Source organism: Chenopodium album, chromosome 5 (genome assembly GCF_948465745.1).
Source record: "Chenopodium album chromosome 5, dcCheAlbu1.1, whole genome shotgun sequence".
NCBI classification, from domain to species: Eukaryota; Viridiplantae; Streptophyta; class Magnoliopsida; order Caryophyllales; family Amaranthaceae; genus Chenopodium; species Chenopodium album.
The window spans coordinates 77,060,553-77,132,641 of record NC_137838.1 but is presented as its reverse complement, the minus strand read 5'-3'; the positions used below and the strand labels follow the sequence as shown (position 1 = coordinate 77,132,641).

Below are 72,089 nucleotides of genomic sequence, written 5' to 3'. Positions count from 1 at the left end.
AATTCAATATTGCTAAACATTCACAATCAAATTACATCTGCTCGATTCATAATATAATTGCAAAGAATTAAAACAATTCAATAGGAAATTATCATGCAATATCAACGTTCAATAATAACAAACTATCCCTTCATATTAATTATGGATCCCCATAAACCCTAGAATTAAACTACTCACTAATCATCATAACTAATTCAATCAAATAAACAATTAAAAATATAAACAAGAAAATAATTAAAATAACTGAAATTAAAGAGGGAAGAAATTGTACCAAAACGAATCTGGAATTAATGAAGAAATTAAGAACAAGAGTTTAGAGAGAATTCTAGAGAGAGAAAAATACTAAGTAGAGAGAGAAAGTCTGAGAGAAAGAAGTGATTAATTATCCGTACAAAACGAATATAAATATCTCCCCTAAAACACGAATTAAACAAAGCTTAATCAGGCTCTAACAAAACACGCGCCCGATCGGGCCCGCCTTTTTTTCTATGCCTATCTTTCAGTGCTGCGTCCGATCGAGCCTACGCTCACCCGATCGGGCGCGCATCTCCTTGGCAGCTGGCATGCGCGCAGCTCGCCCGATCGGGCGTAAGCTTGCCCGATCGGGCCCGGCTTCATCTTGGAGGTTTGGACTTCGATTTGGGCTAGATTTCTCGGCCCAATCCATATTTCCTCTCGGGTCTCGAATACATGGTCCAATTGCCTCAGGCTCCGAAAATGGTCGTGCTCCTCCAATGCTCGTAGTCGCTTCATAAAAATCCCGGGAAAATGCTCCAAAGGTGCAATTCCCTGCAAAACTTAACCAAAACTACGAAAACACTAGAAAACACATATTAGTAATAAAAGTGGCCCTAAAGGGCCAAAAACACTACTAATTATGACCAAGGGACGGGGTAAAATACTATATAAAATAGACATATCAACGACGACGACGACAACAACAACAACAATAATAATAATCAATAAGTAATAAATAATAATAATAATAATAATAATAATAATAATCATCAATAAATAATAATAATAATAATAATCAATAAATAATAATAATAATAATAATAATAATAATAATAATAATAATAATAATAATAATAATAATAATCATCAATAATTAATAATAATAATAATAATTTTTTTTGAGGAATAATAATAATAATGATAATATTAATAATAATATGTACATTTGTATATACACATATGTATAGTAATAAATAATCAAAGATCATTAATCCGTAGTTAAAAATCACTAATTAATAAGTTCAGTTCCGTTCAGCTCACTTCAGTCAATCGGAACAGGCCCTAAATTAATTAAATACTTCCTCCGTTCTTTATTACTTGACCTGTATTCATTTTTAGAAAGTTTCTTTTTACTTGACCTGTTTTCTTTTATGGCAAATATAATACTACGGGTTCGTTTGACATTGTTGCGGTTTTCAGTGTTTTGGTTTTTTGTATTTTAAAAGTGTATGATATATATCATATAATGAATAAAAAATTAGTCAAACTTATTAAAATCATGCTAATTTTGAAAACTGACAACAGAAAAAATGAAAACACCTTTTTCTTGTTTCCTGTTTTTGGTTTTATATTTTCAAAAAAACTGAAAATTGAAAACAAAAAACAATGTCAAACAAGCCTTTTATTTATTTACCCTCATGACCAATTCAACATAATATGACACTACACCCTCTTACAAATTGATGGTGTGGGGCGGCTGCGGTAAAGTGATGGCTCCACAACTGTGCTGTGAGATGTACTGTATGTATGTCTGTATATGTGGGTGGAGGGGAAAGAGGGGAAGGGTAGGGGTAGAGGGGTAATTTGGTCTTTCATTTTTTTTCCTACTCTACCTTAAAACTTGTGTCTATTTACAATAGGTCAATTAATACAAACCTGAGGAAGTATAAAACATTATCTTTTGATATTAGAAATTTTATCTAAATATATAATAAATTTTAACATATATATATATATTGACTAATAGATTTTAAAGTTTAAAATAATCAAAAACAAAATATTATCTTTTGAGATTAGGAATTTTATCTAATATTTTAAAACTAATATAATAAAAAATTTAATCACATAATATAAAAATATATTTTTTACAAAAATACTAACAAACTGTGCATCGCACGGACTTTAGCTAATTAGTATTAATTTTTAACAAAAAATATGTTGATATATATATATATATATATATATATATATATATATATATATGTTAATATTTAACATAAATAAAATAGCTTAATGCTTATAAAAATGTTAAACGCTAGAGGTGAAAATGTAGGGTGTTACTGGTTTGGTCAGGGGTTACTTGTAGCCTTGTAGGGTTTTACTAATTTTGGGCAAGGGTTACATGTTGGGTGTTATTGGTTTTGGTCAGGGGTTAGGTTACTTGTAGGGTGTTACTGGTTTTGTTCGGGGGTTACTTTTAGGGTGTTACTGGTTTGGTATGGGGCCTACAAGCAACCCTTTTTTTTTTTTTTTTTTTTTGAAACCAACCTACAAGCAACCCTTGAATAAGTAACAAGTAACCATTGAATAAGTAATTCATACAAGTAACCTTTAAAGTAACTCATATAAGTAACCCTTGAATTAACCCATACAAGTAACTCCTAAAAAAAAATACCCTTGAAAAAAAATATAAGTAACTCCTGAAAAAAAAAAAATACAAGTAATCCCTGAAAATACAAGTAATCCTTGAATAACTAATCCATACAATTAACCCCTGAAAAAAAAAATACAAGTAACTCCTGAAAAAAAAAATACAAGTAACCCCTGAAAAAAAAAATACTAGTAACTCCTGAAAAAAAAAAAATACAAGTAACCCCTGAAAAAAAAAAAAAATACAAGTAACCTCGGAAAAAAAAAATTACAAGTAACTCTTGAAAAAAAAATACAAGTAACCCCTGAAAAATACAAGTAACCCTGACAAAACCAGTAACCCCGTTATGCGCGCGTCAAAATCCGTTATTTCTACTGACTTGGCAGCAGGCCACACCGTGTGGCCTGCTGTACCAAAAAAGCTTTGTTTTTTAATACTCTAACTACCCCACTTACTTCTTATTTTATTTAAGTTAATAAAATTGTCTTAAAATATATGCCGATCAAACTGTAACACTTTATAAAAACACAAACATATTACTCGCAACAAAGAAATATTTTATGTCTCACAAATAATACCCCTTTGTTGCGACTTGCGAGTAATATGTAACGGAGGGAGTATTATATTTTAACACTTATGTATATAAGTGGGTAATCGGTGCGGTTTAAATTTCAAATTTTAGGACCAAGTTTCAACCAATTTCGTGTCTGGATCCTAAAATTTTGATCGGGTACCCAAGTTGCCCACCCCTAGCTCTAACTACTTGACTTATCACTGCTCTCATCAATTATTCACCTATTATCTTTAAAAATTCACCAAATTTTTTTATAACACATATTTAGTAGGAATTTTTGAATTTTGGTACTTTAAAAGTAGGTCTAATTGAATTTTTGTACCCGTTTAAAACTCTTTTTTTAATTTGGTACCCATTAAAGTGTAAAATTATAGGTTTTGGTACTTCCATCCATTTCCAGTCAACTTTCCGTTAGTGGGGCCCATAATCTAATTATTTAATAATTTAATAAAAAAAACTTCAAAAAAACATATAAAAAAAAAAACCCAACCAGCCACTGCCACCCCTCCCCGTCGTCATCCACCCTTCCCCTTCCTTGTGTCGGCTGCTGGTGCCCAAACATTCCCCCAGCATCGACGAGTCCACCTCCACCGATCTCAGGCACAACAGCCCACCTCATCCCTTTCCCTCCTTCGATTTTAGCTGCAACAACCCTTGTCCTCCCTTTCCCTCCTTCGATCTCAGCCGCAACAACCCTCCAAACAACCACTGCTCGCCGAAGCAACCCCTTCCCTTGTTCGCCGGCCTCTTCCCTCCCTGAAACAACCATCCTCCTTTTTTCGCGTAGCCCTCGAAACCCTAAAACCCACCTGAAACAACCCGTAAAACCAAACTTGTTTAGGGTTTTTAAACAACCCAACGGGTGGTTATTTGGGTTGTTTCATGTGGGTTTTAGGGTTTCGAGGGCCAACTATTGTGTGCGGTGGTGGAGGAGATGGTTGTTTTGCGGAGGATGGTCGGTGCGTCTGTGAAAGGGAGTAGTTTTGGTGATGGTGGTGTGATGGAGCGACGCCGCTGCGAATTGTGTGTGCAGGGGGTAGTTTTGGTGGTGGTGGTGTGGTGGCAAGACGAGGTGCCCGTGTGCCTAGTTGCTACGTGGTTAAGGGGTAGCTGGAAGGTGACTAAGGGATGGCTAGAAAGTGGCAGGACCCCATTAGTGAAAAACTTAACAGAACATGGACGGAGGTACCAAAACCTATATTTTTACACTTTGATGGGTAATTAAATAATAATAATAAAAAAAAGTTTTAAACGGGTGCAAAAATTCAATTAGGTCCATTTTCAAGGTACCAAAATTCAAAATTATCTTTTTATTATGAAATATGTTGTTCTATAATACAATATAAATTGTTTAAAATATATGTAGATATACTGATGGATGTAATTAAACTTAAGGCTTTAGCCTCTTAATACTATTTCTGTTACAAGTTATGTGCAACGATTTGACATAAAGCAGAGAGGAAAAATGTCTAATCGTTGCACATAACTTGTAGCAGATGTAGTAATATAATTCTCTGTTTTATGTTAACAAACTAAAGTACTTTTGAAAAGTATTCGATGCACCACTACATAAATAATGGTATTAAATTACATTATTACTTCAACCAATAAATATTATACTACTATTGTCTCCGTTTTTTAAAGTTTGACTCACTTACTATTTATGTGATCAAAGTAAAATAACTTTGACCACATGTAATGATTTATAAAATAGAAATAACTTAGCAGGAGGGATCTTATTAGATTTCCTTTATTATAATTTTTTCAAATATTAACTTTTTATAAGTTTCATTTATCCATTGCTAAAAATATTCATAGTCAAAAGATGTTTATTGGAGACCGCACAAATAAAGAGCGAGTCGAATTTTCAAGAATGAAGGGAGTACATTATTTTACAATTATAATATTCAACCACCACTTAATTAACGTCACGAATAAGATTTAATTCAATTAAAACGTAAGCTTATTAAAAACTATAACTAAATAAAATTAAGTCGCTAAGTGAAATAAAAAATTAAAATTATCTTATAATTTTAAACATTAAGTTACTTCATATAAAGTACTCGTATAATTCATTATTGAATAAATAAACTTATCTTTTGTGAAACATTTACTGCTCTTACAAAAAATAAAATAATGAGAAAAGAGATTTACAATTTAGTTTACAAAATACAAAAAGACTTGCGTGGACCTGAGGTCTATACACATGCAATTGACATTATATTGAACATAGTGACCATTATTTTTAACATAGTAACCTTTTTTTTTAACATAGTAACTTTTATTAAAACTATTACAACGTTTAATAATATTGTGAACTTGAAATATGACGCTATTACCCTAATTTTAACATAGTGGCCTTTATTATTCATTTTGATCAATATATAAAGTATTTCATTACAAAAATAACCACTTAGGCCTATATATATTACCAAAATGATTTTTATTTCAACATAGTGAACTTTTTTTTAATTATAGTGACCCTTTTTTTTTTATTAATAAAACAACCATACTTTCTCTAATGTTAGCGGTCCACAATAAATTAGTGTGAACCAGGTCCATTTAAGAATTATCATATCATATCTTATCACTAATATATAAAGCCGGTCTTGCAGCTAGACCACAAGATAACAACATTTGGCATTTCAGTTTTTTGCCAAATGTCGCACCACGTAGGAAATAAATAGGTATTACTGTGACACATAGATGCTAAGTAAGTTATTTTTGAATAGAATTTTTAAAATAAAATTGTTGTATAAAATTTTATTATCGATAGAATTCTAATATTTCATATATACACAATTAATCATAACTTTTAATAAATATCCTAGAACTCAATTCTATTTCCATCATTAAATTCGGTTTAAAAGTTCTGTAAATAAAATCCATTGATAATATATTTAATCACAAACTGCTATATATACATGTAGCTGGCCAAACTATGTCACCAACTATTACAAGAATTTCTTCGTTAGTGCTACAGGGGTTAATTGGTCAGTGTTATACTGGTTACTCAATCGGTGTTATAGATAAGAGTTACTTAATTATTTAGTGTTAGGGGTTACTCAATTAGTATTACAGGGATTACTCGGTCAATTTTATAAGGGTTACCTTGTCCAACTAGATGGTGTGGTTAGATGCATACAAAATGCATTGTTATTTAATTTATCTGAAAAAAATATATTAGAGAATCAATATAAATAAGTTTTAATCACTAAAATTAATTTAATAAAAATACTTCCAATTTAGTAAAAATAATTCAAGTTCATTAAAAATGATTTCAAGTTAATAATAACATAAATAACTATTCACAAACAAAACTACAAAAAATATTACGAATTTTTCACCATATACCACTGAGTTAAAGCTTAATTCACCATATACCATAGAAAACTTTCTAATACACCATATAACCTTCAGTTTTACGAAAATTTCACAACTTGCCCTTTCCGTTAACTCAGTTAGTCATTAACGTTAATTGTGCCACATGGCAGCTTATAATTGGTTCTTATTAATATTCTTTATTTAATTAACTAACTTTAGAGAAATTATTAAAAAAAAATTTTTTTAAAAAAACCACCACCTTAGCCACCGCCGCCACCAGCCTAGCCCTGACCCTACCCCAGCTGGCCGGCGATCGTCCCCCCTCCCCGCCGGTGAAATTCCCGACCCTAGCCACCTTTCCCTCCGGAATTCCCAGCCACCACCTGCGAGTATCCCTATCCCTCTCGAATTACCAAGCACCACCTACGAATTCCCCTTTCCCTCCCGAAATCTCCAGCCACCACTTTCGCGCAGCAGCCTAAATCCACTCCCACACGTCGCCGCCGCCCAACTTGCCGAAAACCACCACCCCGAAACCCTAAAACACCAAAATCGAAACCCTAGATTTTGGTTTTAGGATTTCGACATACGTGGTGGTTTAGTTTGGGGTGAAAATGGCACCAATAGGGGCGAAATTGATTCGTCGGCGCGAGGGAGGGGGGTTTGGGCGCTGACCGATGGTTAGCGAAGGGTTCTTCGAGGGAGATGGGCTGTTTCGCGACCGGTGGTTCGATTGTTCTTCTAGGATTTCGCCGGTGGTTCAAGATAAAGGGAGTACGGCGGCCCGACGGGGGTATTCTCGTCGAATTTCAGGTCAGTGCAGGGGTTGTGGTCGGAATTCGGCGCCAGCGCAAGGGTTATGGTCGAGTTTTTCGCCGACCGGTGGTGGCTGGCTGGGTGGAGGGACGATGGTGGCTGGCTGGAGGGACGTGGGTGGCTGGGTTTTTTTCTTTTTCTTTTTTTTTTATTTTTTTTAATTAAAATTATATAATTATTTTAAAATTAATTAATTTAAAAGGGAACCAATCATATGTTGCCATGTGGCCTTATTAGCCTTAATGACTAATGGTGTTAACGTCCGTTAGTCATTAATGGCATGTTGTGACATTTTAGTTAAACTGAAGGTTATACGGTGTATTAGAAAGTTTTATATGGTATATGGTGAATTAAGCTTTAACTCAGTGGTATTTGGTGAAAAATCCGAAAATATTATTATATAAATATAAGTTATATGATCAAAGTTATATGATCATATGATATCATATGTCTAAATATCCTACATTATCAGAACAAATTATTTGTCCGTATTAACATAAAAGTAAAAATGTTATATTAAAATTTTATCAACCATCTAGGCACTAAGTGAGGGCCTGTTCTCATTGACTGAACTCAGCTGAACTGAACTGAACTGAACTAAAATGAATATTTTATAAGAGAAGGAAATTAGGAGCCGAATTCAACTGAACTGAAATGAAATGAAATGAATATTATAAAGAGAAGGAATTTAGAAGATGAGATGAAATGAGCTGAACTGAACTGAACCTGAATTTCAACGTAAGAGAACGAGCCCTTAGTATAATATTATAAGTAACAAACAAAGAAATTTATTTTTTTTTTACTAGAGGAATGTCGTGTAGAAGTTAGAGTTTAAAATATCATAAAGATTAATATCACAGATTAAATTTTTACATCTTACAAAAAAAAAAAAAAAAAAAAAAAAGAAAAAAGAAAATTGATTTATACAAATTATTATCATATAAGGTCAAATTAGAGCAATTATATGTGTGCTATATTTAATTATGTCAATTATTATGGGACAAAAAATTATTATAAGATGAAACGAATATTAGTTTGACGATATAATGAGTATCCATCTATTAACTACTACTAAAACAGAAGATGAAAACATCATCACTGCCCACATGTCATTTTCTTAATAAAAAATTTTCCGCCTAAATGCAATGATGATGTCATCTTTTTTTTTTTTTTTTTTTTTTTTGGCCCCCAAGGTTATTGAGTTTCTAATAAGGTGTGCCCATGCTTTTTTAAAATTACAAGATATACCCTTCAACTTAAAGTGTTTATTCAACTGTACCCTATAACGTTAATCCAATGTTAGTAGTTGTGTTGGCAGTTCATTACCACACTTTGGAGAGAAATTTCACGCCCATATTCGGTTAGAGTTATATAAGTAGGTTAACATTTAACATTTTTTTCCAAATTTTCTCATTTGTTTTTCGTTCTTTCTTTTAAAAGCAATCATTGATATGTCAAGCTCTCGGTGTATTTCTTATTCTTTTTTCTCATCTGCTTTTTATTACTTCCTATTTATTTACAATTCTAACATCCAGTTTACGTCAGAGGGTACGATTGATTAAACAACTTAAGTTGGAGGGCACAACTTGTAATTTTGAAAAAGCATGACACACCTTAGAAACTCAACAACCTTGAGGGCATAGCTTAGAAACCCCCCCCCCCCTTTTTTCTTTTGTAGAGTTATCCTATTTAACAATTTTGAAATTTAAAGATTAGAAGCTTCCATTTTAAAACTAAAACCTATCAATTTATTGTAGGAAATTGAAACAATTTTTAATAACACACTAATAAACAATCTCCTATATTAAACTATGAATTAGACGACGTCGAACAGATACTATATCAAAGTTTTGATGAAAATAAAAGATTTTAAATTACAAAATGTACGTTATTCTTATTTATACTCAGGTATAATAGCGATTTATTATTAAAATGTATAAATTAAAAATAAGTTTTATATAAACCGTGCATCGCACGGGTTCTAACCTAGTGTAATTCTATATCAACAGATGATCAACGCCATTCCATCTTTCTTCGAGAAAAGCATTTCTACTGATTGGGCTAAAATAAACAAGTCCTCTTCTCTATCAGAATCAAAAGGTAAACATCTTATTATATGGTTACAAGCATTTCTACTTCAAGTAGCGGTTTTGCCGATGAATAGTAAAAATAAGTACTTTTATTTATTTCTTTACCATTTGAGTACTATGTTTCTCATGTTGAAAAACTTGAAATTTCTCTTTCTATTGGTCGTTTCATTATCTTTTTTAATTGTAAACTGACTTACAATGTGTGATAATTAGTTTTAGAAAAAGTTGGTTTAAATAATCTAATATATAACTTGTTCAAATTTATTAATTCAACCTTTGAAATAATCCAAGCTTTGGGAATCTTCAATTTTATCTGGTCACGTTGCCATGCTACTTGTTGTTCAGGTTTTTTTTTTTTAGGGGTTTTTTTTAAAAAAAACTTTTCTCTCTCCTCCTCCTTCCCTCTTACCCGAGCCACCCAACTTTTGGAACCTAGCCATCTTCAACCACCCAACCTGACTCATGAAAACCCCAACCACCTAACCCATCCACCTTCGAGACTCCAAAACCGTGAAACCTAGCTAGCCACCCCTGAAACCCTAAAACCCCCCGGAACTCTAAACCAAGCAAAATTATCAACTCAGCTACCCGAAGATGTTTTTATATAATGGCCATTCAAGTAATAATGAACTAGCTAGGTTAGGCTAGTGCAATTTTTTTTGGCCTAATTGTGTGTAATGCTTAGTATAAATAATTTAAGCAAAATCTAATAAATTGTTAAATTAATAAAGAGTGAAACTCCAATTTATATAATCTGTATAAATTATACGGAGGAAAGATAATGTTTATAGGAAAGTGAATAGCCTAACCACTACACCTTATTTTTACTCCATTAAAAATTGTGTAATTAGTCAATTTAAATTTTTAATTAGTTGTTAGGAAATTTAAAAAAAAAAAAAAATGATGCCATTATTAGTTTTGGCGAGAAAGTTTTTCACGAGAGGTTGACATGTGGAAAGTAATGATGCTAGTGGTAGTTACTTTAGTTATAACTAGTCTTTTGGCCCGTGCCATGCACGGGCTGTTAATTAGGTTATATTTATCGAGTTAAAAAGACTAATTAATTGTATTTCATATGTTTATGTAATGTGTACTAATTACTTAATTAGCTTAACTTTATTTAGAAAGGGAGGTGAAACTTTATATAGAAAGGGAGGTGACATGTGGCATATTACTCCCTCCGTCACATATCTACATGCCTATTTTAATTTTTTAATACTCACATAAATTGGAGAAATAGGCTTGTAGATACGTGACGGAGGTAGCAGTAATTTGTAATGACACATGGTTGTGGTTTGTGTTTTCATATACTTAGTATAGATATAGATTATGGATAGATTAGAAAAAAGTATACAATATCAACGCATTGTATGACCTATACATACCTTAAGTTTAGTACTAAAACTATTTTTTTTTTTTTCTTAAGATACTAAAACTAGTTTTTAATAAGACTGGTATAAAATAATACTTCCTCCGTTCTATTAATATTGCAACAATGGACTTTTTGCACTATTCATCACTCTTGTTTGACCATATAATATGAGTTATACGTTAAGCAAAATATAATCAAGTGGGATCTTGTTGGATTCGTCTCATATAATACTTTCACAATATCAACTTTTTATAATTTTTATTCTTACACAGTTATAGATATTTAGCATATAAAATGTGTTTTGGGATGCGTAATTTCCTCCTTGTTGCAATATTAACAGAACGGAGGAAGTAACATTTTTCTTTTGAAATTTGAATTTAAATAATGATATATAATTTACAAATTTTTATAAATTATTGTAAGTTTGTATTCATTAACATTTTATTTTTTTTTTAATCATGTGTTAATTTCAAGGAAAAGATAAAAGAAAAGGCAAAAAAATTTTGATTGAAAAATTTAATTCTGAATACAACATGTGTACTTTTGGAATAAGTCTAGACCTCTAGTGATTCCTTTAGCATAATACAAACTTAAATTACTACCTCCGTTACAGGTTATGTGCAACGATTAGACATTTTCCCTCTCTGCTTTATATCAAATTGTTGCACATAACCTATAACGGAGGTAGTATATAAATTGGGGTCTAGAGTTATTCCAAAAATACACATGTTGTATTCACAATTAAATAATCACCCCACCCATGGTATAAAAAAAGTTTACCAATACACTTTCTCTCTCTCCTATATGTATAAATTATACACTTAATTAAATTATAATTATATTTTGTTTTATGTTGAAAATAACTAATTACTATTTATAAAGTTAATTAAATAAAAATAAGCAATTTAGGTAGAAAAAAGTGAATTTCAAAAATATATAAAACTATATCAATATGGGTGTCTATGTGTATGTCTTGAAAAATTATGAACAATGGTAATTTTTTTATAATTTTTGACTTTATAATTTTTTCTTAAAATGCAATTGAAAAAAGATAAATAAAAGATGTATGAAAACCAGGCCACATGACGTGACCTGGTTGGTTCATGTTTCACGTGGAACGAAGCAAAAGTTTACCATGAGATGGTATATACCATTTGATGATATAGTTTTATGCCACCAAAGTAGTAAAAATTTGCAATTTTTGGATGAATATTTACACCGTGGTATAAAATTATATCACGAGTGTTGATGCTCTAATTAAATTAAGTGTATTATTAATACAAATAGGAAAGAAAAGTGTGGTGGTAAACTTTTTTAATATTATGGGTAGAATGATTTTTGAAAAATATATATTGTATTGTGGTATAGATGATGTGGTGGAGTGAGAATGTGGTAGAGAGAGGGATAGTATAAATTTTTATACCATGATTGATGATGGTCTTATTAGCCATAATCTGAGAAATCAAAAGAGAAAATAAGGTCGGAAATTCCCGTACTTTGTTTTATTTGCTGCGACTTTCCGACAGAAACATTAGGAGTTAGTTATGGCTGAAGCAGAAGTAGTGGTATATAGATATTTCATTGATATAATTTTTTTTTTTGTAAAAAAAAAAAAACAATTAGTCCAATTATTTTTGCTTGTTTTGGAATTTATACAAAAAATAAATAAAAATAAAATCAATTATTTCATTTATGAAAGAGAAGATATTAAGGTGGTGTTGGGACTGTTGGCTCCATCAGCTCATGGAGGAAATGGAAGATGGTAGAGTGGGGATATTAGGTGAGAGAGAATTGGGGATGTTTAACGTTTTTTTTGATATTTTCACTTGCATGTTTATTGGTGGGAGTAGGGATGACAATGGGGCGGGTCGGATGCGGATGATGGTACCTCCATACCCGTACTCGTCAAAAAATCTTATATCCATCCCCGCCCTACCACCCGTGGCGGGTACAATATCCACATCCATACTCGCCCCACCGGGTACAAGATAGGATCCATCCCCGCCTCATCACCCACTTGGATATTCATGCCCAGCTCATACCTGCCCAATGTCATCCCAAACCCATTGTCATGATTCTCTATTGTATCACATTAATGACAATTATATCAAATTAGGTTAAGAAAATTGGAACTTTCATTATTCAAGCTTATTGGGTCTTAGAGGGTATGAAGTTTCATAAATTATAAAATGTTTTAAAAGAAATATGGTGTGGGTATAAGATGGATACGGGGCGGGGCGAATATGGGGCGGGTCTACTCTAAAATCCATACCCTCCCCATCACCCATGGCGGGTACACATGTTATACCCATCCTCGCCCCATAACCCGCCAAACCTCCCTCCATCCCCGCCCCACTTGGGCGGAGATGGGGCGGGTCTCCCATTTAACCCGACCCACTGCCATCCCTAGGTGGGAGTTGGGGTGATGTTTTGGGTGGCAGACTGACATTGGGTATTTTCCGGCTAAAAATATACGAAGTACTTGTAAATTGTATTAGACAAGAGGATAGTGAATATTAGGCCAAAATAAATTAGAGTTGGTGGGTTTCTTTCATGGATGAAGTTAGGTGGAGTTAAAAAGGTGTTTTAGACTTTTACTTGGTGGATAACGGCAGCGGCAAGGTCCACCGGCAACAGACGAGTGGTTAGGGATGAAACATGGTACGGACTATGGAGAAGTAGTTATCCTTTTAAATTTATTTTAGAAAAAATGTTACAACTCTAACAACTTAGGGACTGAGTTTTTTTTAATAAATGGTAAAATGACATGACGTTTGTTGATTGAAAGACTTAAGTTTAAGTGGCCTGAAAATTAACAATAGGTACTTAAAAGGTGAAAATAAAAGTGGGAGGTAAAAAATAGAAAAGTGAGGTCCTTGTATTACACTTCACTCTAATTTAATTTGTAATGATTTTTTAATGTATATCCATATGTCAATTGCGCAATCAATTTTAATTTTGATGAACTTATTGATTATTGATTTTTATTTATTTATTTATTTATTTATTTGTTTGAATTCTGTTACAAAATTGATGCAATTTGTAATGGTATTTGACTTCTTATGTGCTGTTGATTTAATCTTCTGAAAAAAATGTATCACCGTTTTTAGTTTTTTCTAACATTCAATTTCTCATGTTTCTTGAATTACAAAGGGCCAGAGAGCCTTTCCAAGTCGCCTTCCAGATCCAACTTCTTAAAAGTTTATTTTAATGGACAAATGTTCTCTCCAACTCAGGCAAGTCCACTTTACGAGTATTTATTCTCAATACTTTTGCTCATGACATGGTTATTCGTATTAGCTAGGATCAGTGCGGGCCAAAAATATTAAGGGGCCGTTTGATTGGGGGTAATCAGGAAAGGGAATGGGAATCAACTGGCCCATTTCCCTTTGTTGATGTTTGTTTAGCACTTTTAATCATTCCCATTACCCCAAATCCTTCCAACTTCATTCCCCACCCCCCCTAGACTTTCCCATTCCCTTTCCCTACCCACCTTCACACCACCCCATCACCACCTTCACACCTACCAACACCATCGGAAAACCAGCCCGACCACCGCCGCCACTACCCCGACCACCGCCACCCCTCCCCCAAGCCTCGCCGCCCTCCCCTCCTACGCAAAAACCACCCCTAGCCCCGCAAAACCCCTAGCCCCGATCTCTCTCCCACCACCCGCAAAACCCTAGCCACCCCTACCCCTCCCCTCGCCGCCCACCGATAAACGCGCGCTGCTCAAAAACCCCTCCCCTACCTCGAAAAACCTCCGAAAACCCTAAGGGAGGTTTTTCGAGGGTGAGATTCATCGTTTTGGGCCCAACGAGTGGGGGAGAGTTTGCGAAGGGCGGCGAGGGGAGGGGGAGAGCCAGCGAGGGGAGGGGGAGGGCTGGCGAGGGGTTTCGTGGCTGGGAATGATGAAAACCATATGAATTGTGTGGTGGTGTGGTGGTTGTGGTGGCGGTGGCTGTGGTGGTGGGATTGATTCCCTTGTTTTAAAAACAAACAACAAAGCAAAAAAAGGGTATTTTCATTCCATTCTTCTCCTTTCCCTTTGTTCATTCCATTCCGATTCCTCGTGCGAACCAAACGGCCCCTAAGTCATTGTCGAATAACGTGAGTCAATTTTGGAAACGTCGAGGTTTCATCTTACAAAAAAAAAATAAAAAAAAAATAAAAATTACTCCGTAGTATTTTTTTTCACAAAATGGTATTTTTAAAAGTTTTTTTTTTTTTTTTTTTTACAAATTTTAAAAGAAAAATTTGCAAATTGCAGCCATTTAAAGTTCGTATTTTGCAAATTACAGCTGTTTAATTTTTTTTTTTTTTGCAAATTGCAGCCAAATGTTTGTATAATTGTAAATTGCAACTCAATTCAATTTTTTCATCGGTTAACATGTCAAAAAATCTTCGTTAAAGGTTTTAGGGGCCATTTTAGTCCTTAAAGATCCTAATTGAGTTCGGAATTAGCAAAAAAATAATGTAAGTGTCTCATTTTATAGTTTCCCACAAATCGATATGTTTTTGTTACACAAAATGAGGCGCTTATGTTATTTTTTTTTGCTGATTTCGAACTCAATTTGGACTCTTATGGCCTAAAATGACCCCTAAAACTTTAACCAAAGATTTTTCAACATGTAAATCGATGTAAAAGTTGAATTAGGCTGTAATTTACAATTTATACGAACTTTTGGGATGCAATTTGCAAAAAAGAATTTAAATGGTTGCAATTTGCAAAATATGAACTTTAAATGACTACAATTTATAAATTTTCCATTTTAAAATGATGAAAGATGATATACTATACAATCAATGTAAGGGACCAAATGTTGTAAATGTTGTTAATTGTATGGTGAATGAATTTTATTACGGAGTACCATAGAGCGGAAGTGATAAGATTTTTATGAATAAACCATTCAAGGAAGATGATATTTTTATTTTTATTTTATTTTATTTTATTTTGATACGGACAGACATCCTAAAATGTACTCAGTATTATTGTATAAATAAAAAAGTGCTTACATTTATTTTTATTTAATGCTTGCCTTTGACATATCTGCAAATGTTAACCAGGAGCCTAATGCCTCAACAGCCTTGCATTTGCGTCAGTGTGATCCATATTTCATTGTGAAATCAAAAATGAAGAGAACAGGTACTAATATCCAAATGTTGATATTTTTGGGCATGTTCACATTTACTTAAATTCAGTTCAGTTCAACTCTAATCAGTTCAGTTCAGCTCTTAATTTCCCTCTCTCATAAAATATTCATTTCACATTTACTGAAATAAGCTAAACTGAACTGAACTGATTGGAGCTGAACTGAACTGAACTGAACTAAATTGAGCTGAAATGAATAGTTTATGAGAGAGGAAAATTAAGAGCTGAACTGAACTGAACTGAACTGAAATTAAGTAAATGTGAACAGACCCTCATCTGAGCTCCAATCAGTTCAGTTCAGTTTAGCTTCAATCAATTCAATTCAGTTCAATTCTGTAAATGTGAACAAACCCTTTTTGTTCATTTCAAGATTAAAGTAAAATAAAGTAGATGGCTAGCTATCAAAAAATAAAAGTAAAATATAATAATAATAATAATAATAATAATAATGATAATAATAATAATAATAATAATAATAATAATAATAATAATAATAATAATAATAATAATAATAATAATAATAATAATAATAATAATAATAATAACATATTATAATGAGGATGAAAACTATATTGACTCACAAGCAATATAAAAATTATATGTTAACGGTGTTAAGTTAATTTGATTAATTCGACCATTTTTCCCCTAAAATCTCTTTATTTAAAACGTGTGTCAAAGTATTTTATTACTATGAAACGGAAGAAGTATTATGTATGAAACGGAGGAAGTATTTTGTTAGGTTGTTAGATCTATTATTGATATTATATTGCTATATGTTAAAATCCATTGTAAATCTAAGTGTCCCACATTAGAGAAAGAGGAGAGACGATAATTCCACTTTATAAAGTAAAGAAGTTAATCTTAGATTTACCTATTGGTTTTAGTTTGTACTCGTAGTATGAAACTTCCTTTGGCTTTGTTTGTGGATCAAAGTCTCCTCCTCATTTGGGGTTGCTTAGGCTCATTTCATTCTATCTAAAAAATTTACTCTATTTTCATTGTTTGAATAATACTCCCTTTGCCTCACAGGATTACAAAAATCTTTGCCCTCTTTATCCGACCTGTCTGATATTGATGGACAAATCCAAAATCAGAAGTATTCGATAAGTCAGGCAAGTCATTTTTTAAATGGTGGTTTCTCACAAGTTTTGTACACCAATTCTCTTACTTTTGCATATGCTTGACTTTGACATATCTGTGGTGTTGACCAGGAGCCTGAAGCTCAAACAGCCTCGCCCGTTAATCAGAGTGATCCATATTTTGTGAAATCACAAATGAATAGAATAGGTACTTTATTTATTCCAATCTTATTATCTTTATATCCTATTCAATTCAAGATCATTGCAGATTAACAAATGGAGTAGCTTTATAGTTTATGGTACAAATCCTGTTCATTATTGATAATAAACTTCCTTTTTTTTTTACAGTAATTATTATTTGGACACATAAATGACTATGATCAATTGCGTCAATATATGTAGGAATGCTGATTGATAATAATCATTGGCGCACTCTAGCATTGGTTTTTAAAGCAATAATGAGGATGAAAACTATTGCTAGAGTTAACCGAGGAAGAGAGCTGACAAAGCTTCACTGTTGCCTTTTCCCCAATGACTATGAATTCGAAAGAGAGACATTAGTCCAGTTATGGATGGCTGTGGGTTATTTAGGAGAGAAAGGAGCAAAAAGCATGGAAAATGTTGGAAATAGAAGATTTGATACTCTTTTAGAGGAACAATACATCTTACCAGCAAGAGTTGATATTTTGACCGGAAGAAGTAAGTACAAGGTTAATTTTGACAAGGTTACAACTCTTCTAAATGAGATGCAAACAATCCAAAATAAGGATCTTCGTGTTATGTTAGAAGATGACAATGCGCCTATGGTGGGATCTAAGTGTTGGCATGTCTCAATCGTGTCAAATCACATTGATCAAGGAATGTTCGAGACACTAAAGACTTTCAATGAGTTGAGGACACTTTTATTTGTTCGTGATTATGGCTCTTTTCTCAAACAGATACCATCAGATTTGTTTTTAGCTCTTAAGTCTATACAAGCACTTGATTTGAGCGGAAGCCATATAACTGAGCTGCCAAGTTCTATAGGGAGCGTGACACAATTACGTTATCTTGATCTTTCATTTACATTGATTGAGAGTTTGCCCGATTCCATTGATCGACTTCATCAACTGCAAACCTTAAAACTTGAAGGGTGTAGGCATTTACTCATCCTTCCTGATGGAATGAAAGAGCTTATTGACCTTCGTTATCTTGATTTTGATGTTTTGGGCCAACTAACATGTATGCCCAAAGGTATAGGCGCTCTTACTAAACTTCGCTCACTATCAGCATTCATTGTAGACTCTAGAAAGGGTTGTAGCATTGGAGAACTTAGGAACATGAATAGCCTTAGAGGAAGTTTTTGCATCTCTGGGTTGGAAAATTCGACCCAGCAAGAGGGCAAGGATGCTGCTTTATTTAATAAAAAGTATATTACTCAGTTGCAACTAAGATGGAATGACTACATATCTTACAATACACGAGAGCTGGATGATGATACTTTTGATCTTGTGCCAAACTCACGTTTGGAAGAGTTGCAGATATTATATTATCCTGGCTTAAAATTGCCATTTTGGATGGACGATCCAATGTTTACGAAGCTTGTTAGTATAACCCTCCTCAAGTGTGCTATAGACAAAATCCATATCCAATTAGGAAGATTACCGAATCTCAGGTATCTGAATATTACTTTGATGTACAAATTGACACGCATCTCTCGCATGATTTCTCTAGATCATGCCGTTAGTTTTCCTAGATTGGAGACTCTACTAATTGATGGCATGCCTATATTAGAAGCTTGGGAAGGAGTAAGTTATAGTGATTACCCATTCCTTTCTAAGCTTATTATAGGACATTGTCCCAAGTTGAGTACGCTTCCATTTCTTCCACATCTCCAATCCTTGAAGCATCTAGAAATAAGTCACTGCAAAGTGCTCAAACCTCTATCAGATTTGCCAACATTTCCACCTTCGCTAGAAACTCTTGTAATATATACTTGTCCTTTGTTGAAAAAGAGATATATGAGGGGAGGTGAAGGCTGGTTTGAGATTGAAAATATTTCAGAGATAACAATTGATTTGAAAGACCTTCGTTCTACTCAAGAACATGGTGCTGCTGATGATACTTCGTCTGCAGGTAACTATTAGCTTTTTAAGACTTTTTTTAATTTTCTATCATTAATTTCCTTCCTATTTCATATTATTAGTACTCTATGTATTCTTTTCTCAATCATCTTTCAGTTTTGATTGACTCTTCAATTCTTCTATAGAACTATATACACTACACTCAGTACACTGTATTGTTTAAACTATTACACATATTTTACAGGTTCAGATTCAGATAGTGAGGGTTCAGACAACGATAATATCCACCCTTGTGACTCCTGCTAGAGGTAAACTTATAAAAGTGTCAAATTTTAGTTACTTGATTTCCTGCTGATATTTTCTTTTAGCTATAAAATGGTCATGTTTTATGGATTCCCAATAAAAGATTCCCCCTCTTTATCTAAACTGTATTCTCCCATTTCTATTCCCATGCAGTATGCACCAAACATCCTATAAAGGCAATGAGGTTGATGCTTATCACTTTTGTCTTAAATTCAGGTAATCAGCAATTATGAGGAATTATCCCAAGATGTAATAGTTGTGTAGTGAAGACTTTGCGTGCGGCCTTCTCCAAATTGAAGTTGTAAGATCAGTGGCGAATCTTGCAAAAACTCACAACAGTTGAAGTAATGGTGCTTCAGAAATGTAGGCTACCCTCTGTCTTTCATAGTTTGTACTGAAGTTTAGAAGTACTCATTTGTCAAGATCTCTTTGTTGCATTGGATTAAAGCAGTGTCATAATCTATTCTAAGAAGCATGTGCGTTGTGTTTGCTAGTTTGTTTGAGTCAAAAGATATGCAAAAAAGGATTGTAATGACTTCATTGTAATTTAAAATGAATTTCGGATCATTGTAATTTCATGCAATGAGTCAAAAGACATGCAGAGGATTGTAATATTTGTAATAGAAATCAGTATGATTTCATTGTAATTATTGTATGAAATCATTGTAATTTTACAATGAAAATTTACATGCAGAGGATTGTAATGACTTTATTTTGCTAGTTTACAATGAAGTCATTTCGGTAAATTGAACACTTAGTAATAGCATTGTAATGACTTCATTGTAATTTAGTATAATATTTCACAAGTACTAGCAGAATGATTATTGTCATTTTAAATCTGTATATTTTCCTTTTTCAGATGTCCATTTTTGGAAGTCAATTTAAATGCCAGGGTCTATATACTACCTCTGTTACACATTATTTGCAACGATTTGACATAAAATAGAGAGGAAAAATGTCTAATCGTTGCAAATAATATGTAACGGAGGTAGTAGATAACTTCTTTTTTGTAAAGGGACATTCAAAGGTGTTGGACATAGAAATTTTTTGGGAAATTCTACATCATACCCCTGAGGTATTGACTATTCCACGTTGTACCTATCCCTTTGAAAAGTTTCACGCTGTAACCTCAAGATCCCAAAAGTGATTAAGCTGTATCCCTAACGTTATTTCTCAATTACATGTTACTGTTAGTGGGGCCTACTTTACACTTATTTATTTATTTTTTCTCGATTTTCGTACAAAAAATGTCTCATTAAAGGTTATAGGGGTCATTTTAATTCTAAAGGGACCAAATTAAGCTCGGATTTTACAAAAAAGTAATATAGATCATAATAAAGGGACCAAATACCCAAATTAGCTTTTTAAATTGGGCAAATTAACAAAAATTAACAAAAATACGAAGAACACAATAATTGCATATTTTATGAGAGGTTATATGTTGAATGTATTTTGATGGGCAAATTTTTATATGTGGCTGGCCACATGGTGTGACCAGTCCGTTTTATATAACGGACTCCGTTATACCAAACAGGTTTGTTATTTTAAATTAAAAAAAAAAACGTGTCTTTCTTTTTTTTTTCATTTTATTACATCAAAAGGTTCTTCTTTCCCAAAGTTTTCTCATTTTCTCTGTTTCCATTTTCTCTCTCCTCAAACTATTCTTCTTCCATTTTCTCTCTCCTCAAATTCTCTCTCCTCTAAATTGTTCTTTTCTTTGATAATGACAAAAATCAAGATAATCTTCCCCAAGATAAAGAAAGGATCGACATATACGCTGAACTCTCATACTTCTGATATAAATCAATCCCTAATTTTAGTAATTTTTCGATTTTCTTGTCATTTATGCTCTGCAATTTGAACAAGCATCGTGAGATTGTTTTTGGTGGTGTGAAAGAATTTTCGTGAGTAGAAATCAAGCAATTTATGAAGAATTACTAGAGAATGAAAAGAAAAAAAAGGCAGATGAAATGGACGCTGCTAAGAAGATGCTGGAGGAGCTTGGTAATGTAGAAGATACAACAATAGTTACTTTTTTCATTATGTAGGGATTACTTTTAATTTAAAAATTACAGTGTACTTGTTTTAGGGGTTACTCATTGAATTGGTTTTATAGGGAGGGGTTACTTGTTGATTTTACAAGGGTTATTTGTAAAGTTTTAGGGGGTTATTACTTGTTACTCGTAGTTTATTAGGAGTTACTTGTTAGTTTTACAGAATTTGTTGTTAAATTAGAGGGGTTACTTGTTAATTTTTGTTAAGTTTCAGGTGTTACTTGTTAGTTTTATAGGGGTTACTTGTTATTTTTATGAGTTACTTGTTAATTTTTGTTAGGTTTACTTGTTTATTTTAGTGGTTACTTGTTAGTTTAACAGGGGTTACTTGTTAGTTTAACAGGGGTTACTTGTTAATTTTTGTTAGGGTTACTTGTTTATTTTCGGGGTTACTTGTTAATTTTTGTTAGGGTTACTTGTTTATTTTAGGGGTTACTTGTTAATTATACAGGGGTTACTTGTTAATTTTATAGGGGCTACTTGTTAATTTTTGTTAGGGTTACTATTTTATTTTAGGGGTTACTTGTTAATTTTTGTTAGGGTTACTTGTTTATTTTTGTTAGGGTTACTTGTTAATTATTTTAGGGGTTACTTGTTAATTTAATAAGGGTTACTTGTTAATTTTTGTTAGGGTTACTTGTTTATTTTAGGGGTTACTTGTTAATTATTGTTAGGATTAGTTACTTGTTTATTTTAGGGGTTACTTGTTAGTTTAACAGGGGTTACTTGTTAATTTTATAGGGGTTACTTGTTTATTTTAGGGGTTACTTGTTAGTTTAACAAGGGTTACTTGTTAATTTTATAAGGGTTACTTGTTTATTTTAGTGGTTACTTGTTAATTTTTGTTAGGGTTACTTGTTTATTTTAGGGGTTACTTGTTAATTTTTGTTAAGGTTACTTGTTAGTTTAACAGGGGTTACTTGTTAATTTTATAGGGGTTACTTGTTAATTTTTGTTAGGGTTACTTGTTTATTTTAGGGGTTACTTGTTAATTTTTGTTAAGGTTACTTGTTTATTTTAGCGGTTACTTGTTAGTTTAACAGGAGTTACTTGTTAATTTTATAGGGGTTACTTGTTAATTTTTGTTAGGGTTACTTGTTTATTTTAGGGGTTACTTGTTAATTTTTGTTATGGTTACTTGTTTACTTTAGGGGTTACTTGTTAGTTTAACAGGGGTTACTTGTTAATTGTTGTTAGGGTTACTTGTTTATTTTAGGGGTTACTTGTTAGTTTAACATGAGTTACTTGTTAACTTTACAGGGGTTAGTTATTAGTTTTACAGGGGTTACATGTTAATTTTACAGGGGTTACTTGCTAATTTCTTCAATTTCATTGTATTTGTTTTCATCTTCCAGATCCAATACCTGATTACTGGTTTGGATTTCAAGATTCATCAAAGAATCTTCAATTTGTTCGATCTCTAATGATTCTTGTGAATCAGGTAATTTTTTGAATTCTTCTGCCATTGTTATTCTTTAATTTCTGGAAGAAAAATTGTGTGAGGTTTCGCTCAATTTTCGCATTCGTTCCTCGTAAATGAGTTGTTATGGGTTTTAAGGTTTAGAAATTTGCGCGTATTTTGTAGAGCCATTTTGTTCAGCACTTGTTTCCTAATTCCGTTATGCGCGCGTCGTTCTCCGTTATTTTGCTGACTTGGAAGCAGGCCACACGGTGTGGCCTGCTGCACCAAAAAGGCGCTGACATGAAAATGTAGGAAGAAAATTCAAAGGAAGTAAATATAAAGAAGAAGATTATTCTTTCTAAAACTGAAAAAATTCTTTTCAAAGAAATACGGAGTATGATGGATCTTTGAAACGTTTTAAGTCAAAAACTCCAACAATTTTATTTTTTTTTCAATTTTTTCCCAATGCAATTAAAAGCCCGTCAGTGACCAAAAGTAAATAAATTTAAATCAATTAATATATGGTAACCGGTGGTAGAAGGTAACCTTCGCCGAAGCTATAGGCATAGTCCCTTACTTTTAACTTTCGAAACTACAGTCCCCTCTTTTTATATTTTTGAAAGTTCAATCCCTTCTAAGAGTCTTAACTCTTCTGAGTGACACCTTCTGAGTGACACTTTTTACCCGGGGTAATGTGCACATAGCCCTTAATCCCTTATGGTATACTTGTATCATTGTATGACCTTGTCCTTTAATCATGACTAAAACCAGCAGTTGAAGAAATCCCCGCGAAAATGGATTTTCCTTCACTCTCCTCCACCACCACACACTACCACTCAACTTCACCCACTCCCACTTTCTCTCTCCTCTCTCACCCTCGATTTTCTCTCTCCTCCAACTATTCCGGCGAGCCTCCTTCAACCCCCTCCTCTTCTCCGCATTTTCCGGGCAATATTCGCCGCCCCAAAACCCTCAAAACCACCACTTCCAAACCCCCCCCACCACCTCCTCCTAAACCCCCTTCAAATCCCCTCAAATCTCTCCGTTTTCCCCAATCTACCCCTACCCCATCTCCCCATAATCTCACTGCTAAGCTCCGCCTTACTAGCAAGATTTCCCCGCCTCCGCCGCCTCCCCCGGTCCCGAACGATGTCGTTTTTGGGGGTGTATTTGATGAGGAAGATGAAGAGGAGAAGGAAGGATATAAGAGGGGTTCTGGGGTTTCTGAGAAAGTGGAATTTCGGCAAGAGGGTAAGATTTTTGTGGGGAATTTACCATTGTGGATTAAGAAACCCGAGGTTACCGAGTTTTTTCGACAATTCGGGCCGATTAAGAGTGTGATTTTGATCAAAGGGCATGAGGATTTGGAGAGGAATATGGGATTTGGGTTTGTTATATTTGGTGGAGAAATGGCGGAGAAATCGGCATTGAAGGCTGTGGAGTTTGATGGGGTGGAGTTTCATGGAAGGGTTTTGACTGTGAAGTTGGATGATGGTAGGAGGTTGAAGACGATTGCACAGGAGAGAGAGAGGTGGGTTCAGAGAGGGGAAGGGAGGGAGTTCCGGTCGAAATGGCACGAGGAGAGGGATGATTCTAGGAAGGTGTTTCGGAAGGTTGTCGAGTCACAGCCGGAGAATTGGCAGGCCGTTGTTCGTGCATTCGAGAGGATTAAGAAGGTATAACTTATTCTGATGCTTTTATACTTGCTGGTTTGCTGCAACATAATGTTTGTAGGATGTGATTAATTGAATGATTGTGGTTTATATTATTGAAACTTTGATGATGCAATGTTAATTGCATTAGGTGAAAAAGGCTATTCTTCCAAAATTACAGAATTAGGGTTTATTTGATCATTGACAAATTTGTTCAGTACTAATTGGGTCACTGACCCCCTGTGTTAGGATTTCTGTGTCTTTGCTACTCTGAAGTTTATTTCAATTGTTCAATCATCCTTTTCTGTGAAGTGTGAGGTGTGCTTATAGTTTCTAATTTAGCCACGTTACCAGCTTGACATGAGCTGTAATTTGTGTAGCTTTTATATCATAGACTAGAGAGAGACCAATGGTTGTGTGCCCTATGTTCCATGGATCCTACATTCGCAAAAAAAGCTTGTGTTCAGCTTAGATTCTTGAGAGGTTAGATTGTTATAGACAAGATTCTACCTTTTGCTTACATTTTGGAAGCATCATTGCTCTGAATGAGATAAGAGTCCTTTCTGAAGTTTGGTGGTTATCTAGTATTTTCCTAAGATGCACTTTGAACACATATAATATAATTAGACAAATGTTCCTTCACTTGTTAAGTTGTATCCTTAGAGGCTTGCGGGATTTTAGCTATTAATTGATGGAATTTGGTGAAAAACATTGCTTGCATTTGTGCAATGCCCCTTGTGGATGCCCTAGGCAATGCATCATATAAACTAACATTTGTTTCCTTTTTCTTCTTTTTTTTGAAGCAATTTGTTTCCTTTTTCTTTCTTTCTTTTCTTTTTTTTTTTTTAAATTTATTTTATTTATTTATTTATTATTATTATTTTTTTTTATCACTATTCACATCCATATCTTAAGATGGGAAGATGGAATGGTTGATACTGAAAAGTAGTAAATATAATCAAATGTTCTAGTGGAGTTACCCTAGACGTGCACATCATATGAGATTTTTAGTATCAAAATTTTCCTAATCTAGGTCTTGCTTATATCATTGTACTGCTGATGTTCAAATGGGTTTATATTTTTTTCTCATTTTTAATTTGTATGAAATTAGCCATCTAGGAAAGAGTTTGGGCAGATGGTAAAATTTTATGCAAGACGTGGGGACATGCATCGTGCACGTGAAACTTTTGAAAGCATGCGAGCAAGAGGGATTGAGCCAAATTCACATGTATTTACAAGGTAACATAATCCTGGAAACCATTTATTTGGACTATGTCTTTGTCTTGAATTTTATGGATTTCCTATAAATTGAAAAAGTGTTACACATGATTTGAATGTATGATTTGCTGCAGATCTAGTCTAAATGCATAAGTCTACTGTGAACAATTATTAACTTGAATGGTATTTTGGATTCAATAAAAATTGAAATTGAATCCTCCTAATTTCTGTTACTTATTCTGTCAACTAGTATTCTTCAAATTTGGGTCTACTACTTTTGATATGTAATGTAAAATTTTTCTCTGTGCAGCCTTATTCATGCCTATGCAGTTGGCAGAGACATGGAAGAAGCACTGTCATGTGTGAGGAAGATGAAAGAAGAAGGGATTGAATTGACTTTGGTGACCTATAGCATTCTTGTTGGAGGCTTTGCTAGAGTTGGATATGTTGAGTTAGTAGCTTCTCTTCTAGAATTAATTTATAATCCTTCTGTATTCTTCTGTGCTTGCTTGCAATTTCTAAGTTTTCTTTTCCTCTAAGCTTTGGATTTTTGGTATAGACCACCATGTTTTTTTTTCTTCTGATAAGAAACAATGGTTCTATCGTGTCCATTTTTAACTATAAACTTTTCACAACCCTGAGATAGTGTTTTCTCTTTTTGGGATACGAAGCTTGAGTGCCAAAGTTGTTGTCAATTAACCACTAGTAAACATTGCCTTTTTTGGGACTCGTATTGGGCTATTGTTTAGAGTTTAAGAATACAAAATTTGGTCTAGTATAGGATTTTGCAAATGAATGAATCAATGAAATGAATTTTCTTGTTGATTCACCAATTACACTTCGAGGAAGGGGGAATTCTTGCACTGGATGTGCTTGCTGAAGAAAATTGAGAAAGCCGATTCAAGATCCCTAATTTACAACGTGTATGGATTGAAGGAGATAAAGGGAAAAGAGGGGAAGGGAAATGGAGGGGTGGAGTATCTTTCGTTTGGATAACAAATGAGGAAGGAAGGGAATTGGAGGGGAGAGAAATGGAGAGTTAAAATCGTAAGTAATTGATCTTTCCAACAATTAAAGGTGGGCATCGTGCCGTGCCGTCGCGAGGCATGCCTGGCCGTGCCAGAGGTGGGCTCGTGCCGTGCCGGCTTCGCGGCGGGCTGTACCGTGCCGTGCCAACTTTTGGCACACCCCAGCCCGGCACGACCCACGTGCCTTGTATTTTTTTTTAAATATTAAATGTATATTAAAAAAAAATCGGTATATATTTTTTTTGTACAACTGAAGTTTATATATTTAATGATATTAACTTATGTTTATGTAAATAATTTATGTTTAAGTTTACATAAATAATTTATGTTTAAGTTTACATAAAAAAATTTATTAATTTAGCGAAAAACAACAATGCATATAATAATAAAAAAAATTGCAAGTGCGATAAGCCGAAAACACAAAAAATTGATGAATAACTTATTTTATTATATGCCGGTAGTCGGTACGATAAATCGATAATACAAAAATTAATGGTAATTAAAAATCGTACAATAATTGGTGAATAACTTCATTTTATTATACGCAATACGAGGTTCGATAATACAAAAATTGTACAATAGTATCTAATGTAAATATGGAATTATTATTCTTCGCCTTCGTTTTTGTTTTCGTTTTCGTCTTCGTCTTCTCTTGGCCAATTGAGTTGATTGAGAACTAATAGAACCCGATGTTCCTTCATCGTCGTCGTTTTCTACATAAGTACGATCTTGGAACGAGTTTCGGCATCCAACCAATCCTTCAAGTGTTTCGGGTTTTAGTCTTGTTCTTCTATCGTCTAAAACCCGTCCCGATCATTAAAAGCTCTTTCGGAGGCAACGGAGGAGATTTGGATAGCAAAAATATCACGAGCCATTGCCGCCAAAATTGGATGTTTTGTGGTTTGTGATTTCCACCACTCAAGGATGTCGAGGCCGAACTTCTCTTCATCATCCATGCCTTTTATGAAGTCGTAACTTAAGTACATTTGCAACTCCGAAACATCGCTTTGTGTTCTCCTAGATGATGATGATTCCGTACCTGAAAACTTAGACATCATGTTAGCAGCTTGTGAAAATAAACCTTTGGCCCTTTTACTTACGTTTTTGGGATGTTTGAGAAGGGGCAAATCGAGACATGATTCCATATTTGGATTCATAAACGCTATATAAAGAGAAAAAATCTTTAGTGACCTTAGTTTTAAAAGTTTCAACATTATCTTTAAACTCCATGTTACTATAATAAATATCAATTAATAGAAAAGTGTCATCATACTTTTGCCTTGGATCTAAAATAATATAAATCATAGGAATATTAGTGTAATATTTACGCCATTTTTCCTCCATAGATGGAAGATATCCACGATAATCATGTTGTGATCGGTGTTCGGGTAAACATGCATTGCTAATAAAAGAATGGGAACAAGGATTTTATACAGAAGAAAAACAATGTGTCATACTATATAGTAATTGTAAAAACTTCATATATTTTTCACAATTAACCCAATCATTTTCTAGTAAAGCACATTGTGAAAATTTCATATTATAAAAAAGTGTTAAATGAACCTTGTACTCGGTTGCCCGACTCAACATTTCATAGGTGGAGTTCCACCTAGTTGCACAATCCGGTGCTATTATAATACTCTTTATCCTTTGTTGCCTACAAAAACTTTTCCATTCTTGATATCTCAAGTTAGGGCTATTAATAGACATAATAACATTCCTTATTTTGTTATAGGTCAACGTAAAGCCCCCGTGAGAGCCTATAGCCAATACAAGAGGCATGTAAGGAAACGGGTAACATGACCATTTAAAGGCAAATTGGATAGGTCCACCAACCGGAGGGTATTAGGGACCATGGTAAACATCTCGGCAATTTTTATTTCCAGGGGAAAAAGGTCAAAAAAAATTAAAAAATTGAAGGCTCTATTCACCACCAAGCCCCAAAACCTCAAAATTTCCTCAAAAAGCGTGGATTATAGCCGTTAATTTTGTAATTTTTTGACCTGTTTTCGCCCAGAAATGAAAATTGCCAAGATGTTTACCATGGTTCCTATTATCCTCCGGGAGTCCAATTGGGTCAGTGGAACCATCGAATATGCTCTTAAAAGGTCATCTTACCCGTTCACAACTTGTGGTAATTTCGTAAACTTAAGCTACCACGTACATTTATGACATATAATGATCATATATGGTTTCAAACGGCATTATATGACCCCCGAGATGTATCCCTTAGGGTCTCAAGCCTTTTCGCCACCGGTCCCCGAAAACTCAAAATTTCCTTAAAAAGCGTGGATTATAGCCTTCAATTTTGTTATTTTTTTGACTTTTTTTCATCTGGAAATTAAAATTGGCGAGATGTTTACCATGGTTCCTAATACCCTCCGGGAGTCCAATTGGGTCAGCGGTACCATCCAATATGCCCTTAAACGGTCATTCTACCCGTTCACAACTTGTAGTGATTTCGTAAACTCAAGCCTAACACGTACGTTTATGACAACATATAATGATCATATATGGTTTTAAACGGCAATATATGACCCCGAGAAATATCCCCTAGGGTTTCAACACTTTTCGCCACTGGGCCCGAAACCTCAAAATTTCCTTAAAAAGTGTGGATTATTATGCCTTCAATTTTTTAATTTTATGAGCACTTTTCGCCCGGAAATGAAAATTGCCGTAATTTTTACCACAGTCCCTAGATGCTCCAGGAGTCTAATTGGGACGGTGGAACCATCCAATATGCCCTTAAACGGTCATTTTACCCGTTCGCAACTTGCACTGTTTCGTAAACTAAATCCTACCATGGACGTTTATGACAACATATAATGATAGTATAAGGTTTCAAACGGCATTATATGACCGCGAGATGTATCCCGTTGGGTCTCAACACTTTTCACCACCGTGCCTGAAACCTAAAAATTTCGGCGTTGATTATAGCATTTAATTTTGTAATTTTTTGACCTTATTTCGCCCGGAAATAAAAATTGCCGATATGTTTACCACGGTTCCTAATACCCTGTGGGAGTCAAGGGTCAATGGAACAATCTAATATGCCCTTGAACGATCATCTTACCCATTCACAACTTGCAAAGATTTCGTAAACCCATGCCTACCACGTACGTTTATGACAACATATAATGATCATATATGGTTTTAAACAACATTATATGACCCCGAGATGTATCCCCTAAGGTCTCAAGGCTTTTCGACACCGGGCCCCTTAACCTCAAAATTTCCTCAAAACGCGTGGATTATAGCCTTCAATTTTGTAATTTTGTGACCATTTTGATGTTTACCATGGTCCGTAATTCATTTCAGGAGTCCAATTGGGTTGGTGGAACTATCCAAATATGCCCTTAAACGGTTAATTTTATCCGTTCACAACTTGAAGTGATTTTGTAAACTCAAGCCTACCACGTACGTTTATGACAACATATAATGATCATATATGGTTTCAAACGGCAATATATGACTCCGTGATATGTCCCCTGGGGTCTCAACACTTTTCGCCATCAGGCCCTAAATCTCAAAATTTCCTCAAAAAGCGTGGATTAGCCTTCAATTTTGTAATTTTTTAACAGCGTTTGTTTGAAATAAAAATTGCCAATATGTTTACCACGGTTCCTAATACCCTCCGGGTGTCTAATTGGTCAATGGAACCATCCAATATGCTCTTAAATGGTCATTTTACCCGTTCATCACAACTTGCATTGATTTCGTAAACTCAAGCCTACCACGGATGTTTATGACAACATATAATAATCATATATGGTCTCAAACGACATTATATGACCTCGAGATATATCCCTTAGGGTCTGAACACTTTTCACCACCAGACCCCGAAACCTCAAAATTTCCTCTAAAAGCGTGGATTATATACTTAAATTTTGTAATTTTTTTGACCTTTTTTTGCCCGAAATTAAAAATTGCCGAGATGTTAACCATGGACCCTAAAACCCTCCGGGAGTCCAATTGAGTCGGTGGAATTATCCTATATGCCCTTAAACAGTCATTTTACCCGTACTTACACTGTTTTTCGTAAACTCAAGCCTACCACGGACGTTTATGATAACATATAATGATCATATATGGTTTTGAACAACATTATATGACCCCAAGATGTATCTCCTAAGGTCTCAAGGCTTTTCGACACAGGGCCCCTTAACCTCAAAATTTCCTCAAAAAGCGTGGATTATATAGTCTTCAATTTTGTAATTTTTTGACCTTTTTCCGTCCGCAAATTAAAATTGGCGAGATGTTTATCATGGTTCCTAATACCCTCTGGGAGTCAATTGGGTCGGTGGAACCATCCAAATATGCCCTTAAACGTTAATTTTACCCGTTCACAACTTGAAGTGATTTCATAAACTCAAGCCTACCACGTACGTTTATGACAACTTATAATGATCATATATGGTTTCAAATGTCATTATATGACCCTGAGATATATCCCCAATGGTCTCAACACTTTTTGCCACCGGGCCCGAAACCTTAATATTTCCTCAAAAAGTGAGGAATATAGCTAGAGCCGTCGAGAACTCGCCTTAACCGACAATAATCTGAACCCTGCATGTACTCGAACAATGGGGTGAAACTAGTGACCTGTAACCCGGCTGACATAATCTTAACCAAAAAACGATTTGATCCAATTCAATACTTTATGACCTGAATCCGAATCTGCACCCGACCTGATAGTAACCGTCGACCGATTTAATTCGACCCTAAAACAATCTAAACCCGAACTAGTACCCAACCCAATTAAACCCGAACCTTAGTCATGTAAGGTTTAATGAAATTTTATATACCTTTTATTCAGCTATGTACTGGTATAATCCGATTTAATAAAATCTTTTGTTTAGCTTATATACTTTTTGTTCTCTATTACTCGTACATAGGTTTTAATAAGATCTTGATGATGCTTGATCAAATTATGGAAGGCGTAATTATATAGTTCAACTGGGTCACATTGATATTTATTAGAATTGAACTTGAATCAAAGCCCGACTCAACACTAACCCGAACCCGAATGTACCATCTTGTTAAACCATCCAAATCCAACTCAACACAACCTGAACCAGAAATTGAACCCAACCTGATTTTAAGTCGAATTGAACCCGACCTATATCCGAAAAGGTGAACGACCTGTTATAACTTAAACTGAAATTGACCTGAACTCGAACCTGATCTAAGGCTAGATTGTCCCGTTTTGACCTGACCCAAACCCGACTTGAATACCCGAATTTACAGCTCTAATCACAACATACACATTAAAGTTTGTGTATATGTATACAAGCCGGGGTAATATCTTTTGGGGGGGGGGGGGGTTGTTTAGAAGTCAGTTAGTATACATGTTATTGATTTAGGAAGGTAAGGTTGTAATTGAAGAGAGGGGAGATATGTTAGGATTTGAGTGGTTAGGGAGGGGGATAGGGTAAGTGAGTTATGGGTACGATTTGAAAAGGTAGGCTAAAGATGGGAGGTGATTTAGAGCTGTCAAATTTCATCTCTATTCCTTTTTTTCCATCTCTATTAAAGGTTGTAGACAAACTAAGGGAAAATCATCTTCATTGGTTTGGACATGTAAGACGGAGACTCGAGGGTGCACTTGTACGAAGAGTGGGACCACACAGGGGTTAAACGAGGGAGGGGGAGACCGAAAATGACTTGGTTGGAAGGGGTTAGGAAGGATATGAAGTATATGGATTTGCATGAGGATGAGGCATTGGATCGTAAGGGACGGAAGAGAAAGATTTTTGTCGATGACTACACGGAATAATCACTTTTGGTTCATGTAGCCGACCCCACTTATGGGATTGAGGCTTTGATTGATTAGTTGGTTGATATATTGAAGGTGTCAAATTTCATTTCTATTCCTTTTTTTGGGTAGATCTTGTGCATATCTTCGAAGTAGGAAAATGAATAAATAGGATTCCCTGCTTTACCTAATCTATTATATTGCAGATGTATAGGTATGCAGTCTACCTCACAGGGGTTTAGGTTTGATTTATGAAAATAAAAAATATAAAAAAACTGTAGCTCTGCTGGTCTAATGGTCTATACTCTATAGATAACCTTTTCTTAGCAAGGTTGTCTTTTGGCCTCACTTTCTCCTTTTTGTATTTAACTCTGTATATAAGTAGTAGTTGTTGTGTGTGTTTCCATCTAATGCTTGCTGATGTTCTCTTGGAAGGGCTGCAGATCAATGGTTCAAAGAGGCAAAAGAGAAGCATACAACACTTAATGCAATAGTCTATGGCAATATAATCTATGCCTATTGGTCAGCGTTCATATAACCCTATACCATTCTTTATTAAATTTTATCTTTATTGAAATATTTATTTGCCCCTAAAAGAAAATTTTCATTACATTATTTTCATTTTGCTTTATGTATGCAGTCAAACTTGTAATATGGATCGCGCAGAAGCGCTTGTTAGGGAGATGGAAGAACAGGGTATTGATGCCCCAATTGACATATATCACACGATGATGGATGGTTACACCATGATTGGTGATGAAGAAAAATGTTTGATTGTCTTTGAGAGACTGAAGGTATTGCCATTTTAATTAAGTGCTAAATTATTCATATATCCCATATGATTAATGGAATATGCTGATGTATTGTTAATATAAATTCATATTGTGAGTATAATCTGTTAAATACTTATTTTATATGTTTAATTGTAATTATTGCTTCTTGTTATTTTTGCCCTTTGATGTGGAATGAAGTGAAGGATATCTCACATGGAATAGACTTTAGTCTTTGGTTTGAAAGGTGGGTTGTTTTTATTTGATGCATAATTTTTCAGATTTTCCTTATATGCACTCAGATACTGGAGACACTTTTTACTATTGTCAATCTGAGCTATTAGCGGTAGACTTTCAGACCACAAATTTTAACTGCATATAAATTCTTCATCTTTTTTTTTTTTTTTTTTTTTAATAGATCATAGAGAAATAAATGATGTAAAGATAGCTCATTTTACAAAGTTTCCTTGTACTGATCCTGGGTACCAAAATCCAATAAAAATGTGGCTATATGCTGGATTAGTGAAAGAGAGATAATTTAGTTGTCGTTATGGGTAACTGAGAAGAGTGATGGCTCCAAATTTGTCTTTGAGATCATGAATGGAAAAAGTCTCATCAAATCATCAAGAGTCGTATTGAGATCATAGTTGGAGCAATGTTTATTTTTGAGAGTAATGGTTTTGATCTTATATATTATTATCTTGATACCCTCTTTCAGTCTTTTTTGTCGAGGAGGTAGCTACATCTACTTTATTTATTTTTTATTTTATTTTTGTTGAGGAGAAAGTTAGATCTATGATTTTAAGGCTTGGTTGGCTCCTATTTTATTGATGGCTGAGGAAACTAGTGCAGAAGCTTTTTGGAGAAAAGATGAAACGAACATTTGATGTGGGGGATAAATCCTATCATTAGTGGGTTTATTATGCTCTTTGAGATAGGTATGAAAACCTCTCAGATCCTTGGACTTGTAGACTTCTCAAATTATTGATTTTAAAAATTGATACAGGAGGCTAGATATACTAAATAGAAGATTTATTATAAGTAGAAAAGTAAGGAAAAAATTCACCAGATGGTGAGTTGGTGACTGAAGGTCTGTCTTTGAACGTTATTGGAGCTGTTGCATTACACTATCTACTAATAATAAGGGAAGAAACTTGTAGAAAATTTGGGATGCAATTTAGTGATGGATGATATTGGAGATAGACTCTCATGTCATGGTCTTCAACTTTGGTTTTTAGAAATCTTTTGTTAGATGTGTTGAACTCTAAGAAATAAAGGTGAACCGAGGAAAATTTTGGTGATTATGAAGGTCATGGAGCATGGTTGTAAACATTTTGCAGTTGTTTTTAATTAATGGTTCTGTTTCTCCGTAGGTTGGAATAAGAGGACTAGTTTCTACCTTTTGTTGTTACCTTGGTAAGAGATATATTTGAATTGCTTTCTCTGAAGAAGTACTGAGTGTATTGTGATGGAGGGCTTCAATATTGGTTCAGTTGAGATCCTTCAATTATTTGGTTATGCTGTGAAGAGAATTTCATGATTCTGTTTTTCCATTCGATTTTAGACATGTATCCTGCCTTAGTTTGAAGTCTTTGAACCCTTTACTTTAGCATAGTTTAGTTGGATTTAATAACGATCAACTTACGTAAGCTGCTGTTTGTGTGTGTGTGGGGGGGGGGGGGGGTGTTCCGCGTTCCCTTACACTTTGCTATTGCCATAACATAATTTTGTTTTGTTCAAGGAGGAGGGATAAGTGAGTTAGAAGAGTAATGCTACAAATAAGAAAAGTTTAGGGAGAGGTTATCATGTTGAATATTACCGAGAGTTTGATTACATATTGGGAGAGGAAAAGCCCCTCAAATGATTGTACCTATCCATTGCTATTGTTGTTTTCCAAATTATATATATCAAGCTTAATTGTTTTCTTAGGGCCTGTTCTCTTCAGCTTATTTTCAGTTCAGTTCAATTCAGCTCAGCTCCAATAAGTTAAGTTCAGTTCTTATCTTAATTTCCTTCTCTCATAAAATATTCAGTTCAGTTCAGCTCCAATAAGTTCAGTTCAGCTCAGTCCAGTCAATCAAAACAGGCCCTTAATCTTTACATTTTATCACTCGAGTCTGTCCTATGCTATCTTTATTCATAGCATTGCATCCTAGGAAAATGGCATCACTCTTATTTTTGTAATAGGTATTTCTCCACATACCCTACTGTTTATTTAAAAATGAAATTTATGGAATTTAATCTCTAAAAGGGAATTTGCTAGTATTATAAAATTAATTTATGGACTCCAATGCCTCCCTCATTGCTGAACAGTTAAAGGATGCCTGTTCAATTCCCTATGTAATTCCTTTCCCATCTATAATACCCCCAACCCCATAGCCCAAAAATAAAAGTAAAAAACTCATTAAGTCCTTAATAATGAGGTTCACAGCCTCAATTTTACAAATAAGGTCAAACTAGCGAAGCCTTAAAGTTGCAAGCAAAGAAGATCAAACTAGTGAAGCCTCAAAGTTACAAACAAGATCAAAGTAGTGAAGCCTCAATGTTGCAAACAAGATCAAACTAGTGACGATTAAAAAAAAAATGAGACACTTACCTTTCCAACTTAGATGAACTTTTGGTTCTCATCTTCTGACAAATTTGGAATATTTAATCCAATATGTCTGCTTAATGGATGAGGAACTCTGTCAAATAAAGTTCATATAATTTTTCCAAATTATCATGCTGAGTTGTAAGTCATATTTTGGTTCTGAAATTATAAACCTATGAAGATGATGATGAGTATGGTGACAATATCATGTTTTTGGTATTATACATCCTTCTCAGAATGAGTAATTTGGAAAGATTCCAGGTTTAGGTTTCAATCACTTGGTTTCTTGGAATACCTCTTGTGCGTTATGCTTAAAGTCACCATTGTCATGACCTCCATGCTGTTTTGATCACTAGTCATGATTGTCTTGCAGCGTTCGTATACACTTGGATAAAAAAAAGGGAGTATTTTAATAATTATCTTCGGAGAATGTTGGGCTTCTAAGAAGAAGCACATTAAAAAGATGAAGGTTACGGAAATGCGCATGTTAAGGTGGATGTGCGGGAACAGAATCAGAGATGAGATTATTCGCAAGAAAGTAGGTGTGGCAGGCATTGGAAACAAACTAAGGAAAAATCGCCTGCGTTAGTTTGGGCATGTAAGACGGAGACCCGAGGGTGCACCGGTACGAAGAATGGAAGAGTGGGGCCATGGAGGGGTTAAACAAGGGAGAAGGAGATCGAAAATGACTTGGTTGGAAGGAGTTAGGAAGGATATGAAGTATATGGATTTGCATGAGGATGAGGCATTGGATCATAAGGGTTGGAGACTTGGAGGAGGAAGATTTTTGTTGATGACTACACGGAATAATCATTGTGGTTTATGTAGCCGACCCCACTTATGGGATTAAGGCTTTGATTGATTGATTGATCTTGGGAGAATTCTAGGTTGAGAGGATTGAGGGAGGGGAAGTTTCATAATTTTACCAAGCTTCTTATTGCCTCTGACTTTCCACCATACAGGATGACCCTATTTCTGCTTTATGTATTTATGGAGAGATCTTGTTCCAGAAACTGTGGCATAACGTGGAATTCTCATGATTAAGATCAGTGGGAACACCCTTCTTGTATATTGTTCTAGACCAGCGAATTAAAGCAATCAGCGGTGTGGATGGGCGAGACTGCTAGTCTAGCTTCAGTCTTAATTAATGGGATAGTCCCTCAGGTTTCTGTTTTCCCAATATTTCCTTTGATGATAGTAGGAGATTTTGGATGTTGATCCCTTTAAGTATATTCACCTGGTATATTTCAGTGATAAGTTCTGATCACTACCTTTTCATTTCATATCGAAGTGTGGGTCCTCTGTAAGTTAAAGGAACAACTAGCACTTTTTTTTTAATTTTTTTTTTTTTAATTGATGAATATTTCACTAATTTGGTTCAGGTAAAGAAATAATGATTTGGAAACAAATAAAACTTGTTATCTTCAATGTTTTCCCAGGAAGTTGTTGGGTGTCAATGTGTCATAGTGCATATGGTCGATTTCCGGTCAGGCAGTCAGCCTTTATTGTAGATGTGGTTCTTGCTACTTTCATGAGTGTGAATATAGGTATGAGGCTATGAGTAGAGTGAGCTTGCTAGATTCGATTGCTATGCTTTGCTGTATTGGCTGCAGATGTGTAGAGATGTCCCTCGTAACTCGAATATCTGTACTGGCCTAATGAGGTGTCCTTTGTCACTGGAGAAAATGATGATAATGGAAATTATAAATTAATGATATTTGGAATTTATTGTTTAGCTAACGCAATCTTCTCACTGATACAATAAGAACAGGGCTTCCTCTGATTTGGAGTTGGATTTGCTATTCTGTGGAACATGGAATATAACTGTCAATCTGATGGACATGCAAATCTGTGCATCTCATCTATTAGATATTCAAGTGTAACCTTTGACAATAATGGTCCTTTTGAACATACATATGCTGTTTCCCGATACTCTTGCAACTTTTAAAACTGTGTAAATTGCATCTTCTTTTGTTTCATGTCTAATTGTTCACTGCATCGTGTTTATTTTTTTCCCCTCTGATTTGCTATGGATGTCTTGCCTTTCCAGGAATGTGGCTTTGTGCCCTCAGTTGTCACCTATGGATGTCTATTGAATATATACACAAAGGTACCTCTAATCTTTTTAACTTCCTCATTGAATCATTCCTCTGTTTCTCTCTCTCCAATATAAATCTTTTCAATTGTGCAAATGTCATGGAAAGTTTTCAAGTTTCAAAGCTTGAGAACTCATTACTGAATTATTCACTTTTTCTTCAGTCTGGAAAAGTTTCCAAGGCCCTTGAAGTAAGTGAAATGATGAAATCTGCTGGGATCAAACATAACATGAAGACTTATTCCATGTTGATCAATGGATTCGTGAGGTTAAAAGATTGGGCCAATGCATTTGCTATTTTTGAAGATGTTATGAGAGATGGTCTGAAACCTGATGTAGTACTCTACAATAATATAATTCGAGCTTTTTCTGGAATGGGTAACATGGACCGTGCCATTCGCTTACTTGAGCAAATGAAGAAAGAACGGCATAAACCCACAACAAGGTCATTCATGCCCATAATTCATGGCTTTGCAAGAGCTGGAGAAATGAGAAGAGCCCTTGAGGTTTTCAATATGATGCGAAGGAATGGATGTATCCCAACTGTTCACACGTTCAATGCATTAATCCTGGGCCTTGTAGAGAAGCGACAGGTAAACATAGTTGTTGATAATATGAATTTAATGATTGAAGATTGCTGTTTTCCCATTCTTCCAGGTTCTGTCTTTACTGTCTAACATCGGTCCTCCTAAGCCTTCTAGTATGTACCAGTTGAAGGTTTGTCTGGGATGATGCTATGACATCCCTTAGTCCAGTCTGACTAAGTGTTCCATTACACAACATGTCTAAGTCACAGATTTTATTTGAGTTTTGCATGAATAGCAATACAATAAATCAATTTGAAACACCCTAAAATAGTAAGAGGGTATGTATTTGTATTAAGAAAGAGTCTCATCTTAACCAGTCATATCCCTTGAGTAACATTTGCGCTATACTATACTAATCTTTAAGCGGCCTGCATGTATGTGTTTGATCACAAGGTCTCTAGGACAGTTCATTTTTACTCATAAGTTAGCTTAAACTTCTTGTAGTGTCTCACTTTTTACTCCCCCTGTTTTGTTTTAAGTGCAGCATTTTGTCTTTTTGCACCATTCATCTAATCCACTTTAAAAAGTGATAGTGATTACATCAGGAAACTTAGTAGTCTTGTGGGTATTTGTTGGAATCTTCTCAATGAATAGTTTATTAATTATAGTTTATTAACAATTGTTATTATTTTTACTTATTGTGACATTTAGTAACCCCCCTTGATAATTAAAGATATTCTTGGTCTAAGATTTGCATTGGCATGTGTGCCCATGAGAAATGGTGCACTTGAAAAAAAAACAGAGGGATTTTTTTTTTTTTTTTTCGGTAACTCCTAGCATGTATCCATATACTAGTGTTGTGCGAATTTTCAGGTACACAGGGGTAGTGGGTAGTGAGGACACCTAGCTCGGTATTTAATGCTCATTTCAAGCTCTCTAAATAACCAAAAGTTGGGCAATACGCAATGGAGATTCTTTAGTGCTTAATAATAAAGATCTTATCCCGTGACTTTGAAATTTATGCCCCAAAGAAGTGCACCCTTGTTCAAGTTGAATGAGATTATTATTTTGTAATCTGAAATATTTTGCTTTTAGGATCTTTATTATCTAGCATTTAAAGATGTGAGGTGCATGACACAATAGTGGGCTGTTCACTGTTGACATGAGAGTCAGGCTTGCATCTTGGTGAAACATGATACATATTTTCACTAATTAAATTGTAATCATATAGAATATTTATGCATATCATCACATTTTAAAATTAGCCGAAATGACTAATTTTTTTTATAGTAATGCAGTGCAGTACCTCATCATATAAATGTAAGAAATATAGCATTAACTAATTTTTCCCCTTTAATGATAGACCTTGAAAATCTTGAAAGAGATAGTAGCTTGTTAGTTAGGCTTCTTGTATATGTGCAGCTGTGCATCCACTGCCTTAGTGCATCTCAATAAAGTTGCTTTGCCCAGACCAATAAAGGCAACCAAGCCTGGGCACCTTGTTGTGTGTCAGTCAGTTCTGAGGTAATCCTTCCCCTTCCCAGAAGTGGAACAAAGAGAAAAGGTGAATGGGGCATCATTATTAGACATTTTTGGTGCTCAGAAACCCCCCAACTTGTGTCAGCCAACTCATTTCTTACGTAAGCAATTCCCTACATGTCCAAGTGGATTCTGTATAAATAGTGTAAAACTGATTTCAAATATTCTTTGAGGACTCATAGGTTGCTAGCCTAGTATCCATGTTGGCGCATATGATAAACACTTAGCATTTTAGCAATGCTTTTGAGTTTTGAGGCCACTGTGAATGCTGTTTTGGTTTTTATTTATTTTTTATTTTTTTATTTTTATTTTTATTTTATTTTTTACCATCTGCTGAAACTTTCATGTGCGGAGTGATTTTTTAAGCTCTAATTATCATCTCTTGGCCCTCTTTTATGCATATGGTTAGATTTTTTATTCTAGTGTTCATCATTTCAGATGGAGAAAGCTGTTGAAATATTAGATGAGATGTCGTTGGCAGGGGTGGGCCCAAATGAGCACACGTACACGACAATTATGCAAGGCTACGCAGCTCAAGGTGACACAGGAAAAGCTTTTGAATATTTTACTAAAGTGAAAGAGGAGGGACTTCAGCTTGATGTGTTTGCATATGAAGCATTGCTCAAGGCATGCTGCAAAGCTGGGAGGATGCAAAGTGCTCTGGCAGTTACAAGAGAGATGAGTGCTCAGAATATCCCAAGGAATACATTTGTATATAACATATTAGTTGACGGGTAATGCTCAGTTTTTTTTTTTTAATATTATATCAACGAGCCATTACCACCAATTGGGCAACTTTCACTTTTGCTATGTCTGCTATGTGCTAGTGTTTGTTACCCCTAAGGGCAGGGATAGTCCCCAATTTCTCTTTGATGCTTCCCCAGCTTTTGCTTATAGAATGCTATAGTTTCATACCTCATATTTAATCGTGTAGATGGGCTCGAAGAGGCGATGTTTGGGAGGCTGCTGACTTGTTGCAACAAATGAGAGAAGATGGGGTGCAACCTGATATTCATACTTACACATCCTTCATAAATGCATGCTGCAAGGCTGGAGATATGACTGTATGTTGATACAATTTATGCTAACCTCTGTTTGTCATTCTTAGCATTAGAGTTTTTATGTCCTGCCTGTATATCTCTCTCAATTTCTATTGTGTTCTCCTTTGGAGACGACCGCGTTTTTTTGTTTTTTGTTTTTTGGGTGTGTGTGTGTGTGTGTGGTCTTAAATATTATGTATGTCCAAAGTCCAAACCTGCTCTTCCTTCATGAAACTACTTCTGCCTCTTTGGTCATCCTTTCTGTTGTGCTATTCTCTGAGGAAAACCTTGCGGTAAAAACCTCTTAAACACATATTTTGCTAGTGTCATTTCTTAGCAAAACCTCTTTCTGTATTTTACTTGATTGTGACATTCTGTTGCTTTCTTCTTTTTTGCTCAGAGAGCAGCAAGGACAATTCAAGAAATGAAAGCTGTTGGAGTGAAGCCTAATGTTAAGACTTACACAACATTGATACATGGTTGGGCTCGTGCATCTCTCCCAGAGAAGGCACTAAAATGTTTTGAAGAGATGAAATCTGCTGGCTTAAAGCCAGATAAAGCTGTGTATCATTGCCTAATGACATCATTATTGTCACGAGCAACTGTAGCAGAAGAGTACATATGTTCCGGAATTCTGAATATATCTAGAGAAATGATAGAATCTGGCATAACTGTTGATATGGGTACTGCAGTTCACTGGTCTAGGTGCTTGCGTAAGATTGAAAGGACAGGCGGTGAGCTTACAGAAGCCCTACAGAAGACATTTTCTCCTGATTGGAATGCATTTAGTAATGCCCCAGTCACATCTCAACCAGATGCTTGTGCATCAGAATCTGATGCTGATGACATTGATACATGTTATGAAGGTTTCACGGATAGTGATGATGATGAAGAAGATCACATAACATTGTTATAGTTAGTTGCTTTGCTGATGAAAGCACAGCGTAGTTTACTTAAGCTGACTAGCTGGCACACTTTCTAACTGGCAGCCTGGCAGGTCTTCGTTTGTAATTATTGTTACCCTTTTTGTTTTGGCGGGGTTTTGGGAAGGGTTGCTCTTTTTTTTTTTTTTTTTTTTTTTTTTTTTGACAGAAAGAGGGAGGGTTGCTCTGATGTATCATGTATATGATGTATTGTTCTGTATCTGTTCGGGACAGAATTAGGTTATTATTATTCTTTTATAATGTTTGTACTAAAAAGCTGTTAATGTATATTGTAAGTGAACTTGGGAATCAATTAAGCTACACCATGGACACATTCATTATACATAGGGTTAATTGAAACCATTATCATACTCTACTGGAATCAATTAAGCTACACCATGGACACATTCATTATACATAGGGTTAATTGAAACCATTATCATACTCTACTTGTTTTTTTTTTCGGTTAATTGTAAAGGCCTTGTTTGGTGAAGAACCTTTTAGAGAGTTTTTAGCTTATTTGGTCCTATTAGAGATTTGACCAATTAAAAAAGCTAATTTAGGTGTTTGATAACTAGATTATTAAGAGCTTTTTACATTTGGTTTATTGAACAATTAGCTTTTTGGCTATTAAATACATTAAAATAGCTAACAAGTAACACCTAATTACTATATACTTTAAAACAATCGGCTAGTCAAACCAGTTTATAGCCTTTATACAACCAACTAGTCAAATCAGCTAATACATTCAGCTATCAGGTAATTACCAAATAGGGCCCATATATTTGTAGGCTTGTAGCACCATTACTTCAACTGTTGTGAGTTTTTGCAAGATTCGTTACTCATCTTACAACTTCAATTTGGAGAAGGTCTCACACAAAGTGTTCACCACACATATTGCATCTTGGGATAGTTCCTCATAATTGTTGATTACCTACCTGAATCTAAGACACAAGTGATAAGCATCAACCTCATTCCCTTTACAGGGTATTTGGTGCGTGGGAATAGGAATTTGAGTAAAATACACCATAGGTTGGGATAAACAGGGAAATTTAATTTGTTATGGGGAATTCATAAATATATGACCATGTCAGCTGAAATCAAGTAACAAAAAATCATATACTGTATAAGCTTACCTCTAGCAGGACTGCAGGAGTCATATGGATGGACATTATTCTCTGAACCCTCATAATCATTATCACTATCTGAATTTGAACCTGTAACACAATATCGCAATTTTTATGTTTAATTTATAATACAATAGTTTTGACAATGCAGTGAATAGTTCACCCAAAATTGAAAGATGACAATAAAACTTTACAGAAGTATAGGGTACTAAGAATTCCAAAGAAATACTCCATAGGCAGGAAATTATTGACTGAAAAATTAGAATATACTCCGTAGTCAAATAAAGTTTACAGTTACCTGCAGACGAAGTATCATCATCAGCTCCATCTTCTTGAATAGAACGAACGTCTTTCAAATCAATTGTTATCTCTGGAATATGTTCAATCTCAAACCAGCCTTCACCTCCCTTCATGCATTTCTTTTTCAACAAAGGACAAGCATCTATTTCAAGAGTTTCTAGCGACTTTGACAATGCTGGTCCATCTGACAGAGATTTTAGCACTTTGCAGTGGCTTATTTCTAGATGCTTCAAGGAGCGGAGATGTGGAAGAAACAGAAGCACACTCAGCTTGGGGCATTGCTTTACAATAAGCTTCGAAAGAAGTGGAAAATCATCATAAGTTACTCTTATCCAAGAGTCTAATTGAGGCATGCCATCAATTAGTAGCGTCTCCAATTTAGGAAAGCTGACAATACCATCCTTAGCATGAACCAAACGATTGATGTCTGTCAATTTGTACATTAAAGAAATCTTCAAATACTTGAGATTTGGTAACTCCCCTAATCTAATTTGAAGCTCTTTTATTGCACACTTGAGGAGGGTTATACTAACAAGCCTCTCATACTCTGGAGAGCCCATCCAAGCTGGTAAATTTAAGCCGGGATAATATAACACCTGCAACTCTTCCAAACATAAGTTTGGCTTAAGATAATGAGTAGTCCAATACATGCAGCGTAGATCTTGTACACTGTATGATTTGAAGTCATTCCATCTTAGTTGTAACTGAGTAAGATATTTTTTATCAGATAAAGTTGCTTCCTGGGCCTCGCGCTGAGTCACATTTTCCAACCCAGAGATACAAAAACTTCCTTTAAGGTTATTCATGTGCTGGAGTTCTCTAATGCTACAACCCTCTCCTGAGTCTACAATGAATGCTGATAGTGTGCGAAGCTCAGTAAGAGCTCCTATACCTTTGGGCATGATTGTTAGTTGGCCCAAAACATCAAAATATAAATAGCGAAGGCCAACAAGCTCTTTCATTCCATCCGGAAGGATGTATAAATGCCTACACCCTTCGAGTTTCAAGGTTTGCAGTTGATGAAGTCGATCAATGGACTCAGGTAAACTCTCAATTAGTGTAAATGAAAGATCAAGGTAACTTAATTGTATTAGATTACCTATAGAACTTGGCAGCTCAGTTATATGACTTCCACTCAAATCAAGTGCCTGTATGGACTTTAGAGCTAAAAACAAATCTGATGGTATTTGTTTGAGAGAAGAGCCATAATCGCGAACCAATAAAAGTGTCCTCAATTCATTGAAAGTCTTTAATGTCTCAAACGTTCCTTGATCAATGTGATTAGACACTATTGAGACATGCCAAAACTTAGATCCAATAACATATGCATTTTCATCTTCTAACATGGCACGCAGATCCTTATTTTGGATTGTTAGCATCCCATTTAGAAGAGTGGTGACCTTGTCATAATTAACTTTGTACTTACTTTTTGAAGTCAAAATATCAACTCTTGCTGGTAAGATGTATTGTCCCTCTAAAAGAGCATCAAATTTTAAGTTTCCAGCATCTTCCGTGTGCTTATCTCCTAAAAACCCCACAGCCATCCATAACTGGACTAATGTCTCTCTCTCAAATTCATAGTCATCGGGGAAGAGACAACAATGGAGCTTTGTCATCTCTCGTCCAGGGCTAACAATAGTTTTCATCCTCATTATTGCTTTGAAAACCAATGCTAGGGTGCGCCAATGATTATGATTAATCAGCAGTCCTACAACAATAGATAGTCATTATTTGTCCAAGTTTACATAGTTTAGCTAGTTTATTACCAATTATGAACAAGGTTGTTTACAAAGTGTTAGGCAAACCGCAACTTACATACTACATTTGTTAATCTACAAGAATAAACTTGAAATGAACATAAAAGATGTCAACACTTGGGTAATTGTACCTGTTGTTCTATTCATTCGTGATTTCACTACGAAATATGGATCACTCTGATGCAAGTGCGAGGCTATTGAAGCATTAGGCTCCTGGTTGACATTGCAGATATGTCAAAGGCAAGCACATATATATAAAAAATGTAAGCACTTTCTTATCTACACATTTTATGATACTAGGGTGGCTATTAGATGAGTAATGTGCACGCCATACATAGTCATGTCACCAGATCTCTTTTAGTTTGGCATGTTACAACTATAATTGTTGGTAGCTGGATGAGGAAAATTATGCAAACAAATATTTTAGCAGTATATAGACAATAACATTTTAATTAAGGATAACAAAAAAGTAAATAAACATTTTAGAGAATATAATTGTCCAAATAATATTGATAAAACTATAAAAGTTATTTCAAAGTATGAATGATTGTCGTTCCAAAAAAAAAAAAAATCCTTAGTGGTTTGTACTCTAAATTTTTTATCATTTCAATTATATCTTAAATAACAATTCCTGTCCAAAAAAAAAAAAAAAAAAAAAAAAAAAAAAAAAAAAAAAAAACATAACCAATTTAAAATGTTGAATTCTTAGCTTTAAATGTAGAATAGTTAATTTTGGAACATTTGAAAAAAAAAAACCTTTTAAACAATTTTTGGTAAATAAAAAATAGGAAATTTTTTTCTCATAAAAAAAAAAGGAAATTTTATCAGAAAAAAAATTGTTAACCATTTTTGGCAAATATGGAGTAAAAAATAGGATATTTTATCAGGATTTTTTTTTAAAAGTTAAAACTTCAACTTAGAGCACACCCAGTGGATAACCACATTATTTGGTTATCATGAGAGAGAAAGTGGAAAAATAATTAAAAAAATGAGGAGAGAGAAAATTTTGTGGAAAAATTGTAGTAACCAGGTTACAACAATAACTGGTTATCAACATTGGGTTATAGATTAAAATAATCTACTTTTTGCTTTTAATATTTGTCCTTGGTGGGGTTGATTTAAATTAGGAGAGAGAAAGAGAGAAATTGTGGGGTTGAGATTGGGTAAAAGTAGGAGAGAGAATAAAAAATCAAAAAGTTATGGTTAACTATTGGGATATATTGGTTATTAAATGGGTATAAAAGTGGTTATAGGTGAGGTGGAAGATGGAGAAATTAATAAAATAAGGGTAATGCTATACGTAGTCCTAAGGGCTATATATAAGCATTAAATATACTATTGGAAATTGTATAAAATTAGGAATTCATGACAAAAACACTCGTAAATCAGCGTAAATAATGTTTATATTTTGATGATTTCTTAACTTTTTACGATTTTTAAGTGTAAATTTAATGCTTATATGTAGCCCTAAGGGCTATGTATAGCATTTTCCATAAAATAAATAATAACCAAAAGATTGTGGTTAACCATTGTGTTTGCTCTTAGTTTTTCACGTTTTTCGGCATTGACTTGATATTTATCTTTCTTCTCCATCATCGCCTCCATTGTCCACTCCTCCCACCACTCTTCTCTCTCCTGAATCTCCTCCCTTCAATTTTCACAAAATGGTGTTTTTAAAATTTTTCTATGATTTTTCCTTAATTTGTGTCCTAATCAACATATGTGGTCTGTTATCAATAATAATTAGTTCACCAAAAAAAAAATTAAAATAATACTTCGTACTACATTCTCTCAATAACCATGTCAGCATGAGCAATTGAATTGAGAAAAAAACTAAAATGAACTTGCCTGACTTGGTGAAAACTTGTAGATTTGTCCATCAAGATAAACTTTTAAGAGTGCTCTTGTCCCTGTGTAATTCAAGAATATTAGGCCCTTGCTGTTTTTTTAAAAGTGCTCTTTAGCTTTTTTTACTCTTACCAGCATAAATAAATAAAAAATAAAAAAATAAAAAAAAAACAAACAACATTGTTTTTTTACTGTCAAAAGTTCTAAACTTTTATTTTACCACACAAAAAAAAATGTTTTTACCACCTATTATAAAAAAAAGGTAAATTTAACAATTCTTTTTTTAAATTTTCAATTTTCGTGCCAAAACATGCACTTTAGAGGGTTTGTGGGGGCGTTTTAGTCCTTTGAAATCAATTTAAGGTCAAAATTGGGAAAAATAAGCATAAATGGCTAGTTTTTTTCAACTTAAAAAATACCTCAATTTGCATAATACACGTAGAATGATAGAGTATAATACATATTCCTGAGACTCAACCATCAGCGTGAAATAAAGGTTATGGGTTCAAATCTCATCTACCCCCACTTTCAAGTGGAATATGGAGCGCTGGGTATGAGGAGGGCCCATGCTGCATCCATAATTCTAGCCCAAACGGGCTCTCGTGTAAGGGGGCGTGATAGAGTATAACACATATTCCTGGGTCTCAACCATCAGCTTAAGTTTTTGGTTGAGATGGTCCTCTAACATAGAACAAGGCATTTTTTTTTGACAATTCTAACCTCAAATAGGATTCAAAGGGCCAAAATGCCCCCCTATAAGAATTTTTTTAAAAACCTGTTTGAATTTTTTGACGGTGTTAAAATAAAAGGTTTATAAGTTTTTAGAATTTTTTGTGGTAAAATAGAAGGTTTATAGGTTTTGATAGTATAATAGTTTTAAGAATTTTTTTTGGTGGTAAAAAAAGTTTATAAGTTTTGATGGTAAAAAACTTTTTTTTTTTTAGGTAAAAGTAAAAAAAATCCTATAATATTATATTTTTATTACAGTCACAATTTTGAGAAAGTCCTAATACATCACCGTTAGACACGATTAAATTGCATATGTAGTAATAGCCTTTTATACTATTGGAAGTCCTAATAGTATTACTGAGATGTTTTTTTTAAGTACTACTAAGAGTATCTTTTATACTATTGGAACTGTCTGGGAGCATATATAATACTACTGAGAATGTTCAGTAGTACGTACTATCAAGTAGTACTATATTGCCTCTTAATAGTACTCTCAAATGTCATTATATACAAAATTGCTATTGTAATATATATGTTTATGTCTAACAGTGATGTATTAGCACTTCCTCGATCTATAATTTTAAACATTATATTAGTCAAAATGTAACTATAGAAAAGTGATGGAGAGAGTCCTTCCATGTAATCATGATCATCTATAACAAACAAAAACTCCAATAGATGAATAAAAAGGAAAAATTTTCAAAAATAATATACGACCTTTGGTTGATCTTAGAGGTGATCAAATCAAAGAGTAAGGCAGGTAGGTTTGGGCAAAGTCAATTCAAGGCAAGTACGAATTCTTGTGTGAACCCTGGTCCATCTAAAAATAGATGGACCATCTCCTAAAAGACACCTCTATACAAATAAAATACAACTCTATTCTACTCAAATCATTCTTCTTCCTGCATCTTTACATCTTATTCTTCATTTTTTTTGTTAATTTTTTGTTCCTTATATACAAAATCTCTCTCTCTCTATCTTTTCTTAAAAAAAAACAAAATCTGATCTCTTTTTATTTCTTTCTCGATTTTAATTCATTCTTTTTTTTTTTTCAAATTCATATTTTCTCTCTCCTCTATTCTTTGATTTTTTTTCCATTAATTTTTTACATTAAATTTCTACATTTAACGTGATGGAAATTGTCGATATTCCTGAATAGATCAATCTAGGTTAGTTATTATGAATTCATTGTGATCAATATTAATTAATTTTTTTAATCATCAATGAATTTGTGGATGAAATTATTGCTTAATATCAATTGAATTTGTTGCAACTAATCTGATCGATTTCAATCGTAATCCATTATGATCGATTAATTGATTTTTTTTTTTATTGTTGTCATTAATTTGAACGATTAATTTAGTTAAAAAAAAATTGGACATTGCAAATTTTAAACATTTAGTAAAAAATATCCGAACTGAACATCGAAAATTTTGAACAGTTAGTAAAAATATCTAAACAATCGCAATGTACCACGTTTATACTTTTGAACATTTAGTAAAAAAAAAAAAATAAAAAAAAAAACTGAGCAATTGCTAATATGAACATTTAGTAAAAAAAAAAAAATCTGAACTGAACATTGAAAATTTTGAACATTTAGTAAAAATATCTAAACAATCGCGATGTACTACGCCTATACTTTTGAACATTTATTAAAAAAATTTGAACGATTACAAATTTTGAACATTTAGTAAAAAAATCCGAACTGAACATTAAAATTTTTGAACATTTAGTAAAAGTATCTGAACAATCACAATGTACCACGCCTATACTTTTGAATATTTAGTAAAAAAAAATCTGAATGATTGCAAATTTTGAACATTTAGTAAAAAAAATCTGAACTGAATATCAAAATTTTTGAACATTTAGTAAAAGTACCTGAATAATCGCATTGTACCACACCTATACTGTTGAACATTTAGTAAAAAATATGAACGATTGCAAATTTTGAACATTTGGTAAAAAAAAATAATCCGAACTGAACATCGAAAGTTTTGAACATTTAGTAAATATATTTAAAAAAATTGCAATGTACTACGCCTATACTTCTGTACATTTGGTACAAAAAACTGAACGATTGCAAATTTTGAATATTTAGTAGTATAAATCCGAACTGAACATCGAAAATTTTGAACATTTATTAAAAATATATGAACAATCGTAATATATTACGCCTTTACTTTTGAACATTTAGTTAAAAAATCTGAACAATTTCAAATTTTAATTTGAAGTTTTAGTAAAAAAATCTGAACATCGCAAATTTTGAATATTTAGTAAAAATATCAGAACAATCGCAATGTACCACTGCACGCTTTGAAATCGATCGGATTAGCTTCAACAATTCATCTTCATCACTACTTGTAGAATAATTTGTCAAAAAAAATGTGAAAAATGTTTAGAAATTATACACAAATTACCAAAATTTAAATAATTTAAACAAATTACAACAAGTTCGAAGGAAATCAATTAACGAATTTACAGAAATATAAAGAAATTTTAAGTTATTCAAATATTTAATTACCTTATGGACCTTTTTCCTGTTTTCTTCCATGGAAATTTGTCAATTGCAGAGGAGAGAGATAAGTATTGAGCAATTGAAAAATGAAATGAAAGTAATTGCAGAGGGGAGAGATATGTTTGTTGGAGCAAAATAACAAAAAGAAATAAAATGAAGAAATTTTGAGAGTGTTTGGACCGCAAGATTTGAGGTTTGTAGGAGCCAGTGGTCCAGATGGATCAAGGTCTACAATAGACTTATTGGAAAAATTAGCCCGCATGCTCGGGCTAGGTCGAGCCAAATTTTAGGCCGAAAATTGCTTGTCTAAACTCGTAAAATAAGCCGGATTAGGCTTTTTCGAGCCAGTCCAAAAAAATTAACAAAAAAACTTAAAAAATGTATGCCTAAGCCAGCGAGAAAAATTGAAAATTTTCAAGCTAAAAACTTATTCTTAAAGCCCACCCAAATTCGATTTGGGCCCTTGGGCTATGTTGAGTTTGATCACCTCAACCTCCAAATATCACAATCATCTAATCATAACAAACAACTGCTAGAATAAATAAAAGAAAACATTAGTTTTATTAATCCCAACTTTTCGTCATTCACTATAAATAATCCCAACTTTGAAAGGCATTTTCTTTTAACATGTCAAATGATCAATGACCTGTTGAAAGTAATTTTTTTTTTAAAATGACTTGTGTTTGATAAAAAAAAAAAAAATCAATAAAAACCAACACCCACCCCATGAGTTCACCGGCTGACCACCTCCCCTTACCCTACGTTGGTGCCTAACCCCAACCAACATCCACCAGACCCCAACACATGGGGGAGGGGTTTTCTTGGTGGTTGCGTGGGGAATGGAAAGGGGGATGGTGGTTCAGATGGAAGGGGAAGAGGCGACGACGCCACAAGCCTATAACCATAGATTTAATAAGTTTAGACAAAGAAAATGGAACTTGAATAATGTAATGCCACAAGCATATAACCATATATTTTCTACAATTCTTTTTAGATGCATCACTTTCTAAATAAGGAAAGTTCAATTTAGATACATCACTTTTTAAATAAAGAAGTTTCAATTTATTACGTGCATCACTTTCTTTTGTAATTAATTAATTATCTCTATCCTTTTCTTATCACATGGGCCCTATTTTCTCTCTACATATCTCTACTTCAAAAGTTGTCTAAGAATCTACGAAAACCAAAATGATGCACTAAAAAAAATGGAAGTAAAAGATGTTTATTTACCTTTTGATTCTGAACTAGATTTAGACGAGGATTTGTTTGTTTTAGCACGACCATTAGAAATGCTTTTCTTGAAGAAAGATGGAATAGCACTAAACTTCTCCTGTTGAAAAAGAGTCGCATACTTAGTTTATTGTCAAACTAATAAGGTAATACTTATTTTGTCCAATAATAATTGTCACAAACTCACAGTCAAATACTCCCTCCGTCCCCGAATGATAGTCACTATTTTCATTTTTGGACACCCAAAATGTTAGTCACATTTCACAATTTTAGGTCCCATACAATAACACAAAATGACCTATATACCCTCATTTTTTTTGCTACATTATCTGTGCTTTCCAAAATACCCTCATATTTGCTTTTGTACTTGTGCCTTAATTGAATGAGTTGTCTCCCTTTTGAATGACAATTAGTTTCTCTCTCTTCTTTTTGTTTTGCACATGATTGGATTTTAGTTTCCACGCACTTTATTTATTTCTCCTTAATTCCCGTGATTTTCACCCAAAAGTGACTATCATTCGGGGACGGAGGGAGTATAACACATATACTAGTTTTGGCCTCGTGCAATGCACGGATTTATAAAATATGATGCAATAATAGTCAATTGAAATTAAATGACTTATGTAACAATTTTTTTTTAAAATTTAAATTTATTAATGTCTATCCTTTAAATTTTTTTAACCGTTTTTTTTTTTAAAAAAAAAAGTAGAGCATTTTGAAGGAAATTAGTCTGGTCAAGTAGGAGACTCGCCCCATCCCCGCCCCAGGATAGGTCTCGGTTTGGTGGGTGGTGGGGCGGGGATGGGGATGAAAACCATACCCGTCATGGGTGATGGGGTGGGGGTGGATTTTAGGTTGTACCCGTCCCACTTCGTACCCGCCCTATCCCCATCTTATACCCACATCTATATATATTTCAAAACAAAATTCTATACTTTTATACTATTTTATAAAATATTTGTGTAAAATAAAATATTAATTATAATACTTTGTAATACACTTGTATTATAAACAAAAAATGTGTAATATTTAGATTTTTTTTTTTTTAATGTAATCTATATTAATTATATAAGATTGTGTATTTGAAAGGTGGAGGTTAGGTGGGTCTTGGGTGGGGATTAGGCGGGGTTTAGGTAGGGATGGATATCCAAGTGGGGGGTGGGGCGGGGATGGTTTTGGAATTGTACTCGCCGGGGCAGGGATGGGGATGAATTTTAGACCCGCCGCGGGGACGAGGATGAGGATGAAAATGTTAGGTGCAGATGGGGATGAGAATGCCAACACCTGTCCCGCCCCATTGACATCCCTATAGATAGATAAGACCAAGTTTGATCAAATTTACACATTTTTGCAGTTCAAAAAAAATGCACATTTAGTTTTATAAAAAATCACATTTCATCCTTATTAAAAGAAACGTCTTATTATACTTTTTTTATATAATAATTTGTGGTACTCCGTTATTTGTGAATTTATTTTAATGACAATTATAATTATTAATTCTGAAATAAAGTATAAATATACGGAGTAATATGTTATTAGTCGAAGTAATACCTTTTTTATTTTTTATTTGGTGCATCAGAATTCTTTTGAAAAACTAAAAAAATTAATAATTATATGTAAATAATGAAAAAAAAAAAAAAATTGTGAATTTTTTGTACCTGAATATTGGAGAACCATGTGGGTCTTCCATTGAAGTTTGGGCAATTTCTGACATCGAGTAAGCTGAGCTTAGGAAGTGAGTAGAGTGCGTTATAAGGTATAGATCGCAAATTCGGACAATTATAGATGTATAATTCCTGAAGAGATCTAAGGTATTTCAAACTTTCTAGCTGTTGTAGCTGTGGACAATCTGCAATCATGAAATACTCAAGAACCTTGGCGAATTGAACCCAGTCAGGCAACCGAACCATTGGAAGACCTACTAGTTCCAATCTTTTGAGAAAGGAAAAATATTCTTCCCTGTTCCAATTTTTTATACTTGCTATAGGTTTCGGTCCTGCTATGTGTTCCTTTCCAAAGCCTAGAACTAGACTAGCACAATTATGCAGAACCAATTCCTCAAGGTAATTGATATGAAGTGTTTTAAGGCTTGGGCAGTCAAATATGCGCAATTTTCTCACATAATATCCAATTTCGATCAAATGCACACAGTGAGAGAGTTCTACTAACATTATTTGGGGGGGAAGAAAAGGCAAAGATGATTGCCGGGATGTCAAGTATAAATTACTCAAATCGGTTAGTACTTCTAAACCCACAGCATTTTCCAATCGAACACATCCATGAATGTCTAATGTCCGCAAGAGCGGAAAGAACTCACAAGAAAAGCTTTCGAGAAGAACATTCCCTGACAGGCTTAGATATTTCAAGGAAGATAGATGCAAAGGTGGAAACTTCTTAAATTGGGATCCAGATAAGTCTAATACACAAAGCTTCTTTAAATTATCCAATCTTACAATTTGACCTGCAGATCCGCCAAAAAATGCATCCCAGTGACTAGAGAACATCAATAATGAAGTAGTGTTTTTAAAATTCTGGATCACCTTTTCCAGGTTAACCCGTGAAAACCCGTTCTTGCGGAATGCTACATGCTTAGTCCGTTGTCTAACAACTGCAGAAGAGGAACCATCAGTAGTACGTGTATTGAACACGGCTACCTCTTCAGCTGCAAGGCGGCGTGCTGCGTCATGGACGACAGGGCTCATCTCGCAGCTGTATACGCTTCTGCTGTTTCCATTACCAAAAACAGACACGGGCTTTTCAAATATCCCTCTGGAAAGCAGCTCTTCAAAATACCGCTTTCCAGTATCTACTAGACGTTCATCAGGACTTGTAGATATTACAGTAGTTATTACTACATGTGTATCTATCAAGAGACCCTGAGCAATCCACATATTGACCAGAGTTTCTCTGACAAATCTATGACCTTTAGGATAAATTGAGCAATACACGACTAATCTAAAAAGATGGGGCTGAAGTTGTACAACATTTTCAGGCAACTCAAACTCTGTAATTTCACTAAGATCAGAACAACTTTTAAACAGTGGCGCCAAGCGTGAGATAACCAACCTCAGCTCCTCAAACCTCTTCTCTTCTTCTTCTTCTTCTTCATCGTCTTCAACAATTAAAGAAGTCACACCAAAATGAAGATCCAGTAAATCATTTGATCTGCAAACAGAGTGCTCGAGATCATCACTGGATAAAGATAGATCTTTGGTACGGCCAGAGTCAAGCAGAAGGGGCAGTGCATCTTTCAGTTTTGTAAGATCATTTTCCAGATCTGGTGGGAATTTGTATTTTGAAAGATTAGAGGGTTCCAGTTTATGGAGGAGAGATGCAACAACATCAGAGAGTGGAGGGTTGTCCATCATCTCACAAACAAGACCATGAAAAAACACAAATGAAATTGTATTGGCAGAGGTATATGCTTATATTCTTTCTTCAATACAAATCCATGTCCATAGGGATTGGATCATTGGATAAGTATGTCAACGTATTAAGTTAAATAATTACATTTTAAGATTTTATCGGTGATTATTACTCCAAATAAATTACTCTCTCCATATGACATACTTTTTTTTTTTTTTAATAAATTACTCTCTTTGGACTAGAATAATTCACTATTTATATAGCTACTTTAACTATAGTTCTTTTATAAACGTAGTAAATATACGAAGTATGATTTTACAGATATTAATATAAGGTTTTACAAGTCACTTTGGTGTGTGATGACTACACCGTGTGGCTAGGTAACACACGGGGTAACCCCTTGAGCTCCTGACTGACCGAATAATCCATGATCGAGTGAGTATCCCCTAACCAAGTAACCTCAATCATTTTTTAAAAAAGAATATGTGGCTGGTCATACGATGTGGCCAGCTACATTGCCTATATATGAAAGTTTGTGTTTACAATAATATTTTTTTAAAAAAAATTAATTTTAATTAGTATTTAATTATATAAAAATTAGGTCAAACTATTACATTAGCATGTATGCAAAGTTCGACTATTTTAGTTAAGCTGGATAGAAGGATATAAAAAGTTGATATTTATAAAATGCACAATTACACATTGAAATGCTTCTAATAGATATTTACATTACTATGAAGTATGTATTTCTTTCTAAAAACATTAATATTAATCAATATGAATTATGTGAATTATTTTAAAAGTCAAACTAAGACACTTTATTTTATTTTATTTTAAAAAAAAAGGGTTTTAGTTTTATATCACTCTATGTTTCACTTTATTTAAACATTATTTCTTAATAAATAAGGGCATGTTCACTTCGGCTTAATTTCAGTTCAGTTCAGCTTAGCTTCAATCAGTTCAGTTCAACTTCAATCAGTTCAGTCCAGCTCCTAATTTTTCTTTTATCATAAAATTTTCATTTCATCTCTATTCAGTTCAACTTAATAAATGTGAACAAGCACTAAGGTTTAAATTTTTTTAAAAAAAAAAAAATAAATTTGGCAAATTGAAACTGCAAATGATTCATGTTGTTCATTACGGAGTAAAATGTTTCGACTTCCTTAAATTATGCCAAAAGTTGTAGCACTTGTACGTTAATGTTATTAAAACCAAATGAACTAATACAGTTTCTTACTCTTTTCATCTTATTACCTCAAAAAAAAACTCATCAATTAGATATTCACTCTAAAAGAATGACGACCAGTCGTCAATTAAGATAAGGTTTATGATTTTCTCAAAAAAAAAAAAAAAAAAAAAAAAAAGATAAGGTTTATGATAAGTTGAGAGGCAAAATCAAATAGCGAGCTGGAGTCAAGGGATGTGGATGCCGGATGTGGGTCATGTTGACACTGACAAAATTTAAATCGACACCAGAAATTTAGAGATTGTTCTTTTAGACTTTTCTGCATATTTTCAGTTTATTACAGCTTGTCTTAAGACCACTCTCATTCACGAGGGAAAATAAAAAATGTCATTATCTCTCTACCCATTTTCTCACTCTTCTTTTCCATTTTTTCTCATGGGCATTTTATTTTTAGAACTTCTCACACACTCATAGGCTAAAATAAAACCCCACACCACTCTCTCTCTACTATTTCTCTCTCCTGTGGGCAAATGCCCAATTCCTCATGGTCATTTTTTTAATACCCATGAATGTGGTACTAAAATACTCATTTTTTTCACATAATTCTCCTCATGGGCAAAAATATGCCCATGAGTGAGAGTGCTCTAAGAGCATTTACATTGGTTGGAAATTTAGCTTCTCATTTGACAAAAAGTAAAAGTAGAAAGCTTAAGGCGATAGTTAAGTCTAGGAATATGTTTTATACTCTATCACTCCCCCTCACATGAAAGGTCATTTGGGTTTGAAATGTAGATGCAACACATCCACTTTGGAGGAGGGGTGAATGAGATTCGATCCTGCATGTTAGTTTAGATGAACTACTACGAGAGGGGGGTGAATGGTAGTAGGTTCCAATCGTGGAACTTATGCGGAAATAAACAATAAAAACATAAAGAAACTTAAAGCACACAACAAGTTTTACGAGGAAACCATCCAGTGCCTAACTGGAAGTAAAACCTCGGCCCTATTGGGACTTATAAACAAATTCCACTATAATAGGCAACTCTCCTAGTACAACCTATTACACAGACCTTTGCTTCGCAAGTTCCTCCTAAGACACTTGCTAACTGATAAGAACCTATCCTATCATACCTAAGACAAACTTAGGCACCTTTTTCGACCTAAGACACACTCAGGTTCCTTTCTCGACCTAAGACACACTCAGGTTCCTTTTTCCCACTGTGCAACCCAAGACACACTCGGGGTAACTGACTACCACTCGAATTTTAGAGAATTCAAACTCATACACTCAAACGTGAATTTAAGAGAATTCACAATCTCACCCCAAAACCAATTACAACGCAAAGACACACTCTAACACATAAATGGAAAGCTACACATGGAACTCCAAATCAAAATGATAAAGCTTAAACCTTTGGCGAACTTACTCTTAAGCACTAAGTGGTTTTCACGCTTAAAAACTCTCATTTTGCTAAGCTGAAGTACTTCTATATTTATAGGAGTTTCTCAGTTACACAAAATAGGATTTTCGCAAACAAGATAAATCAAACAGAAATTTGATCTTATCTTCTTTAAAATCGAAATCAAAACAGATTTAATTTCGCTTTATCTGAAAACCAATTTTATCAAATTCGTTTTAACTAAAAGATAGAATTTTATGAAAAAGATAAAACCAAGTTAAATCAGATTTTATAAGATAAAATCAATTAAGTACTTTTTCATAAAACTAAAATTATCTTTTACGAATTAATCAGCTTGTCAAGCTTTATCTGATTTCTAATAAGTTCCATGCATAGCAACCATTAATATGCTTAATCAACCTACAAAAACAAACTTATCTTTTATACAACTATAAGTTACGAAGTCCATCTTTTTCGGTTGATATCTCGATCTTTGCACTAATCCTTGGTTATTGAGGCTTGCCCCAGCATTACACCGGAAACAGGTCGTTACAACCCGTTTTGAAGTTCCTGTTGAGAAACTTCGGGAAGTTCCTGTTGAGAAACTTCGAGAAGTTCCATTGCTGGAACTCTTCTTCTGTCTTTTACTTATTCTCATGGATCTTCTAAAGTTCCTTTGTCCTAGTTCCTACTTCAGCCCTCTACGCCTACTGAACATGCAAACATCACAACACTAGAAAATCCTTATTAAAAGGAAGTTTGCTCAATTCTTAACATCATCATCAAAACCTCATAAGGGTCAACACTGTGACATTTGTATCACACTGGCTCTAATACCATGTTAGAGGACCAATCAACTAAAAATTGAAGCTGATGATTAAGGCTCAAGAATATGTTTTATACTCTATTATTTTCTAATATCAAAGAGTGAGGTCCTTTTTTGTTTTTGTCTCCCACTATATATCATCAAGCAATGTAACAATGTCATTTTCTTTTTTTTATAAAAAAAAAATAGAAAAGGTGGTGGGGTATGGAAAAATAGGAGATGGAAATTAAATGGAGAGGTTAATGAATGTAGGCATGAAAATGTAAAATGGGAAGGGTATGTGAAGAAGTTAGTGGAAAGTGATATAGACTAATGAGGTGAGGAGAGAGAAACTATGGGGAGCCTAATAAATGTGGATGCTCTTTAAGTTATTTCACTTAAGTTTAGTTCAAGTTAATGATTAGTTCATTATTTGATCTATAATTATATATAATTATAAATTTTTGGTTGATAAGTATTATAATCAATTAACCACATATTAGTCGAGGAATAATAAAAGTATGTGATAGGTTGATTTGACATTTGTCTTTTTTAATTGTAGCTTTCGATACATAACTAAAACAAAAGTAGGCAAAATATATGGACAATCTTTGTTCTTATTGTAAAACTGGTCCCAATTAAATTATTTTAATAATATAATTTTTTATTTATAACTATCCAAAATTTTAGTAGAAAGATTTGTAAAATCTTTTTATTTATTTATTTTTGACAGGAAGAAGAATATTATCATTAATATATAGTCATACGATATCTACTGATCTACAATCAATATTAGCTTCCCAACAAACCTTATTTACACAATATTTTAACAAATTTGATGTCATAAAAAGTAGGGGTGAGCATGGGACGGGTACCCGTACTGTTAGTACTAACGGTTCGGGTACCCGATACCCAAAATCCCTAAAAGTGATATCCATATCCCGAACCGATAAGTTCGGGTACCCATACTTCGAATCGGTTATTGGGTACCCAATAAGATATCCAATAATGATAATTAAACTTAATTATGTAGTTATTATAATATAATTTACCACTAATTAACAACAATATCATATAATTTTGACCAAATTATTAATAATATTACGAATAATTTATATTATAAAATAATCATATAGTAAAGTAAGAGTTTAGATTTTTAAAAAAAAAATAGATTTAAATAGGGGAAAAAGGCAAAAAAATGCTTATCGGAACAGATCGGGTAACCGTTAATTTTAAAATGATATTCAATAACCATACCCGATAACAAATTATCGGAACGGGTACCCGAACCGTTATGATTATCGGATCGGGTACCCTAATTTTCGGAACGGTTACGGATCGGGTTTTCGGTTTTTCGGGTAGTTTTGCTCACCCCTAATAAAAAGTTAAGGTAATGTGATGGTCAATATGAAACAGTACAAATATTAAAAAACACCCGGTGTACAATAGCATTATTGTAAATCGGTTCAAATAAAGTAAGTTATCATCTAAGTGTTTGCACCTTCTTCCTTATTTTTCATTTTCTGGATCTTTCTTTCTTCTTTCAGTTTCTCTCTCTACTCTTACTTTCCTCTCTCTACTTCTTTACTCTTTCATTTTCTCTTCATCTTCCGTGCCTAAGAAATCACTTCCTCTATTATGAAATTTTCAACCTACAATTAATCTTTTGTTGATCAAAAAATTTCGATCATAAAACCAATTTCTCAAATGACGATTTTTTCTCAAAATTTTGTTTGAATTGAGTTTTTGATTTATATAATTGAAATTCAATCGATTGTTTCTATCAACATTTAAGAACCTCCAGACACAAAAATAGATGATTGGCTTCATCTCAAATCATTATCGAAGCGGCACAAAAATGGCTATTTGGTATGGCAAATTAATCTTCGTTTCTTTTCGCTACAGTGTTAGTCTTCATTATGGTGTTTCCCACAAACATTTATGATGATTGTTCTGGTGAATCTGGGATTTTTTGCTTCTCGAATTTAAAGCAAATGATAGTGGTTATTGATGAAATTCCTATGTTACTTCTCTGTTTTGTTTTGTATAAAAAAAAAAAAAAGGTTACTTTTGTGAAAAAGTCACTTTTGTAAAGAAAAAAGGGTCCCTTTTCGCAAAAATATTCGATGTACAATAAAATTATTGTAAACCGGGGGCATGCAAAAGTTTTTGATGAAACAGATAAAATACTTTATATTTCCTCCGTTTCTATTTAGTTGACGCGTTAAATTTTGGCACATATATTAAGGAGAGGAGAAAGAGTGAGAGAGAATGATAAATCAAGTGGGGTAGTTAATAAATGTAAGGTAAAAAACTTATACTAAAAGGAAACATGTCTAACTAAAAAAAAAACTTTTAAAAAAGGAATACGTGTTAACTTAAATAATATTAAAAAATAGTGCACATGGGTTGACACAAATATCAATGAGAAGAGAGATAGAGAGAGTGCAAGTGGGAAAACATGTCAAACGTAGTATGGAGCAATCTTTTGAAAACACTTTTAAAAAAAATGGAACAAACAATTAGGGACGGGGGAGTACGTGTTAACCAAAATAAACGGAGATAAGTATGTTACACCTCACATTCTCACAAAGTCACAAGTCACCTTTTCCTTTAAATTCTCTTAGGACTTTTGGAGTACTTTAGCTCATTTAATAATTAATTTTACATCCATATTAATATATTGATGGAGAAGAACATTCAAAGTGGAGGAAGTAAAAAGTGAGAAATGAGGTACGAGTAAATAGTTGAGACTTTTGAGAGATTGAGGAGAGTAACAGAAATGAAAAAAATCCCTTGGAGTTGAAAATAAACGACAAGGTACGAGACTACAAGTAAGATCGTTGGGTTCAAGCTCTTTCCTCCAGATCCGACTTTCCATTATCTAATATCTTCACACCTCCTACTCTCCTAGCCTCCCACCAAAGTTCGATCATTCCAGGTACATCTACATTTTCGATACTATTTTCCCTATAAATTTACTATTGTGTCAATTAATTCGCATATTCTTTGATTTTAATAGCTTAATCTTCCCAAAACAAGCGAACAAAATAGAGTTAACAATAAAAATCTGATACAGTAGCATAAATAAATCAATCCTGAGCTTTAACCATTAGCTTAATTAATTACCACCATTGCTCGCATTAGTTATTGTTTTTAGAGATATGCTAGTTATTCTCCCAAATTTAAGCATTACCCTGTCATACCTAAGTTCAATTGATCATCATAATTAATTTAAATTTAGTATAATTAATTTAATTTTAACATAAATAGGAGTATTTTGTATGTTAAGCTTATACTTTTATGCTCTGTCAATGTGAATACTTTCACTCACACGTGGGTTTGTTCATGGCCTCAACAAACTGAACTTCAATTTCACATCATATCTTCAATTTCAGCTGCTATGGAAGCTGCATTTCAATCTGCCTTTGCTTCAAGTTTACTTACGAACTTAATCAAATTGATTGGTGTCATCAAAGATGAATACAAAAAGTTCCAAAGGGGTGAGGAAGCAATGAAATCGCTAGATACTACTGCCATATTGGCACATGACCTGTTGAACAGCGTAAACGCATTCCAGTTGGATGATGACACTCTTCGACTTAGGTTGCAGGATCGCCTTGACACCATGGCGATTCTATTCTTAGATGCAGAGGATTTGATTGAAGATGTACCAGATTTCACTCGGAAATCATCTCTTTCATCAAGGCTTAAATCCATGGTTAGTACTTGGGCAAATGACATTGAGGAGCTACAAAGAAAACTTAAAAAAACTATTGAGGAAGTGAAGTCCATCGTTGAACTTACAGATCCTGCTGAAGCTAATAATGGTGATCATGATAATATTGATACGGAGCTGTTAGTGCCCTTGATTGGAAGGGAAAAAGATATCGCGGATGTCATCCAAAGGTTGATTACAAATGATGATTCTGATCATGGAGTATGCATACTAGGTATGGGTGGACTTGGAAAGACAATGCTCGCTGAAGCCATCTTGCTTGACAGAAGAATGTTGGAGCGATTTTGCTGCATTCGAGTTGCTTCGATGGAGGGGTGCTTCAATTTCAAAGAAGCAACTCGCCAACTAAGGTCAATTATTGGCAACAACGGGGTCCTCCAACAACAAAATCAAAGGCTATTGATCTTTTTTGACAATTTGCTCAGTTTAGAAGTCTCTGCGTGGACCAAGTTTTGGGCTCTCATCAAAGCTCAATTGGCTTACAAAGAGATTAAGTTCCTCATCACCACTTTCAATCCGGAAGTTTCAAGAATAACTCGCACAACTGCATACTACTTGAAGTGTTTGTCAGACGAAAATTGCAAACAGGTCATTGTGAAAAAGGCGCTCTTGCTCAATGAAAATTTGCCTGATTCGCATTTGTCACATATTGCCGGCATCCTAGCAACAAAGTGTGAAGGCTTGCCAGTGCTTGCAAGAATTCTTGGGATGGTGTTAGCTCAAGATAACATGGATGATTGGGCGGTAAACAGATTGAATAAGGACTTGCAAGATATGTCTGATGTTAAAAGGGAGATTATTTCTATCTTGAGGTTGAGCTATCATACTATGCAACCTCGATTGGTGGTGTGTCTCGCCTTTCTCTCAGTCTTTCCTCATAAATACCCCTTCAATATGGATGATTTGATTCACCTTTTGGTAGCAGAAGGGATACTTCAGCAGGGTGAAGGCAGAGAATATTTTAATGATTTGCAAGGCATGTCAATACTTCAACATTCGGAACATGTAAACCACACCGAAAAGCCAAAGTATGAGTTGCACAAATTCAGCCACATATTCTCTCAATTTGATGCTTCAAAGACATGTTTGCGGCTTGAACAAGGGGTGTCATCTATAAGTGATTCCTCAAACATTGAAGATGTTCGTCACTTGTCTTTGTTGTGTGGCGATATTCAACTTGATAAATGGACTCAACTTGAGAAATTCAAACGTTTGAGGACTTTTCTTTCTCTCAATGATAGAAGGATTGGTCCTGTGCCTCGCCAGCTTTTCAAGGCACTAGTGCGCCTTCGTGTACTGAAACTGAAAAAAACCGATATTACAGAGCTTCCTGACACCGTACATAAGTTAAAGCGTCTACGAAAACTTGATATTTCCTTTACTCCCATAACCAAATTACCTGAAACACTCTGTAAACTTTCCAACTTGCAATTCCTCAATCTCACAAACACAAATCAACTTTCCCATTTGCCACAACAATTTCAAAAATTGACTAATCTGTTGTGTCTTGATTGGGAATTAAGTGACATAAATCGGCTTCATCTACCATCCCACATTGGAAACCTTCGTAGCCTTCAAACCCTCCCTCTGTTCATTGTGGGTGATAGTCTTGAAGGATACTATATTTCAGAGTTGAAGAATATGAATTGCCTTAAAGGGTCAATTTGCATCCGATATCTTGAATATGTCCAAAACCGAGCTATGGCAGAGGAGGCAATGCTTTGCAACAAGTTTTTGCTAGAAAAGATAGTATTGCAATGGATGAGATTGGTGGATGCAACTATTGCCGATGATGTACTCGCAGGCCTAGAACCTCATGTTTGTTTGAGAGAGTTGCATATAATAAACTACAGTGGCAAGTTGTTTCCGGAATGGATTTGTGATCCATCGCGAAGCCTTCAAAAGATACACTTGATGAAATGTCCATCATGTGAGATCTTGCCAGCACTTGGTGAGCTTCAAACTCTTAAGACTCTTGTCATTGAAGAATTTTCCAGTGTAACAGCTGTGGATCGCCGCTTTTGTGGAACATCCAGTGTTACTAGGGACGTCTATTTTCCATCATTGGAATCACTGACATTCAAGAAGTTGGTAAAACTCCAGAATTGGACAGGATTGGAAGCAAATGACATGAATCGCCTTCGAATTCTCAAAATTGAGAATTGTCCTGAGTTCATCAACTTGCCTTCACTCAAGAATCTTACTTCATTAGTTGAATTAAAGATTGAACGTTGTCCAACAATGATATCATTGCCAGAGCTACCTCCTTCTCTCGAGTCACTCAAGATAAGAGAGAGTAATTTACTCAAAGATCGATGTGCTATTGAATGTGAAGATTGGAAGAAGGTAGATTGTATTCCATATGTAGAGATTGATGACACAAGGATCCCAACATCGGGTGCCAATAATGTCCCAACACTGCCTACTCGGCCACATCAAAACATTGTTTACCAGGTTGGTATTATTCTAATTGCACTACTACTCGTGTATAATTGTATAAATGTTGCTGCCTTCAACCCTTACGCTTTTGTTGAACTAATTTACCAAACTTAAGTTGAGGCTTAATAAATCAAATTGGTTCAGGGATATCAAGTTGTCAAGGACAACATTGGAGCATTTAGCCGACTCATTTTGAGGAATTAGCACGCAGGTAATTTTTTTCAAATTTGATTCTTATTAGTTAAAACGATAAGATAATGTCGGTCCTTAACTTTTTACTTCTCCCTAATTTTGCAGGAGAAGCAGAGTAAATAAACTAAGAGCAGGTATATTGATGCCTTTTTTATTTTCTACATAATAGTCTATGAAATGTTTTAGAGAGAAGTAAGGCATTGAGTGCATCTAATTTAATTCATTTCTCGTTCGTGCATGCATAGACTAGTTGTATTGATATTGAAATTGATTAATGATTAAACATCATTCATGGCTAGCTCATTTTTATATTTGCCGAGGTCAGACTTAGATATTTCTAAATACATTGTTCGTGTGCCTAATTAAGTAGTTCGACCCTGGATTATCACCTGAGTTGTCTGTTGGTTGGGCTAAGGGATGGATCTTGGTTCAGGCCGATGGGGGGTTGACCCTCCCAAGATGATTCCTTTTTAGTACTCCTGAAGTCCTGATTAGATAGTTGAATGATTTTGGTTCAGGTATATGTTGCCTTGTAACTCTGTAAGGATATAAAAAGGTGTGGCACTGATCTATTTATAAAGTGGATTGTGCTTTACTTTAGAGAGTTTTTGTGATCTACTGTATATGTAATGAAATTTGAGATTAGTTGAGTTGCAATCTGGAAGTTGCCTTTAGTTTGATTACTTTCAATATTGCTTTTTTTTTTTTTTATTTCTTGTTCTCAAATATTAAGAAAACAATTTGTGCTAACTGATCAATTTCCCATTTTCTGTACGTGTCCAAGAGATGTGCAGTGGTTTGTAGCAGCTAGCTTGCTTGGCATCCTTCATTGTCCTAACTCGGAACTGATGACGATTATTTCTCTTGATTGAAGAGTCTCAAGGCATATAGCTTATGCCTTTATTTGTAGCTGAGCATCCCTTTTTCAAAAATAGGTGAAGCTCCTAAGGCATGGGAAAGAAGAGTCATACATTTGACATTGGCTAAATATGTGCAAATCTTTGCTTTGGGGAAAACTTTGCGGCAATTGAATACTTCACACGTATTTATTTATGTTGTTGTACTCGTAACAAGTATTGTTGTACCAAGTCAAGTCAAGTCAAGTCTCTTTCCTCCAGAACAACAATTTGCATGATTGTTTCAAGGATTATGCAAGGAAAGATGGGTTCTCAATCTTCTCATTGTATTGGACTTGTTCAATTTTAAGAAGCCTAAAGATTGGGAAAAAAAAAGGTTTTTCTACACAGTACCCCTGAGGTATTCACTTTTCCAAGCTGTGCCCACCTATTTTTAAAATTCCACGCTGTAACCCCAAATTACCTATAGTGTGTACGATATAACCCCTCCACTAATCCTAAAGTTAACATCGTTAACTTTTGCTAAAAAATCTGTTAAAAATTAAAAATAAACCCCTTACTCCTCCAAACCCACCCACCACCAACCCCTTTCTCCTCCAAACCCAGCAAACCCCACCCCAGCCACTGGACTTCACCCAAGCCACCGCACCCACCCTACGAACCGCACCCATCCTGCGAATCGCACCCAGCAACCATCGCGCCTAGCAAACCACCGCACCTAGCCACTAAATGTGCCACACACCACCGCCGTTCCTTAGCTTGGAAAATTTTCGACCAAAATTAAATGCATAGTCGTGCAGATTTTAATTGAAAAAAACAATTAAAACAAGTTTTGTGCATTTAATCTCAAACTAATTAAACCAAAATTGATGAATTTAACAATGAAAATCAAATTGGGGAAAAAAAATTAGGGTTTTCTATTGTTTTCGAACCAAATCTTTGATTTCAAAACGAAAACAACAATTAACAACTTAATTTTGCAATCCGAATCCAATGAAACTAAAGCCTTAAACTAATTTGTTAAAATTTTCTGCAAATTTTCGAATAAAATTCCTCCATTCTTGCGAACACTTTCTTTGGTGTAGGTGAGGCGATATACGATGATGGGGTTGTTGGTGTATGGTGGTTGTTGGTGTGTGGCGGTTGCTAGGTGTGGCGGTTGCTACGCTGGGTGCGGTGGTTGCTAGGTGCGGTGGTTGCTGGGTGTGGTGGTTGCTAGGTGTGGATAAATAAAACTAACGGAATTGGCAAACGGCGACTTAACGGAAGGCTACAGTGTAGACACTAAATGTACCTTGAGGGTACAATGTAGAATTTTGAAATTGGGTGGGCACACCTTGAAAAAGTCAATAATACCACAGGGGCACTGTGTAGAAAATCCCAAAAAAAATTATTGTCTGTTGTTTTTTACGGTTTAAAAGGATATAATTTGTTATTATTAATCCCAACTTTTGGCCATTTACTTTCATTAATCCCAACTATCAATTATTTTTTAATAATCTCAACTATCGATATTTTTTAATAATCCCAACTTTGGGGGGGGGGCATTTTCTTTCATCAGGTCGAAACCGTTCAACGAAAGTCAATGACCCGTTATACCAGATTATTGGACAAGAGTCAACATGTGATTTGTCTAAAAAAAAATTTTTTTTAAATTAAATAAAAAATGAAAAAAAAAAATTAAACTAGCCAGCCATCCCCAGCACCAACGCCAACCTCACTAGCCCCTCACCTAAAACCACCTCCTCCCTACCCTTGCCAGAAACCGAAATCCTCCCTAACACCACCAAGAACCCAACCTCAGCCGCTTGAAATCTGGAACCCACCCAAAAATCAAGGATGTGGTGGTTTTGGCACCCGAAACCATCTTGAAAACGAACGGGTGAGGTTGTTTCAAGGGACTGGCCTGGGTATGGAGATCTGGTGTTTTTGGCGAAGGGGAATAGAGTTGTGGTGGTTTCAGACTTTCGAGAGAAGATAGGTGTGAAAATGGTGGCTTGCGGATTGTTATCTGTAATACTCGTATATTTTACGATTTGATAAAATATAAAATTAGAGTTTTTATATATACAAATATATTATTTTGATAGAATTTTAATAATATGTTTTATTAAGTATTTTATTTAATCTCTTTTATGAGAGGATATATATACCCCCGCACCCTAATAATATTCCCTAAGAGGTGTTCAACCGTAAGTTTGGATTTAATACATAAATCTTTTGACCAAACTTTGTTTAACCTTATTTTTTCTATGGTGATGTCATGCGTAATTATCCTACATGTATAATCATATTTATGGTTTGCTCCATCGTTAATCGCAACTATTGTTAGCATAGTTCGTTGTTTCATGGATCTTTGATCGTGTTCAATGTTTAAGTATCGATCATAAGGTAATCACACTAAATTTTAGAGATGTTTGTATTATATTTCGTATTATTATTATGTGTGATATGATTTATTAATGGTACCCTTGTATATATGATTAATTATTATGATATTATATGATTTGATTTGATTTGAATATCATATTACTTTTGTTGTATATAATTGATTGTACAATTATTTCTAGGGTTTTAATGTTGTTGTTATAGGGAGTATTGTGTTATCGAGGTTTTAGAGTTGTTAATGTAGAGTATTATTTTTGGGTTGTGAGTTGATTATATTTGGGTATTAGTTTTATTGCCCTATAAGAGTTGAGATATTAATTTTATGAATTGAGTTGATCTTGTTACATTATTTGGGAACATGTGCCATTGTTGAGTTATTATTATTAGTTTGTGAATGATTATTTGATCAAGAATGAGATCAAAAGGTTGAGAATTATTATTTATGAGTTAAGAATGAGGTACAATCTTTATTATTTATTTTTCTATGGTCCCCTACAGTGGGAATTGGCCCGTATGTGGTCTGATTCAAGGTGTTTTCTAGTTATTGGGAGTATTCAAGATTTTATACTTGTTGGTTTTATTCGAATTACCCATGTCCAAGGCTAGGTATAAAACAAAGAGCATGGCACATTTATTGGTTATATGAGTTAATTGAGTAAAAGTTCAAATTATTATTCGAGGTTGAGTTGATAAAGGTTATTTTTGAAAGTACAATGTGTAATGTAGTTTTGAACTACATTGTTTAATTGAGTTAGTATTGTCTATTATTCAATTATACTCTATATTCTAATTAGTGGTGATTACTCAGTTTTTTGCTGACGTGTGTATTGTTTTGTTGTGCTATTTGTGTTTGCAGCCATGTCTTTTTCTTATGGTGGCCCTACGACGATCTATTTTGGAATTTGTCCTTAATGGTGAGCAATCAAGTTTGTCTAAACAGGTTGATCAAGTGGTTGTAGCAAAAGGAGCTCAAGTGTTTCGATTAGTTTGCTATAACAAGTTTGTAAAGTTGTACAAATAGCTCATTTAGATTTATTGGGTTGTAATTATTGGGATTTTGTAAGCCTTAACACTTGAAAGGGTTGTTGATATGGCAGTGATACCTCCGATTTAGGTGTATGCTTCCGCAATTTTATTTAAAGGTTATTTATTTTTCCTTTAATTCTTGTTTTTTATTGGTTAGTAAATCGGATGTGTTACATTTTCGACGAAGAGGGCTAGGGTTGCGAGTGGTTTCGGGGAAATTCGGTGGTTTTCGGTGGGTCCTAAGGATGGAGGTGGTGGGGCTGCGATGGGTTGAAGGTGGCTGGGTTTGGTTTATTTAATTTTTTTGACCAATGAAATTGCAACATGTAGGATAAATTGGGTTTCATGACATTATTTTTTTTTTATTTAGCTCATGTTTATCTTATTTAATCTATTCCTTAAATTGCGTGTCAAAGAGCTATAGGTCAAGTAAATGGAAACGGAAGAAATATAATTTTAATTCTAAAATAAAATGTGAATTTTAATCACTATTTATAGGATTTTTTTTAGCTTATATGACACATAAAATTAAAATAAAATATTTGACTTTCAATCTCCACTCCTAGATCCGTCTTGTGTGTTTGACATTCTAACTACCACACGCAACCCAAATATATACTTGTGCTTTTATCATACAAAGCATGACAAGTTATCATTGGGAGACAACTATATTTAGAAGATGACTATATTTGACCTATCGAGGTGTAAAGATTAAAATTGAATTATTTTGATCTTTTAATCATTCTCAGATTGCTCATATTATTCAGTTCCAATATTTTGAAAATTTTAGAATCTTATATTTTGGCTAACATAATAAGTTGGGTAAATATATCTAAAATCCAATTTGTATAAAGTTTTTTTTTTTCTTTTAATATAATGTTGATAGGGTTTAGCGAATTAGAGAGGATATTTCATAAAAATTGGACAGATGTAGAAGTTTAATGGACCAAACATAATACAACTAATTTTACATTTTCATAAATTACAAATGGTAATATTTTGTACAATGCAACAATAAGCAAATTAAATGGTAATGTTTCATATACTGCAACAATATTTTGGTGGGTGATTTATTCATCAATACATCCATTTTGTGAGAGTTCTTATTTTACCCAAGCTTTAGTAATATTATTATCTCCACACTACATCACAAAACATGTATTTATAGTGGAGTATGTAAGTTCTTAACTTGTTTCACCATTACTCCTTACACTAGTTCTAGATTTTTCCTATAGTAACAAGATGAATTATTTACAAGATTTTTCCCTATACTATACACTCTAGATTTTTCTATTTTATTCTAAATAATCTACACCGATTTTTTCTAAATTACCATGTATCAACAGTTATTGGAGTAGTAACCCATAAGGAGGGTCAAGATCCTTCCCTTTTATGCTTCGTGTTGTATTCATGAATTGGGACTACGCTGACTCTTAACCTATATCTTGTTTTTCCTCCATTCAACAATTGAAGCTAAGCAAGGGGAAATTTTTAATCACTAATGTTTCAAGTGAAGCAGGAAGTCCTCCATTTGGAAATAATGATGAGAGCTTGGTGCATTGGTTTTAGAAAATTTTGACTTTTACCACCTATTAATAATCACTTATTGACTTTTATCACCTCCATAAAAAAGTTTTATTTTACCACCACAGAAAAAAAAATAAAAAAAGTTGGCTTTTATCATCAATCACCCCCAACTAACGGATTCCGCCCATAAATCCGTTAGTGAGGCCTACCATGTACATTTTTCACTATATTTATTGAGTAATTTTTTTAAGAAAATAAATTAATAAATGAAAAAATATAAAAATGAAAAATAAAATAAAAACACAGCCACCAATCGGCTCCCAACCCTGCCACCGGTATCGGCTCCCCGCCCGAAGGCCTAGGCCAGCCAACCCCAGCCCTAGCCCCGACACCCCTCCCTTATCATTTTCCGAGTCTCTTCTCTAGCCCCACCGGATTTCGACCCCAGCTTTCCTTTGCCCCAACACCAAATTTGACCCCCTTTCCACCAATTTCCAACCTCAAAACCCTAGCGACCGAATTCTGACCCCAAAACCCTAGCCATCGAATTCCAACCACCCATAAAGCCCCCTCCTACCGAATTCTGACTACTCCTAAAACCCTAGCCACCACCAAATTTAGACCTCCTCCCTAACCACCACCTAATTCCGACCCCCTCCCCAGCCTACACAAAATTCCGACCCCTCCCTAGACCTACACCAAATTTCGACCAACCGAGGTGGAGTTGATTTCATTCTCGACTGGTTGGCATGGAAGATCGGGGGAGACGAAGAGGAATTGTCAAAAGGGTGGGCCTTACTAACTGATTCATGGACGGAATAATCTGTTGGTTGGCGGTGAAATCTATTTTTTGGAAATTTGTTGGTGGTAAATAAAGCTTTTTTTTAATGGAGGTGGTAAAAGCCAATAAGTGGTTTTTTCATGGTGGTAAAAGTCAAATTTTCCTTAGTTTTATTCAAGTATTATAGAGCTCTGTGTTGTCAACCCACATAGTGCAACCAAATTTCCACGGCAGCTTAATCATTATGTTTATAAGTTTCTTTTTAAAAGCTCACAATAAATCAAGTACGAGTAGTGGTATTCAAGTTAAAGCTGTTAGGCCCCGTTCACTTCACTTTTTTTTGCTGAACAGAAATTATTTTTGCTGAACTTAAATTATTTTTTGAACTGAAATTAATTTTACTAAACAGAAATTATTTTTATATATTTTCTATTATATTTTTTTAAAATTAGGCCATGTTCAGTTCACCTTACAAAACTAATATTCAAGTAAAAATTATTTCAATTTAGTAAAAATAAGTTCAGTTCAGTAAAGTTAATTTCAATTTAGTAAAATTAATTTTAGTTCAGTAAAAATCAATAACTCTGAAGAAGAAATATTATAAATAATCAGTAAAATTAATTTCAGTTTAGAAAAATTAATTTCAGCTCAGTAAAAATAACTTCCGTTCAGTAAAAATAATTTAAGTTAAGCAAAAATAATTTCAGTTCAGAAATATTAATTTTAGTTCAGCAAAAATAGGGTGAAGTGAACAGGGCCTTACAGATTTTAAGTGAATTGAAATTATTCTTACTGAATTGAACTTATTTTTACTGAATTGAAATCATTTTCACCGAACTTATATTATTGTTACTGAATATTATCTTTTTAAGGTGAAATGAATAAGGTCTTAGTATACATGGT

General features: G+C 34.2%; 5 protein-coding genes across 7 annotated transcripts in view; 4 read left to right on the top strand and 1 right to left on the bottom strand.

Moving 5' to 3' along the window:
• LOC145632356 (putative disease resistance protein At1g61300) overlaps positions 1-15,004 on the top strand; it is an 18,292-nt gene extending 3,288 nt beyond the window's left edge. Inside the window, exons 2-3 of the mRNA XM_081684711.1 lie at positions 9,332-9,422; positions 13,938-15,004. Coding sequence (XP_081540837.1) covers positions 9,332-9,422; positions 13,938-14,113 — 267 coding nt within the window. The 3' untranslated portion in view covers positions 14,114-15,004. The remainder of the gene's footprint in view (positions 1-9,331; positions 9,423-13,937) is intronic.
• Positions 15,005-15,634: 630 nt separating this feature from the next.
• LOC145631152 (putative disease resistance protein At3g14460) lies at positions 15,635-20,239 on the top strand. Of its 2 annotated transcripts, none has more exons than XM_081683247.1 (6): positions 15,635-15,930; positions 16,966-17,048; positions 17,148-17,223; positions 17,418-19,130; positions 19,323-19,386; positions 19,598-20,239. In XM_081683247.1, the coding sequence occupies exons 1-5, from the start codon at positions 15,816-15,818 to the stop codon at positions 19,382-19,384; spliced, it is 2,049 nt and encodes a 682-aa protein (XP_081539373.1). In that variant the 5' UTR covers positions 15,635-15,815; the 3' UTR covers positions 19,385-19,386; positions 19,598-20,239. The 2 variants fall into 2 exon arrangements, with proteins under 2 accessions (XP_081539373.1, XP_081539374.1); XM_081683248.1 differs by having other exon boundaries at positions 19,535-20,239.
• Positions 20,240-23,588: 3,349 nt separating this feature from the next.
• LOC145632355 (uncharacterized) lies at positions 23,589-42,235 on the top strand. The gene is made up of 10 exons (XM_081684710.1): positions 23,589-24,513; positions 25,601-25,728; positions 26,018-26,158; positions 32,926-33,012; positions 33,131-33,284; positions 37,901-37,960; positions 38,110-38,538; positions 40,450-40,745; positions 40,946-41,075; positions 41,452-42,235. Exons 1-10 carry the CDS (start codon positions 23,632-23,634, stop codon positions 41,965-41,967), a joined length of 2,823 nt encoding a protein of 940 aa, XP_081540836.1. The 5' UTR covers positions 23,589-23,631; the 3' UTR covers positions 41,968-42,235.
• Positions 42,236-42,519: 284 nt separating this feature from the next.
• LOC145632354 (uncharacterized) lies at positions 42,520-55,004 on the bottom strand. Its single transcript, XM_081684709.1, has 7 exons — positions 53,139-55,004; positions 51,481-51,580; positions 47,007-47,068; positions 45,290-45,371; positions 43,400-45,109; positions 43,111-43,191; positions 42,520-42,918 (listed from the first exon to the last, which is right to left on the bottom strand). The coding sequence occupies exons 1-7, from the start codon at positions 54,846-54,848 to the stop codon at positions 42,905-42,907; spliced, it is 3,759 nt and encodes a 1,252-aa protein (XP_081540835.1). The 5' UTR covers positions 54,849-55,004; the 3' UTR covers positions 42,520-42,904.
• A 4,719-nt stretch (positions 55,005-59,723) lies between these two features.
• LOC145632353 (putative disease resistance protein RGA3) lies at positions 59,724-65,780 on the top strand. 2 transcript variants are annotated; one of them, XM_081684708.1, is made up of 5 exons: positions 59,724-61,178; positions 61,636-64,430; positions 64,560-64,626; positions 64,713-64,741; positions 65,402-65,780. In XM_081684708.1, exons 2-3 carry the CDS (start codon positions 61,641-61,643, stop codon positions 64,617-64,619), a joined length of 2,850 nt encoding a protein of 949 aa, XP_081540834.1. In that variant the 5' UTR covers positions 59,724-61,178; positions 61,636-61,640; the 3' UTR covers positions 64,620-64,626; positions 64,713-64,741; positions 65,402-65,780. The 2 variants fall into 2 exon arrangements, with proteins under 2 accessions (XP_081540834.1, XP_081540833.1); XM_081684707.1 differs by having other exon boundaries at positions 65,392-65,780.
• Positions 65,781-72,089: the final 6,309 nt, after the last annotated feature.

Excerpts from the sequence above, each read along its gene's own strand:
- LOC145631152 (XM_081683247.1), top strand. The coding sequence starts at position 15,816 with ATGCTTGCCTTTGACATATCTGCAAATGTTAACCAGGAGCCTAATGCC. Across the intron at positions 15,931-16,965 it reads ATCAAAAATGAAGAGAACAG|GATTACAAAAATCTTTGCCC; the intron begins GTACTAATATCC and ends TTTGCCTCACAG. Across the intron at positions 19,131-19,322 it reads TGATGATACTTCGTCTGCAG|GTTCAGATTCAGATAGTGAG; the intron begins GTAACTATTAGC and ends CATATTTTACAG.
- LOC145632355 (XM_081684710.1), top strand. The coding sequence starts at position 23,632 with ATGGATTTTCCTTCACTCTCCTCCACCACCACACACTACCACTCAACT. Across the intron at positions 38,539-40,449 it reads GCCTTGTAGAGAAGCGACAG|ATGGAGAAAGCTGTTGAAAT; the intron begins GTAAACATAGTT and ends TCATCATTTCAG. Across the intron at positions 40,746-40,945 it reads TATAACATATTAGTTGACGG|ATGGGCTCGAAGAGGCGATG; the intron begins GTAATGCTCAGT and ends TTAATCGTGTAG.
- LOC145632354 (XM_081684709.1), bottom strand. The coding sequence starts at position 54,848 with ATGATGGACAACCCTCCACTCTCTGATGTTGTTGCATCTCTCCTCCAT. Across the intron at positions 51,581-53,138 it reads CATGGTTCTCCAATATTCAG|GAGAAGTTTAGTGCTATTCC; the intron begins GTACAAAAAATT and ends CTTTTTCAACAG. Across the intron at positions 45,372-47,006 it reads ACAAGTTTTCACCAAGTCAG|GAGCCTAATGCTTCAATAGC; the intron begins GCAAGTTCATTT and ends AATGTCAACCAG.
- LOC145632353 (XM_081684708.1), top strand. The coding sequence starts at position 61,641 with ATGGAAGCTGCATTTCAATCTGCCTTTGCTTCAAGTTTACTTACGAAC. Across the intron at positions 64,431-64,559 it reads ATCAAAACATTGTTTACCAG|GGATATCAAGTTGTCAAGGA; the intron begins GTTGGTATTATT and ends AAATTGGTTCAG.